This window comes from Stenella coeruleoalba (genome assembly GCF_951394435.1).
Source record: "Stenella coeruleoalba genome assembly, chromosome: 3".
Classification (NCBI taxonomy): Eukaryota; Metazoa; Chordata; class Mammalia; order Artiodactyla; family Delphinidae; genus Stenella; species Stenella coeruleoalba.
Window position 1 is genome coordinate 55,073,338 of NC_137148.1, and position 67,559 is coordinate 55,140,896.

Sequence of the window (67,559 nt, forward strand, 5' to 3'; positions counted from 1 at the left end):
GGCTAAAGGTGATATCCATTAAGACCATCCCCTTAGGGTTTCCCTGGTGGTGCAGTGGTTAAGAATCCGCCTGCCAATGCAGGAGACACGGGTTCGAGCCCTGGTCCAGGAAGATCCCACGTGCCGCAGAGCAACTAAGCCTGTGCGCCACAACTACTGAGCCTGCGTTCTAGAGCCCACAAGCCAAAACTACTGAGCCCATGTGCCACAACTACTGAAGCCCGCTTGCCTAGAACCCGTGCTCTGCAACAAGAGAAGCCACCACAATAAGAAGCCTGCGCACCGCAACGAAAAGTAGCCCCTGCTCGCCGCAACTAGAGAAAGCCCATGCGCAGCAACAAAGACCCAATGCAGCCAAAAATAAATTTATTTGTTTGCTTGTTTGTTTGTTTTAAAAAAGACCATCCCCTTAGCTTTTTCCCCTGCACTACTCCATCCCTCGTGCCCCTGGGAGCAATCCCCCCTAAAAGCCCAGGAATCCCTGTCTCAGTCTCTGCTTTCAGAAATCCTGACTCAAGGCACTCACTCACCATCCCTTACCTTGACTTTTCTATTTATCGATTTTTTGCTTTTTAAAAAATATATATTTATTTGTTTGTTTGTTTGTTTATTTGGCTGCGCACTCGAGATCTTCGTTGCAGTGTGTGGGATCTAGTTCCCTGACCAGGGATGAAACCCAGGCCCCCTGCATTGGGAGCATGAAGTCTTAACCACTGGACCACCAGGGAAGTCTCATATGGATTTTTTTTTCCATATCGATTTTTTGGAAAGACATTCCATATCAGTATACACGGATCTGTATACATGGATTCTTTTAACAGCCACATACTAATCAATTCAATGGATTTACCATAATTAATTTAGCATATTTCCAGCACAGTCATTTCCAATAGTTCCTCTCCGAGAACTTAAAAATCTAATTTTTAGGGCTTCTCTGGTGGCGCAGTGGTTGAGAGTCCACCTGCCGATGCAGGGGACACGGGTTCATGCCCCGGTCCGGGAAGATCCCAGATGCCGCGGAGCGGCTGGGCCCGTGAGCCATGGCCGCTGAGCCTGCGCGTCCGGAGCCTGTGCTCCGCAACGGGAGAGGCCACAACAGTGACAGGCCTGCGTACCGCAAAAAAAAAAAAAAAAAAAAAAAAAAAAAAAAAAAAATCTAATTTTTACACGTTTAAATGTAGTTACTGACTTACCACATTTTAAGCACAAACGGTCCACGACTTAGGATTTTTCAACTTTACGATGGTGAGCAAGAGATACACCATTCAGTAGAAACTGATTGGGAGTTTTGAATTTTGATCTTTTCCGGGGCTAGAAATATATGGCCCGATGCTCTCTAGTGATGCTGGGCAGCGGCAGCAACCTCAGTGCCCAGTCAGCCCCTGATCACAATCGATACACTTACAACCGTGCTGTACCCATAAACCCATTCTGTTTTTCACTTTCAGTGCAGTATTCAATAAATTACATGAGATATTTAACACTTTATTATAAGAGAGATTAGAAGATTTTGCCCGACTACAGGCTAATGTTAAGTGTTCTGAGCACCTCTGAGGTAGTCTAGGCTAAGCTGTGCTGTTGAAAATGCATTTTCAACAAACGATATTTTCAACATAACCCCATTGTAAGTTGAGGAAGATCCGTATCTAATTAGTTGTTGAGGAGTCTTTCTTCGACTTCATTAGCCACAAAACTTTAGAACCTTGCTATCTTTTTGGAAGAAAGCTTTATTCTCAAAGCAATTTATATTTCAATTTGACAAACTGTAGAGACTCCGTTATCTCCTAGCCCTTGCATCTCTCAACGCCCCCCCACAGCACCAGCCTCTAGCACCAGATCAAGGAACACTCTCCGTTCTAAACAGGAGAAAAAACAGGCCCCGCAAATGCGTCACTTGGACCCGCGAATCTTTGGACCTCAGGTGCTTACCTCCCCACCAGCAAGAGGAGTAGATGCTTCTCTGGAAACTGGTAAGAAACTGCTGGATCCCCGTGCTCTCACACACCACCCCACCAAGGAACCTGTTCCCAAGGACAGCACCGCCTAATCTCCCAGAGGGAAGAGAAGCGGTTCCTCTCTGCCCCTCCCATTGAAAGGTGGTTCTCCTCCCCCCTCCCAGGGTAGCACTTGGGGGCGTTTATTTGAGGCTGACCCCCACCTTTCAAACAGCCTTCCCATGTGTAGGAATTTCCCCCAGTGTAAATTCCCCTTCCCCAGGACAGAAACCAGGATTCACTCTTCCCGCCCAGCAGCTGCTCTTAGTGTGCAGGATGATAAACCCAGAATAGAGCAACGCAAGGAAGCAGGCACTGCTCAGAATGCTAGTTCTGAGCAGAATGGAAGAGAGCCCTGAAGATCCCCAGGTGGGCAGCGGCAGTAGGGTCTCTGCTGGCTTCGTTCCATGGGGTAAGTTCTGTTGCTCACGTCTAAGAATTAAGACTGCTAATTTAATTCACGTTTGTTTTTCTTTCCCTCAGAGGCTCCCCTCTCCTCCAACCATGAAAAGATGCTTGATTTCACTCAAAATCAGAGAAACGCAAAACAAATCAAGGGAAATACTGTTTTCTACCTACCAGGTTGACAAAGATGAAAAAGTTCAATGAACTATCGATACCTTGGTGTGAACATGGGAAAACGTGCTGCCAGTGGGAGAATAAACCAGTACAACCTTTACAAAGAGAACTGGGCTATGGGCTATCAAGTGTGAATGCAAAACCCTTGACCCAGCAATGTCACCAACAGGAATTTATCTAATAGAGGCAAGCAAACTTTTTCTTTAAAGGAACAGGTAGTAAGTAGTTTAGGCCTCCAGGCCAGGTATCACTGCTGCAATTACTCAGCTCTGCTGCTGTAGTCTGAAAGCAGCCAACAGACATTATGCAAACAAGTAGGCATGGCTGTGTTGCAATAAAACTTTATTTAAAAAAACAAATGGCACGTTGAATTTGGCCCGCAGGTTATAGATTGCCAAGCCCTGCTAGGTACCCTTGAACAAAAAACAAAAACATATATACTGTATTCTTCATAGCAATAGCCTAAGCGTGGAAACCACCTTGATGTCCATCAAGAGAGGACTAGATAAGTAAATTATAGCACAGCCATTCAACAGAATACTTGCAGCCACTAAAAAGAAGGAGGCAGCTCTATGTGTACTGATAAGGATTAATATCCAAAATTTATCAGATTTTTTAATAAATTAAAACAAAATTTTTTTTACAATTCTTTGCATTGGGTTTATTGGACAACACCATATTGAATAGCTTTAATCCCAGAATCTGCTTATTCTTTTTTTTAATGGAAATGTAGTTTCTGTACAATATTATACAAGTCACAGGTGTACAATATAGTGATTCACAATTTTTAAAGGTTATACTCCATTTATAGTTATTATAAAATATTGGCTATATTTCCCATGTTGTACAATATATCCTTGTTACTTATTTTATACCTGATAGTTTGTACCTCTTACTCCCCTACCCCCGTGTTGCCCTTCCCCTTCAAATTTTTTAAAATGCAAGGTGGAGAGCAGGGTAGAATATAATTCCATTTTTTGTAAAAATTATATATATATAATTAATATTTACACATATATATATTTGCTTATCCAGGCATAGCACATATCTGATGGACACAAATGAGATTGGGAAGGGAAACTAGATGGCTGGGGGACAGGAGCATGAGGGAGACCTTTTTGCACCATATGCCCTTTTGTGCCCTTTGAATTTTATACCATGTGCTTTACCAATAAAGAACAAATAAATGCAATTTAACTTTTTTAATGCATATACTTTTTTAGTAGTGTTCTGGATCACCAGGTATAAACAGGAAAATAAAGCAGGGCTCTGGACAGCAGACCTTGCTATTTCCAAAGTCCCCTCCCATGCCCAGGGGCTGCATTGTGTCCATCAAAGAGCATCACAGAGGGAATCAGGAGACTTGGCTTCAAGTCCAGCCTCTGTTACCAACCCTCTGTGCTGCCCTGGACCAGTCACCTCATCTCTCTGATCATCCCTTTCCTCTTTGGTAAAATGGAGGCAATGGTACTTTTGAGCTATGTGATATAAAATAATGTTATTGTTATTGGGGAAATCTATTAATGTCTCTGGGTCTCTTTCCTAATCTGCAAAATCAGAAAGTTGGATAAAATGAGACTTTAACTCTCAAATACATTATTCTGTTAATAAACAAAGTTGTCATTTACAAGAATTCAGGCAGGGTCATGAGCTTGGCAAACAAATGAGGATCTCTTTTTGCTTATCTCAAGAGAGTGACCTCCAAGTCCAAAAAGAAAATAAGATATATGTTTACACTTAGAGATCCAGGAGGTGGGAAAGGGCTGCCTCCTTCCAAGGATACCACCTCTTCTTTCCTTGGCCCAGCTAACCCAGCGGTTGTCAGCCAGGCAACTTCACTTTTTTTTTTTTTTTTTTTTTAAGCTGCCACTGGATACAGAACAAGCTCTGTTGGAAAAAAAAAAAAAAATTAGGAAATGTCACTCACAAAGAGGGATGGATACATTAACAATGTCAAATAATAGACTCGAGGGCTGACCAAGAAATGGAGGGGCCACGCAGGGAGGGCCCCCTACCCCATCCTGACCTCTGGCCTTCGCTAAGAGCTATCATTTGTATTGTTTCAGGAACTCCAGGGAAATGACAGGGTGGTGATAAGGAAGAGCAGCTTTGCAGTATCCTCCTATTTCTGAGAAGTTCTGGTTATTGTTAAACAAAAGTTTGGAGAAGTTAAACTGACAGGAAATAACACACGTGTTGAGTTATAAGGTGGCAAATGTTGTGAAATCCGTCTTCAGAAAAGTTCAGCTGGACGAGAGTGTGCTGATGTGATAAGGAGCAGAGCTCCCGACACCATCTCAGCCGGTGGAAGACTCTTTTCCTTTCCTTCCTCATTTCCGTGGGCTTGGGATAACCACCCAGCCACTCTGAAAAGAATGTTGCAAAGGCTCTTCATGTCCCTGGCTTCAAAGAACGTTTTACTCCTGAATAAACCATGTTTGTCCTCTCAATCTTAGAACGAAGGCAGCCAATCCAATCTCAGACATTTTAACAAATCACTGACTCTCCTTGGACATGCAGAGAGCATGGTGGGGATACACATCCAAAAATGATGGGCTGAGACATGAGAGAAGGGATGTGGGCCTCAAAGCTGCAGAGGAAAAAGAGGGTGGGATTTCAAATGTGAATTAAAGGATTACACTTTCTCTATGAGAGGTGGGAGGAAATGGTTATTACCTAAATGATGCAGGACATAAGGGTTTGCTAAAAAATTTTGGTGGACTATGGGACAAGCAGAAATAGGATGGAACAAATGAACCGATCTATGAAACAGAAACAGACTCACAGACATAGAGAATGGACTTGTGGTTGCCAAGGGGGAGGGTGTGGGGGAGGGATGGACTGGGAGTTTAGGTTAGTAGATGCAAAAACTCTTACATATAGAATGGATAAACAGCAAGTTCCTACTGTACAGCACAGGGAACTATATTCAATATCCTGGGATAAACCATAATGGAAAAGAATATATAAAAGAATGTATATGTGTGTATAACTGAGTCACTTTGGTGTACAGCAGATATTAACACAATATTGTAAATCAACTATACTTCTGAGAATTCCCTGATGGTCCAGTGGTTAGCACCCTCACTGCTGCAGCCCAGGTTAGATCCCTGGTCGGGATCCCACAAGCTACACTGCACGACCAAACCTAAAAAAAAAAAAAACTATACTTCAATAAAAAATAATTAAATAATTTTCTAAAAAATTTTTTAAAAAGAGATCAGCAAGCGAGGAGGAAGGGGGCTTCCCTGGTGGCGCAGTGGTTAAGAATCCTCCTGCCAGTGCAGGGACACAGGTTCGAGCCCTGGTCCAGGAAGATCCCACATGTTGCAGAGCAACTAAGCCCATGCACCACAACTACTGAGCCTGTGCTCTAGAGTCCACGAGCCACAACTACTGAGCCCGCGTGCTACAACTACTGAAGCCCACACGCCTAGAGCCCGTGCTCCGTAACAAGAGAAGCCACCGCAATGAAAAGCCCACGCTCCACAACGAAGAGTAGCCCCTGCTCGCTGCAACTAGAGAAAGCCCAAGTGCAGCAATGGAGACCCAATGGAGCCAAAAATAAATTAAATTAATTTAATTTAATTTAATTTAATTTAAAAGAGAGAAGGAAGGGTGGGAGGGAAGGATGTAAAGAAAGAAGATAGATATATATCTATGCTCAGAAAATGTACTAGGTAGAAATATATCAATGTATTGATAACAGGGAGTGAAACTATGGGAGATTTTTTCTACTTATGGATTATCTGTGTTTTTTACAATGACCATACATTAGTTTCTGTTCATTTGTAGGTAATGATATCATGCAAATGAGAACTATTTATTTCTGGTGAACCAATTATATTTACAAGTACTTTAAATAATTTTCATGGAGTTCAAAAAAATAGAAAGGAAGAAAGAAATAGGATGGAAAAGAGAAAAGAAATCAGAGTTTGGAGCAGAGAAAGTTTTGTTGCAAAGGCCAAGCAGGGAGAACAGGTGGCTGTGGATTTGTCATTTAGCTGATGTATTACAATGAGCGTATAATGAGGCTCAAGGTCTATGGGAAGTGGAATCTTCCACTCTCTTGGGCCTACTTGTGTCATTCTTTTAATGGTTATGCCCTGCCCTCTTCTTTTCTGTCTCATAGGGGAGCCATAAGAGACAGTAGCAGTAGAGCTGCCACAATCCCCAAAGGGATAATGGGAAGGAGAGCTTGCCTGAAGCTAGAAATGTTACCAAACTCAGGTTCAGCTGCTCAACACTTGAAAGCCAAGTGTTGGTTGGAAAGAAAAGGAAAGGTCACTTTATTGAGGAGGCCAGCAGCCTGCAGAGAAGGTGGATTCATGTCCAAAAACCAACTCAGAAGATTCTGCTTGACCAAGAAAGTTTTGTAAAGGGAAGTCAATCATTTGGGGAGGGGTCAGAGTCTTCCACTGTGTGCAGACTTTCTTCTGATTGGTTGGTGGTGAGGTAATAGGGCGGTGTTCCAGGAATCTTGTGCTCAGTGTGAAGTTGCAGTCCTCCACCTGAGTGGCAGCCTTAGTTCCTGCAGACCTCAAAGGTATTGTTTATGTATCTTCTTTGAGGAAGAACCAGAACACTGCCCCAAGGCTGCACTATTGATTTTTGATTGTTCTTTCTTTGTTTCTGCATTCCCTTCCCTGATAAGCAAGTTTGAATCTCCCTTTGGAACTCAAGGAAGGTCAAGAAAGGTGAATGAAGCCTATTTCCTACAAAGAAGAAACAGGAGGACATGGAAAGGATTTGTACCCAGGAGGGCCCCACAGGGTCCTGCTCCATTTCAGAAAGAGAGAGAGTTGTACAGAGCTGGCCACCTAGACGAGAGCATTGACATTCTGCTGAGGGACACAGTGGCCTCTGGCAACCTCATGGGAAGAAAATGAATGCCCTGACTCCATGTACCTCTCTCCCTCCCTCCCATCTCCTGAAGAAAGTCAGAAAACATAGCCGTCTTTGATGTAATCCATGCAGGACAACCTCACAGGGCAGGGACCAGTATGGAGAAAGGTGGAAACTAGATCTAAAGGGGCACAATGACGAAATTCAACCCCCCTTTGCCCAGCCAAACAACTTCAGATTCTATCCCATGTGTAGGAAAGGCAGGTAATTTAAGAAAAAGCTATAAGGAATTTTGAAACATGTTTCTTTCTTCCTGAATGTGAGTTGAAATCATGAGTTGCTAAGCCAAAATCTCCACTCTAAACCCTACAAAGCATAGATTACAATAATGCCAACCCAATAAAAAGCCATTCACTAAAGATCAGAAATGTTGAATAACTCAGTTCTTTGTAAACCCGAGTGCCCTACTATAAACTTTCAAATGTTACAGATGACCTTTTGAGATTATACAGGAGTTATAAGAACCAGGCAAGTAAAGGAATGATAATAGGGGCAGATACATAGTTCATGGAACATTTCTTCTATTTTCCATCTTCCATCTCTGACAAGGAGAAAGATTATTGGACAAAAAATAGTAGAACAAGCATTCAGATGAGAGACCTAAAAATCCAAACTGGTAGAGAGATTCTAAGACAGCACCTGGATTCCCTGCCGCAGTGTAAACCTTCTGGTCCTGACAAACTACATCCCAGCCTGCTACTGGAAGAACTTGGCGATCAAATGAGCTACTGTTTGTTATCTCAAAAGAATCTTAGAAACTGGGTCAGGGATGGATGACACAATTCTCAGACAGGTTATCAAACACAATACTGAACACAGAGAGAGGAACGGAGAGCACTTAAACATGCCTAGGAGTCAGGAAGGACAAGTCAAGATTTAATAAGTTCACAGCACTTCCTTTCTTTTTTTTTTTTTTTTGCGGTACGCGGGCCTCTCACTGTTGTGGCCTCTCCCATTGCGGAGCACAGGCTCCGGACACGCAGGCTCAGCGGCCATGGCTCACGGGCCCAGCCGCTCCGCGGCATGTAGGATCTTCCTGGACCGGGGCACGAACCCGTGTCCCCTGCATCGGCAGGCAGACTCTCAACCACTGCGCCACCAGGGAAGCCCAGCACTTCCTTTCTTATCCATACTCTGCCAGATTAGTAAATCAGAGAAAGCTATCGACACTCTGCTTCATCATTTGAGCTCAGCATTTGACAGAGATCCTCACCTTGTGAACAAGATGGAGGAATGTGGCCCAGAGATCACAAAGACAGATGCTGATTATGAATCAGTATCAGCCCAGAGTCTGCGGTGCCACGGAATTCTGTCTTCAGCCTTGAACTGCTGAGTAATAGCTGAGTGAACAGCTGACTTGCTTTTCTTCTTCGACAGCTGGAGAGGTAGCCACATACCTTGAATGGAAGAGTGTGGACCCAAAGCCTATAACAAACCAAATTTAACAATAAAAATCGTAATTGGAATAGGGCTTCCCTGGTGGCACAGTGGTTGAGAGTCCGCCTGCCGATGCAGGGGACACGGGTTCGTGCCCCGGTCTGGGAAGATCCCACATGCCACAGAGTGGCTGGGCCCGTGAGCCATGGCCACTGAGCCTGCGCTGTCTGCAGCCTGTGCTCCGCAACGAGAGAGGCCACAGCAGTGAGAGGCCCGCATACCGCAAAAAAAGAAAAAACAAAACAAAAAATCTTAATTGGAATAAATGCAAAACCCTACACTTACATTTTTTGATGCATAAGAACAGAATCAGAAAAACATGACTGGGCTTCCAATTAAACACGGTGGGTTTTACTTCTTGCTTTTATTTCTTCTCTCTTTCAGAAGCTACCAAAATGACAATAGATAATTTATAATAAAATTAAAAATCACAAAAACAAAGAGAATTAGAGGGGAGAAATAGAGAAGAGGAGATGTAAGCAATAATTTGAAAGATGGAAAGCCAATAGTAACTGATTTGGCAAAACCCACCACCAAAGTGCTTGCAAAGAGGGATGCCAATGAGAATGACGCCAGCTCATCTCTAAGAACCCTGGAAAGGCCTAGGACCAGGAGGCCCAGTACTGCAGAAGGGAGTGATGAAGCCCAGAGTGGGAAGTAGAAGTATGTGAACACGTGAATAGAATGACTGTTTCATGAGAGTGTGTTTCCATTCTCTGAAGAGGTTCGAGCAGAATTTAGACAACCGCTAATCAAATATATTGTAAGAGTGGGAACTCCCTGGCAGTCCAGTGGTTAGGACTCTGTGCTCTCACTGTCAAGGGCCTGGGTTCAATCCCTGGTTGGGGAACTAAGATCCCCCAAGCTGCACTGTGTGGCCAAAAAATATATATATTCTTTCTTTTTTTCTTTTCTTTTTTTTTTTTTTTTCATTCAAGCTTTGGGTAGAACTTGCCTTGAATGACCTTTAAGTCCCATCACCTCTGAAATCCTGTGATTCTAATCCTGTGTAGACAGGATTCTGACAGATTTTGGTAACTTCTGCATGTAGTTCCTGTAAGAATCCTAGAGGTGGCACTGTGGCATAAAATGAGACTCAGCAATGGCTACTACCCGATTCTCCTGGGCTTATACTATTGTCTATGGTAACAAGTAATAACTAGAATGTTTCTGAATTTTAAAAAATCAGAAACCTGAACTCATAGGTTCAGAACACCTAGGTACAATAGTTCTAGTGACGCATGAACCTTTGTGTGCGTTAGTTTGTCACCCTTCTCAGCTCCGGCCTTCTGCCTTATTCATATCTCAGCTGTGACACTTCTCTTCACCATATTTGTCATTCTAGGACAGCAAAACAAGTCATACACCAAAGCAACAGCTACTTTTCATCCCAAGTGTCCTGCCTCATTATGTGGACCCTTTACCTCAGGGTTCCTGGGAGTGTGGGGCTCTACAAGCTTTATCACCCTTGATTTAAAAAATAAGAAAAGCAAAACAAAAACCTTATTTTCTCAGTACAAGTTTAGGCCAGTATCTCAGATATGATTGTCTCTCATCCTCTTCCAATTTCCACAGCTAAAGATTTATGCTCTGCTTCTTAAAAGCTAATTACTTAATATCTAACTCTTCCTGACAAATTTTGTCACTCGTCAAAACTATAAAGTTTGGTTTATTTCTTTTATCTGCTTCAGATTTATAAAGTCCGTGGGGAATTTCTGCTCCTCACCAAGGAATATCTCCCTCAACTCCATAGATTCAGAAAACTCTGCTCCTACATTCACATCTCAATTCCAGGAAAACTTAACATTTGGAATCTATAAAACTGTCAAATCCACTAACTTTTGGCATAACTGGCCTCTTCCAGCCCACTGATGGGGGAGGGGGAAGGTTAAATGCCGTTAGTCCAACCAAAAACCCAGACTGCCTTTTTTAATGTTGGGTCTAGTCTAGCTGATAAAAATTGTGAGTTGAGTGGAAAAAAAAAAAAAAATCCATACTTAGTTTTTGTTATCTTCACTAGTTTGTTGTATTTTTTAGATTCCACATATAAGGGTTAGGGTAGGAGATTAAGAGGTGCAAACTATTATGTAAAAAATAAGCTACAACATGAGAAATATACCCAATATTTTATAATAACTATAAATGTAGTATAACCTTTAAAAATAATCACTATATTGTATACCTGTAAATTATATAATATTGTACACCAAATATATTTCAATTAATAAAAAAGATATGTGATCACCAAATGCAAAAAAAAAAAAAACCACTCATTCTTTTAGTGACTAAATTTTCAATGGTAATGGCATCCTTGCCCCTTATTCCAAGTATGTGTCCTAACTGCCTTGGTCCTTTATAGGGTCAGGCCCTCAATATCTGATTGACTTCGGTTGTTTTGTTTGTTTTCTCAAGTGTCCTTTCTACTAATTTGATCTGAACCAAAGAATATGATGTAGCTCACAACATTTTCCAAGTGTCCTAATTCTTATACCAACTTTCTAGACTTGATCTTTCTCTCCTTCTCTAGAGAGAACAGAAATAATTTATTTCCTATTTAGAGCAATTAGTAAGCACTTACAGAAACATCGTTGAATTGTTTGTCTCACAAAAGGAAGGGAGCACCTGGCTAGTTAATCCTCCAACTAAATCATTTCTATGGTTTCAAAAATATTCTTAGCGTTGCCAACATTTGTGCAAGTGAGTACCCATTCCACCTCCATATCACAAAATGGAAAACTTTCAAAGGAGTACTGTGCATTGGGGCATACACGTTTGTTTTGAATTTCTTACCATGTTCATAGTACATACTTAAACCCTTAAGTGGCTTACAAAAGAGGAGTGCTCTAGTGATCCTTGTAATCTACTGCTATGAGGCAAATTACAGAGTGTGTTGAAAAGCGAAGAATTTAAACTTTGTAGATTCGGATTCAAATTCAGCCTTCGAGCCCCCATTTGAGCCCAGTTCATTAATGCTGTGTTAAAACTGTGTGCTGGGAGACCCTAAGGATGAAACAAACCAGTGTCTCCGTGTGTAATTCATGCATTTTAAATATAGCTGTGGTGCTGAGCCAATGAGAGTCTGTCACAACTCAGCCAAGGCAAAGCCACTATACTTCAAACTCCCGGTTTGGGCTTTTTGTTTATAACAGCCCCTCCCAACTTTCCCTCTCCTCTATAAGAGAGTTCCCTCTCCTTTACTTTAGGGGACTTGCACGTGGTTCACCATAGCTGTGTGTCCTGAATTGCAATTCTTTTCTGCTTCTGAATAAATCCATTTTGTTGGTTAAATAAATAAATAAATAAATATAGCTGTGGCTTGCGTCACACCAGGATGAGGGAGAAGCTTCTAAAGCTGATGAAAGAAAGAGCTGCTCAAGGAAACATAAAACGTCTCAGTTTCAAAGGCAAAAAAAAAAAAAATCAACAACTTGAGCCTATACTTGCTTCAAGAAAATCTGCAGTGAAAATTAAGACAAACAAAAACAGCTTAACAGATGCTCCAGGATAAGTTTTCCATTAGGGCACATGGAGGGTTGTTAGGTCTCTCTAAACGTCTACTCAAAAAGGCCTACAAAGATTTCCCCAACTCGTGACTGTTCTGGTGTTTGTCTCCTGAGGTTTATAGTAAAAATAAGGCTAGAAGTATGAAGATAAGAACTTTGACTAGGGCTCTATGAGATTATATCGTGTGAAGTGTAATTTTATATAGTATTTTATTGTGTTGGCCTGCTTGGTCAATTTATAAACAATTTGGAAAGCTTAATACTATACAAATACATTTCTTTGGGTCACTTCTCTAAAAAGAAATCAAGCCCCAAGGTTAGAATATCACCTCCCTATTTTACTTTTGTTTCTATGAGAAGCCAAGATTCAACTTGCTTCACTTCCATTTACAGAAACATTTCCATGTTCACACCCATCACAGGAAGGATTTGACTGGGCTTCCCTGGTGGCCCAGTGGTTGAGAATCTGCCTACCAATGCAGGGGACAAGGGTTCGATCCCTGGTCTGGGAAGATCCCACATGCCGCGGAGCAGCTAAGCCTGTATGCCACAACTACTGAGCCCACGTGCCGCAACTAGAGAAGCCACTGCAGTGAGAAGCCTGCACCGCAAAGAAGAGTAGCCCCCGCTCGCTGCAACGAGAGGAAGCCCATGCGCAGCAACAAAGACCCAACACAGCCAAAAATAAATAAATAGATTTATTTTTTTTAAAAAAAGAAGGATTTGACTTATGAATTGTGCATAAAGTTAAAACATACAAAGAGTGCCAGAAGGCCTGTGTGTGTTAGGTTTTTTGGTGTCAAGGCAACTTGGAGTGCTAGGGGATTTACTGCATGTTACACACGGGATTAAGAAAAACAGCAATCTGGGCTACAATGGCCAGGCATCGTGGAGCCCCGTCGAGCAGGACAGCAGGTGCTACAGCACATGGGAGGCAGTTCTCAGAACTAAAAGGCACCAATGCAGCAGCAGTGACGAGGGCCCCAGGTTGCCAGGCTGACTCCTGGGCAGCTGTGTTCACTGATTCTCCAACCTTACGGTGACTCAGCAACTCTCTTTCTCCGTTTGTCCAGCTTAACTGCTATCATCCAACCACCTCACTCTAAATATCTTTTCTCTACCTCGTGGCTTACATTACTCATGGCTTCTGCTAGTTCATGGTTCTACGTCCTCTTGGCATCTACGTACTGCCCTCCATGGTTGGGGGGAACCCAGATCTGCTTCTGTTACCAATTGCTTGTCTCTTTCCCTTTATTGCCAGCACAAATTCTTGAGAGAGAAAACTTGCTTGATTTAGCTAGCAGCTATAGGCCACCTTATAGGCCTCTAGCCCAGTGGTTCTCAAATGTGGGTATGAAATTACCAAGAAGGTTTATTAAAACACAGATTGCTCAACACCACCCCCACAGTTTTCTGATTCGGTAGATCTCTAAGGGATCCAATAATTTGCATTTCTAACAGATCCGCAGGTGATTCTGATGCTTCTGATCTAGAGATAATACTTCGAAAGTCCCTGCTGTAGCTATAGGTTGATGGTCCTGGAAGAAGATGCCCTTCAGCTGTACGTAGGGGGATAAGTGATATGATTTAGAACACGGCCACCTATAAATAAGGACCTTACCACTGCCAGTTTCCTCAGCAATAGACTTTGGACAGAAGACTTTTAATATGGCCTGTGGATAGGCAAGCATACTCTGATATTTTCCCTGTCCACTGCTTTTTCTTTTTTTCTTTTTTTCTGACAAAGCAAGAGACTTTATTGGGAAAGGGCGCACGGGCGGAGGGTCCACTCTTTTTCTAAGTGAGGTTCTACCGCATTCATTGAATGCCTCCTATGTGCCACACCTTCAATGTATTACCCTGAAGATACAAAACCAGGTCATTTTAACTTATAATAACCAAGGACTCAGCTAAATCATTTTAATAACGTAAAAATCAAGATAAATGTTTGGGTTCCCTTTTGAATATAAAGACACATCAAAAGAAAACTACAATAGCACAAAGAACTCTACCGGGTACTCTGTAATGGCCTATATGGGAAAAGAATCTAAAAAAGAGTGGAGATGTGTAAGTGTATAACTGATTCACTTTGCTGTACACCTGAAACTAACACAACATTGTAAATCGACTATACTCCAATAAAAATTAATAATAAAAAAGAAAACTACAGAAATTCTAGCGTTTCCATTCCAATCATACTATGATAGAAACAAAGAGTAAAAGGTGCAAAAGCAAGAAAAGCACATTCAAAAAAATAATTAAGTTGAAAGAATTAGTTACAAATGACTCACAGTAAAACCAAAGTATATTATGATAAAAACAAACTAGGCTCTGTGCTCTCAAAACCCAGCTGCACGCGGAGTCAGGTGAGCGCATCTGAAGAGGAGGAGGCGTCCAGCAGATCTGCTAGAGGTAGGAAAAAGCCAGATATATACAAGTTTTAGAAAAGGTCACATTTAACCAACCTGTAAAGCGGGTACTGTGAAGAATAGTTTGTACTGTTTTTCCTTGACAGGAGAACCCCAGAAGATCAGGCCACAAACCTACCTCTTTCCCTAGTCATTCCAGGTTGCAGGGACCTCCCTTCCCTTTTCTAGCTATTTTTGCAGCACTCACTGCCTGAATTCACCGTGGATTGTGTTGTGTTATATCGTCCTCTAGCGGTTTCAAAAATTTCTCATCTCCCTTTTTTAAGGGTAGTATTTATCACAGGGCCACACAAACACACGGTGCTTAACAAATGTCTATTAAATGGACTAAAATGAGTGACAGAGAGCCTACAAAACAATTGCAACCAGATAAGATGACCTATCTCAGCTTCCCTGGGAGAATGAGTACTCTCCCAGGCAGAAGTATTTCAGGCTCAGGTTACTTACGCCATCACTGACTTTCCTTTAAAATAGAGGATACAGGACTTTTCTGGTGGTGCAGTGGTTAAGGCACGGCTCTCCCAATGCAGGGGGCCGGGGTTTAATCCCTGGTCAGGGAACTAGATCTCACACGCATGCCGCAACTAAGAGTTCACATGCCACAGCTAAGGAGCCTGCCTGCTGCAACTAAGACCCAGCACAACCAAAATAAATAAAAATATGTTTTTAAAAAATAAATAATAAAGTAGATAATGCAGTACAGTTTGCCACTGCCTCTTGTACAGTTTCAAGAAAATCCAATGTAACTTTGGGAAGTACGATAGCCTGAGAGCGCAAAAATTCCAAAAATGATAACTACAAGTTTTCTATTGATAAGAACAAATACAGTGTCTTCCCTGGTGGCGCAGTGGTTAAGAATCCGCCTGCCAATGCAGGGGACACGGGTTTGAGCCCTGGTCCGGGAAGATCCCACATGCCGTGGAGCAACTAGGCCCGTGCGCCACAACTACTGAGCCCGTGTGCCACAGCTACTGAAGCCTGTGCGCCTAGAGCCCATGCTCTGCAACAAGAGAAGCCACCGCAATGAGAAGCCCGCGCACCTCAAAGAAGAATAGCCCCCGCTCGCCACAACTGGAGAAAGCCCGCGCACAGCAGAGAAGACCCAACATAACCATAAATAAAAAATAAAGTTTAAAAAAAAAGAACAACTACAGCAAGTGTTTGAAGCTGGTCTCTATTGCAGAATATTGTGACCAAAAGGCACTTCGGAGTGAGCCTTCACCTCCCAGTCGTGTTCGAATAACACCTCACTGAATAAGGAAACTATGTAAGTTTATAGCTTATTAATCTTTTTTTTTTACCCAGCAAAATGAATTTGTTTGGAAATAGCAGAGGAATTGCAATTTGTGACATGCAAACCATAGGCAAGTCCCTCCTTAATCTTTCTTTTGTGTCAGCTTGATATATTTTGTGTTTGGGTTTTGATTTTTCTATTTATTTATGGCTGTGTTGGGTCTTTGTTGCTGAGCGGGGGCTACTCTTCACTGTAGTGCTCGGGCTACTCGTTGCCGTGGCTTCTCTTGCTGTGGAGCACTGGCTCTAGGTGTGCGGGCTCAGTAGTTGTGGCATGCTGCTCTAGAGCACAGGCTCAGTAGTTGTGGCTCGTGGGCTTAGTTGCTCTGCGGCATGTGGGATCTTCCCAGACCAGGGCTCAAACGCATGTCCCCTGAATTGGCAGGTGAATTCTTAACCACTGCATCACCAGGGAAGTCTGATTTTGATTTTTCTTTTTTCTTTATGTATCTATTTACCATTCAGTAGGTGTTTATTGTTCTGCTATGTGCAAGGCACCCTGAGGTCAGTTTGGGGAGGAGCTGGAGATGCAAATGAGATACACCCTTGCTTTCAAACTGCTTACCCTGTAGAGAGAAAGCAAAATACACATAGAGAGTGAGAGAAAGGGAGTTCAAGGAGTTCAAGAAAGGACAAGTCTCCTCTGAAATAATTCTTTTTAAATGTATGGCACCTGTCTTTCACTCCTGATTGAAGACCACTCAACAGCAAACCAACCACAGCAAATCGATAATGACCAAGAGCTGATATCATCGTCTATACTGAAACTGTGACTAAGGACAAAAGATCCCATTCCTGTTCTTCAGATAACAAAAACACCACTGGATTTCAACCCACGAAAAAATATTCACTCAGAAATTTCTGGCTTTAAATTACCTTACCAGGTACCAATGGAAAAAAATTTTTAAAAATAGCTAAGATATTGACTCTGCCCTGAGAGAATTTATCACATAGTGGGAAAACCTGCTTAGGATTAGCAATCACGCGAGGTATCAGAGCTGAGATCCTCTGAATGACTCTCCACTTAAAGCTCAGCTATTTTTTTGTTTTTCTATCAAAATAATTTATAAACATCCAGGTGTTAGTATTGGGATTGGGTTTTTTCTTTTTTTAGGTCTTATCTTTTTTGCTGGAAGAAAATACTGCAAAACATTTGTTGTCAAAGGAATGGTATGTACAGAATAAAACAAATCCTACAACTCAGTTTAAAAATACAAATCGCCCAATCAAAAATTGGGTGAGGGCTTCCCTGGTGGCGCAGTGGTTTAGAGTCTGCCTGCCGATGCAGGGGACACGGGTTTGTGCCCTGGTCCGGGAGGATCCCACATGCCGCGGAGCGGCTAGGCCCGTGAGCCATGGCCGCTGAGCCTGCGCGTCCGGAGCCTGTGCTCCGCAACGGGAGAGGCCGCAACAGTGAGAGACCCTCGTACCGCCAAAAAAAAAAATAAAAAAAATTTAAAAATTGGGTGAAACACTCAAATAGACACTTCTCAAAAGAAGACAGAGAAATGGCCAATAAGCATATGAAAAAGTGCTCAACTTCTTATTAGTCTTCAGGGAAATGTAAATTAAATGAGATATCACTATACACCTATCAGAAAGGCTTAAAATTGAATGATTAATACCACCAAACACGGTGAGGATGTGGAGCAACCAGAACTCATACATTGCTGGTAGGCCTGTAAAATGATACAGCTACTTTGGAATAAAGTGTGGAATGTTCTTAATAAACCGGAACATACACCTACTCTGTGACTTAGCAATTCTTCTCCCGAGAAAAAAGACACCTGTCTACACAAAGACTTGTACAAGAATGTTCCAAGCAGTTTTATTCATAATGTCCCAATACTGGAACAACCCAGATATCCATCAATAAGAGAATGAATAAACTTTGTTAATTAACACACTGAAAAGTACCAAAACACACAAGAAGAAAAAATAATAAGCTACTGATATATGCGGCAACCATGACGAATCTTAAAAACATGCTGAGTGAAGACGCCTTACTCAAAAGAGAACACGTTGCAGGATTCCATTTATGTGAAGTTCTAGAATAGAACTACTAATCTACTCTATGGTAGAAGAAAAAAGAAAGTAGTTGTTTCCTCTGTCAGGTGGTGGTGCAGACTGTTTGAGAAGGGACATGAAGGAACTTTGTGGGGTGATGGTAATAGGCCGTATCTTGATAGCGGTTTGGGTTACAAATACATACGTATTTGTCAAAACTCAGCAAATGTACAGTTAACATGTGTGCATTTCATTGTTCATAAATTTTATATCAAAAGACAAATTTGGTAAGCAAATACTGAACTTTAGTTAATAATATACATGCTGAAGTATTTAGGAGAAGTGTGTTGATGTCTGCAATTGACCTTGAAATGCAGCTAAAAATATAATAGAGCAAATGGGTAGGTGAACAAACACGTGACAAAACAAGCATAGTGTAAGTTAATAGCAGAACCTAGGTCTCAGGCATGTGGGTATTCGTAAAATTCTTTCAACTTTGCTGTCTGTATGTAAATTTTTATAATAAAAAGTTGGAAAGGACAAAAATAATTTTAAATACTTTTTAGAAGTAGAACATTATGGTATAAACATTGATTATAATAAACACATGAAATAAGTATATCTATGTAAATATTTTTTAAATAAATTTATTTATTTTTGGCTGCATTGGATCTTTGTTGTTGGGTCTTAGTTGCTGCACGCGGGCTTTCTCTAGTTGCAGCAAGCAGGGGCTACTCTTCATTGCAGTGCGCAGGCTTCTCATTGCGGTGGCTTCTCTTGTCACAGAGCTTGGGCTCTAGGTGCGCGGGTTTCAGACGTTGTGGCACGTGGGCTCAGTAGTTGTGGCTCACGGGCTCTAGAGCGCAGGCTCAATAGTTGTGGCGCACAGGCTTAGTGGCTCCGCGGCATGTGGGATCTTCCCGGACCAGGGCTCAAACCTGTGTCCCCTGCATTGGCAAGCAGATTCTCAACCACTGTGTCACCAGGGAAGTCCCTATGTAAATATTTTTAAAAGATAATTGTAGTCAGGATTGGTATCATCATAGTCTACCTTTAAAAAACCTGTCATTATTTCATACTGGTCCATATTTCTTCACTGTCTGCATATTTATCTTTTTAAATGACTGTGTAATAATGCACCAAAATTACTACACCAAAATCAACTTAACTGTTCTCTTATGATAGGCATTAACAATAGAAGAGGCCATAGGAAAAGACCCTAGAATGAAGGCCAGTCATCCCAATCCTTCTCTTCCCATCTCTGCTAGTTACTTTTTTGTGTGTGTGTATACAATTTTTTTTTAAATTCATTTATTTATTTATTTATGGCTGTGTTGGGTCTTCGTTTCTGTGCAAGGGCTTTCTCTAGTTGTGGCAAGCGGGGTCCACTTTTCATCGTGGTGTGCGGGCCTCTCACTATTGTGGCCTCCCTTGCTGCGGAGCACAGGCTCCAGACGCGCAGGCTCAGTAATTGTGGCTCACGGGCCCAGTTGCTCCGTGGCACGTAGGATCTTCCCAGACCAGGGCTCGAACCCGTGTCCCTTGCATTGGCAGGCAGATTCTCAACCACTGCGCCACCAGGGAAGCCCTAGAATTTTATTTTTTTATTGAAGTATAGTTGATTTACAATGTTGTGTTAGTTTCAGGTGTACAGCAAAGTGATTCAGTTATATATATATATACATACATATACATACATACACATACATACATATATATATACTCTTTTTCAGATTCTTTTCCCTTATAGTTTATTACAAAATATTGAGTATAGTTCCCTGTGCTATACAGTAGGTCCTGTTGGTTATCTATTTTATATATAGTAGTGTATATATATATGTTAACCCCAAACTCCTAATTTATCCCTCCCCCACTCTCCCCTTTGGTAACCATAAGTTTGTTTTCTGTGTCTGTGGGTCTATTTCTGTTTTGTATATAAGTTCATTGATATCTTTTTTTTAATTCCACATATAAGCGATATCATATGATTTTTGTCTTTGTCTGGCTTACTTCACTTAGTATGATAATCTCTAGGTCCATCCATGTTGCTGCAAATAGCGTTATTTTTATTCTGCCGGTTACTCTTTATATGACCCTGTCTGGGCAGGTTACCTATCTCACGTGTTCTCAATCTTCTCATATGTTAACTGAGGTACTGAGACTAAAAGAACTCAACAGCCCCTGCCTGCTATGCCCTTTGTGCTTTGATAAGAGTGGTATCTAGTTTTTCATTTACTATGAATTAATACCATTATGAATATAATTTTAGAGTACTACTTTTCAAGTTATAAAAGTAATTAATACTGAATAAATGAAATGCAATTCATTATGAAAAATTAAGAAAATGTTTAAAAGTTCAAACAAAAAAATTAAAATCAAATTCCTTCTGCCCAAACATTATTGTCAACATTCCAGTGTGTCTCCTTCTAAATCAGATTTGCCCATTTTTTTAATGTTTAATGATTTGAACATTTTAAAAAGGATCTGATGCAGGTTGGGTTCTCCAGGCGCAGACACTGATTTGGAATTTGCATGCAAGATACTGATGAGGAATCAACACCTACGGGAGTGGGAGGGAAGCAGGACTAGGCAGAGAGAAAAGTGGAACTTCAATCCAGGCTCCAGGGAGCCTCAACCCCAGGATGTGCTCTGGGTTATATATGATCTATCAGAGTTGCAGAGCATTGAGACAAAATAGCCAGGCCCTGTAACCCCGCCTCGATCAGCCATCCGTTGCAGGCCACCCTAGGAAGCTGAGGCACGTCCAGAAGGAGTTGAGAGCTGAGGATTGTGAGCTGACAGCTGGACAAGTCCCACCTTGAAGTGGGATCTGGGACACACACGTCTGTGCCCACCACAGCATATTTTCTGTTTTAATTTGCATTTCTTTCACTATTAGTGAAGTTCTAAAAATGTATTAAAGTACAAATCTAACCATGCTTTAACACATTTCCAATCTAATGTGCAACCCTGACTCCAAATAAGGAGCCACTGAAGGATTTGGCATCTTGAAGTGCCTTTAAGCCCGGATGCAGTGGTACAGAACAGACAGTGATGAGGCTGGATAGGAAAGGAAGGATAGAACCAAATTAAGGAGAGAGGAGAGAGGTTGAAACTTTACATAGTCTGGGAACACGGGAGTCACTGAAGGTCCCTGAATAGGGGGATGATGTGACAAGATGGCGATCTATCACAGTGATTCTACCAGAATATGTCAGCACAACAATCCAGCCCTACCTGACAACAGATGACCCTTCTCCAGCCAATCTTGCGGGAGTTTGACCTTTCTGAATTCTTCCCTGTCTAGTTTTCACTGGCCAACCACCCAGCCATCATGAATAAGTTAAGGTGAAAGACTGATGTGGGCGGCAACAACTGGTGGTTCAGAGAATACAGAGAACAGTGTAGAAACTATACCTGAACATGATCCAGGCAAGGAACGCAAAGCTGGAATTAGAGTCAAAGGAATTTCCTTAATATCCTGTTTATAAATTTATTTTTTAATATCAGCAAAAGACAATTCCCTTAAGAGAAAACTTAGAAAGATCAAAAAACAATTTCCACACACTTGAAAATGAGGCAGAAAAGCCAAGAAATATGTCAACAGATGTTCAAACTCAATGGTGAAAAAATTTTTTTGTTTTAATTAAAATAGCAATGAGGGACTTCCCTGGTGGTACAGTGGATAAGACTCCATGCTCCCCATGCAGGGGGCCTGGGTTCCATCCCTGGTCAGGGAACTAGATCCCACATGCATGCCACAACTAAGAGCTCACATGCCACAACTAAGGAGCCCATGTGCTGCAACTAAGGAGCCTGCCTACCGCAACTAAGACCCGGTGCAACTAAACAAATAAATAAATAAATATTTTTTAAAATAAATTAATTAATTAAATAGCAATGATATACAATTTTTAACTCATAAAGTTGTCTGAAATCTCTGTCCTTTTATTTTATTTTTCTTTGGGGGTATGCAAAAATGTAGGCAGCATGAACCTCAAGTTTGCACCACTTTGCCTTGCCTCTTCCACCCTCAAATCCCATGGGGGTGAGGCATGGCAGCCTAGGTGGATGCTAAGCATGCAACTGAGGGTTTAGGAAACCCCAATCTTTTAAAGAAGCTGCTAGCAAACCTGCCCAACCTTTGTCCTAGAGGGAGGCATTATCTTTATTATCCTGCTCAGCAAAGAAATCTTCCCTCGGTTCCAGAGGGAGGTATTATCTCTATCTTCCAAGGCTGTTTGCTATACAAACATCTTTGAAAACACAGTCTAGAGCAAAAGCCATCAATGCTTCTGCTCAGAAGGCATGCAGAAACACAAGAGACCCATAAAGAATTGTCTTCCAACAAGTTTCTTTTTTTAAGTTTGTTTTCCACAGTGTGTTGCTACCAGTTAAATTTCTAATCAGTTTGAGAAGAAGGGTAACAATGTGTTTTCCTCCACTCTGGGATATAATTGGTAGTGGCACATAGTAGGCTTTCAGTGAATATTTCCTTTTTGATTACTGGGTATATGAATGGATGAATGGCAAGATAAATTCTTGAAAAACTTGGGGCGCAATTATAATGAAACTTCAAGATCCACTGCAAAATTCTGATCTGCCAGTTGAAAATGTCTATCAATTATTTCCCTCCACCTTCTCATTTGCATCCTCCTGACCGTCCTGTAGATAATTAGTGTTTTTCATTTTTAACTGCCCACATTTAATGTCTGCTAAAGAAATTACACACATTAGAGTCTCTAATGCTAAGAGCTCAAACCTTTAAAACTATTCAGCTCCCTTTATAGCTTTGCAGTTGTATCGTGAAGCCCAGTATCTCCCTGAGAATTCCAGGGTATACACACCTCCATTTTGCTTCCTACCTGGTCAGGATGGATAAGGAATTATTGAACATTGTCTCGTTTTCTTTTTCTACTTTCAAATAGAGGATAAGAATATGTTTGGCATCAAGTGAAGTCATCTGATGAGTTTGGGGTAGCTTTCTCCACTACGGTGCAACATTTTAAGAGTTGATTTTCATGAGCATCATACTGCCCCTAGGTCTGAAAAAATATGCAATTACAAAATCTTTTAGCTGCTTATTGCTACTGAAGGTTTGCTGCCATATCACCTGTACCATTCAGTGATTTAATTACAAACAGCAACCTCCACTCTGACTAGTTCAGGCAGGAATTTATTAAGGGGCATTGGGTACATCAAAGAATCTCTTAGAGGACCACAGAGCCAGGCTCTGGAGCTAGGCAGCCAAAAACAAGGTCCAACCATGCCATGAAGGCCACTCTTCCTAAAACACCACTGCCAGTGCCACTGATCACCAATGACCCCCAGAAAAGGACCACAGAAGCTCTGCCACTGCTATTTCCAAAATACTGGATCCTTTTCCAGAGTAGAAAAATCAATGCCCCAACTTCCTGCTCCTCAACTGAAGTCATGTCACACCTGGATATGTCTGACTAGTGAAACCCAGGTCACATGCCTCAGACTGCATGCCCAGCTGCAAGGAAGTCTGGGAATGTGAGTTTTTTGGTTTTAACCTTGGGAAGGTAGAACATATAATGTAGGAAATGATCAAAATATATGTAGTCTTGTAGTGGACATTATCATCAATAAGTCCTCTGCCCATATCCCCTTGACCCTTTTCGCATTTTTACACATGGCAGGAGCACTCCTAATAGTCAGCCAGCACTTTTATCTCTTTGTTGAAGAACTGCTCCCAAAATAGCCTTATACTATGGTCTGAATATTTGTGACTCCCTCAAAATTCACATGTTGAAATCCTAAACCCCGATGTGTTGGTATTAAGAGGCGGGCCTTAGGGAGATTATTAGGTCATGATGTTTTTGGATTAATACCCTTAAGAAAAAAGACCTCAGAGAGCTATTCACCCCTTCCACCATGTGAGGACACAGCGAAAACGCACTGTCTAAAAACTAGGAAGTAGGCTCTCACCAGACACCAAATCTGCCAGCACTTGACCTTGGACTTCCCAGCCTCCAGAACTGTGAGAAATAAATATCTGTTGTTTATAAGCCACTGAGTTTACAGTATTTTTGTTGTAGCAGCCCAGATGAACTAAGACACCTTACCCCAGATCAGGACCCTCTGAGGTGGGACTTTCACAGAATCCAAGCTCCCCAGTGGGAGTGAACCTGATATCACATCCCTGCTCACCTATCTTTCCTGTCCCACTTTCCCACACTCCTACCAGTTTGTTCTGGGAACACTTACTTTCACACAAATCCTCATCTCAGAGTTTGCTTCTGGGAAGCCCAGCAATTACCTAGAATTGGACCTAGCTCATGGTAAGCACTCAACAAGTATTCATTAGAAGGAAGGAGGAAGGCACTAAGTTGCTACTCATGCCAATTTCCACCATATTCTCTGATCCAGGTTCCTGGAGATGGCTTACAAAACAGGGCTTCCCATCAGGTTCTCTTACATCATTGGAACAGGCATCACCCACACAATCAGGAAGAGAGGAGCAGAACAGCTGACACTGAGGTGCAATTTGCCCAGTTAGTGGGGAGTCTTGCCTTACAGATTATATAATTTTGGACAATTTACCTAACCATTTTTGGGAGCCAGATGTTTCACCCCAGGGAAGAGAGATACAAACATAGAAAGGGCAAAGTCTAGGATAAAACATCTAAGATTGGATTGTACTTGAAGGTATAAGTATGAACTTTTGGTTTTGGGTAGATGATAAATAGAAAGATATACCTATGTACACACACACACACACACACACACACACACACACCCCTAGCTGAGCATATATAATTCCTAACTCTGTCCACTGAGAAGCCAAAGAAGCAATGAGCACACCAGCAGCAATGTGATACTCAACACCTAGATCTTGGTTTTTGTTTTTGTTTTATTGAGGTATAGTTGATTTACAAGGTTGTGTTAATTACTGCTGTACAGCAAAGTGAGTTCGTTATACATGTATATATATATATGCATTCTTTTTCATATTCTTTTCCATTATGGTTTATCACCGTAACAGTTTCCTGTGCTGTACAGTAGGACCTTGTTGTTTATCCATTCTATATATACCAGTTTGCATCTGCTAATCCTAAACTCCCAAACCATCCCTCTCCCTCCCCCCTGCCCCTTGGCAACTACCAGTCTATTCTCTATGTCTGTGATTCTGTTTCTATTTCATAGAGAAGTTCATTTGTATCATATTTTAGATTCCACATATAAGTGATATCATATGACATTTGTCTTTCTCTTTCTGAGTTACTTCACTTACTATGGTAATCTCTAGTTGCATCTATAGACCTTGGTTTCTAAATACCATTCTCCTCAAAAGGAACCAGAGCTCCTTGGAGAAATGGCTAATTCCAGAGCTAAGGCAGGGAAAGTATATAATAAACCTGAAACACCTTATACCAGAAAGTATGGAAATTCTGAAAGAATGATAGGAATATGTCAAAATGGCACAGGAACCAGCCAAATGGTTCCCATTGCTAAATTTGGGACAATTTTAGCATCAAAAGCGTGACAGCAGTTGATTATAATCCGTTTAATAAAATAGGAACCCATGAGCTCATACTAAGATAGATAGATAGATAGATAGATAGATAGATAGATAGATAGATAAATGGTAGAGCAGGGGGGGACAGGAAAGTTTTACCTGACAGTAGAGGGTCAACTAATAAATGTAGAAGAGATGATGGAAGGGATGATTAGCATTTGGAAAACTTTATAGTAATAATTGTTTTGGTCAAGGAGCAAAAATGGATACTAATAAAAGTGAGTGAAAGTGTGATCAGAAACAGAATCTTGACATGGTCTCAAAGTATCTCCAGACAAAATACTTATTCATTAACATTACATTGAAAAATCTGGCAGATGTCTTCTTATCGAATGATAGAAGTTCACTTTACCAGTTAATGAGACCAGTCAGCTTCATGTGCCTTCTGATGTGATGCACTGAGAGGAATATAGAATCACTTCTGTGTTATTCTTGTCAAAAATGCATACCTAAAATCCAATCATGAGAAAACATCAGACAAACACAAACTGACAGACATTCTGCAAAGTAATTGTCCCATTCACTTCAAAAACGTCATGTCATGAAAAAAGGAGAGACCAGGAACTGTTCCAGATAAAAGAAAACTAATGAGACATGACAATTAAATGCAGCACATGATCTTGGATGAATCCTGGACCTATAAAAGACTGTATTAGGGGGGAAAAATGTAAAATATTTCTCAAGGACCATTTTAGCTCCCAAAGTCTCCATGAGGTTTACTGTATCTTTTGTTGGACTGCACCATTTCTCAACTTCTCCTTCTGCCCAATTATGTCTCCTTTCCCTCCCTTTTATAGTTGTTAGTCCCAAAAGCACTCCTTGATAAATATCTTGCACATTAAACTCCATCTCAGAGTCTGCTTCCTAGAGAACTCAACCTGAAACAAAAAGAGTGAGTAGGATCTTAACAAGCAAAGGTTGAGGTGGTATGCATTCTACACATGAAAACTAGCCTGAGAAAAGTCTTGTATTGGAAGAGAAACAGCGTAATTGAAGGGGGGAAAGGATGACTGGAATCCAGAGAGCAGAAGGCAGCTTGATATGAGATGAAGCTGAAAAGATAGGTTAGAGCAAGCCCATACAGGATGCCGTTGGCCATGTTAATGATTTGAGTTTGTTGTAAGAGTAATGGAAAGCTGCTGGAAGGCTGGAGAGTAGAGTGGGGGTGGGGCAGACAGTGCATGATAAGATGGGCAATTGGAATAGATTACTGTTACTGTGGCAGAATGTGGAAAACAGATTTTAGAAAAGGGAAAGAGTGAACTTGGAAAGACTAGTAAGGAGTTTACTGTAGTTGTCTAAACAAAACATGATGGTCATCTAAACTAGATGGTGGAGATGAGGATGGAAAATTTTGGATTGATTCAAGAAATATTGAGAAGGTAAAAAATGACACAACTTGGTGATGGACTGGATATAGACCATAAGGAAGGGGAGGTGTTAAGGATGACACCTGCGTTTTGGTTTGCTAAACTGAATAAATGGTGTCATCCAATGAAGTAAGAAACATTAAAAGAGGATCAGGTTTAGCAGAAAGATCGTGAGTTTTGGACATAAAGAACTAGAGCTTCCTCTGACAACCAAATGTGGGGTTCTGGAAACCAAGCAAAGAGAATGTTTCAAGAAGGAGGGAGAGATCAACTATGTTGAAAGCCATACAGAGATAAGGTAATATGTAGCTCAAAAATATCCATGAGAGAGCTGCTTCAGAAGAATGATGAAAGTAGAAGCCAGGTTGGACTGGGTTGAGAAGTGAGTAGGAAGAAAGAAAACAGAGACACTTTTCCTTCCACTCCAAAAAATAGGAAACATATTAGCCTAAAAGAAAAATGTCCTAATTCTAACCAAATCAAATATCAACTGAATTCAAGCTCCACTGGGGATAAAAATTAATCTCAATGTATATGTGTCATTTTACCTAGTTCTCTGAACTCCAAAGGAATGGAATTAGCTCTAGAAAAATACAATAGTTAGTTGTTACCAATGCTATTTGGGTTAGAAAATAGCAATTCTGCAAAGAAATTGCTACAAAAAAAATGCTACAAAAAAGTCACTTCAAGAAAGTGAAGCAAGAATGTCACTCTTTGTTAGGCTTTACCTGATCTACTCCACTCTAAGTCAATGATTATCACCTAATGCAGGCAAAAGATATGAACATTTCTGTACAAATTCAATAAGCAAACATCCTGAATTTAAAAGCCCAACATACTGATGGCGTATTGTATCTTTGCTCTCTTCTTTGCCTCAAACAGGATAATATGTATCTTTAGCTTTTAAATTTCATGCCTTCCTCTGTGCTCTACACATAGGATACACCTTCCCACAATGCTTTTCTCCCATATCCAAAACCTTATCCAAGTTCCAGGTCAGCTTCTATCAGTGAGTCTTTTCTGGTTATACCCATATCACACCTTATTTGGGAAACCTTAGCATTTGTGCCTTTGCCAACTAGGTCTTGCTCTCAAATTGCTAAATATTTTCCACAATAGATTATGAAGTCCCAGCAGGCAGAGACTATGACTCCTCATTCTCTTATATGTTACCAAGAGTCTTTATGTACATTCGAATTAAGTGGAGTATTGTAAACTAATCATAATTTACACTGTTCAAAACCCCATTTTCATCTCCATATCCCAATCCTCAAATTTACCTATAAATAATAATAATAGCTAACATTTATTACTATGTATCATTCACTGTTATAGACACTTTTCACATATTAACACATACAATTCTCCCAACAACCCTATGATATAGATATTACTATTTTTACTTTGCAGATAAGGAAACTGAGGTACAGAAAGGCCAAGTGACACAATTAGTAAGTGGCAGATTTGGGATTCAAACAAACACAGATACAGGAACCCACCTTCTTAACTTTTTAGCAACAGAAAAATAACTCTAATAAAGCCTGGTCCTACCTGCCTAGGTTTACTGATGTGCAAGGATTAAGTAACACAGTTTAGGAGCCAGAATTTAAAAGAAATTCTATTCTATTTAATCGCAAGTTGTGCATTTTCTATGTCCCCTACCTGCGCTCCAGAAGAACCCGCTGTGTTCCTGACAGCCCATAGGTGGCGCTGCAGGGACAGGTATGTGCTCAGGCCTCGTCAATGGGAGGAGCTGATACGGGGCGAGGATTCCGTCCGTAGCCCAGCGGTAGGTAGAGCCTTAGGAAGGGGAGGGGACGGCGAGTGTTGTACTGTGCGCAGGCGCAGGGCCGGGCACTCCCCCAAGAGTGAGGGCTGCTGGGCCCGATGACGTGGCCTGGCCCCGTCCGATCCGGTGAGCCTCCGGGAAACCTGGCGGCGCCGGAACTGTCCGCGGCCTAGTCCCGACGCGCGTGTGCTTGTGAGCCGGAGCCGGGGACAGCGGCAGCGGCCCGGCCTACGGGGACCCGACGGGGCCGCTGGCATGGGGGAGTGACGCGCCTGCGCCCGGTGTTCCGCGGCAGCGGCGAGACATGAGGAGACTCCGCAGCGGGGGCAGCGGCGGCGGCTCCTGATACCCGGGATGGAGGAGAAATACGGCGGGGACGTGCTAGCCGGCCCCGGCGGCGGCAGCGGCGGCCTCGGGCCGGTGGACGTGCCCAGCGCTCGGTAAGGGACCGATCGGGCTCCCGCCTCCGGAGCCGCTCTCTCCCCACGCCTGCCCGACAGCTCCGGACACACGTTGCCCGGACCCTCCCGGGTGCGCGCGGGGCCCGGCGTCCCTCCCGTGCGGCTGACAGCCCGGAACGCCCTCCTCGGTTCCGTACTCCCTCCCGCGACAGCTTTCATTGGCTCCGCCATTCCCCGCTGCAGAATGAATGCTCTAAGATCCGGGAAGGTTCTGCTTGAGTTTCTGGTTTTCAGGGCAGACCGTTAACCTTAGAACTGCCAGCCAGTTCAAGTGAGAGGTTTTTCTGACCTATGAGAAGCATGTCTGTTAGCTCTTTCTCCCTGAAATAGTAGTTTGGTGATACTTAACCTTTCTGATGTCTGCCTGTGTAAGTTAAAGGAAGGGTCACCATCATCTCTTCAGGCGAAGAAACCAAAAGTACAAACAGATGGACTTTGATGTTCAGGTTAACCTCGCAAAACAAGAATCCACCCCGCCATCTAGTTTTTCTTTTCCTTTCTTCGCTTATTTTGTTTTATTATTAAATAAGACATGTGTGCTCATGGTCAAAAAATTCAAACAGTACAGAAATTCGTAGAATAAAAAGGAAACAGTCCCATTACCCCCATCCCCGCAATGTTCCCACGAACCCCCAAGAGGTAAGTAATTACAGTGATCACTTTCCATTGTGTCCTTCTTGACCTGTCCTAATTTCTGAGGTAGTGTCGCAAGATGTATAAAATATGGCCCAACAGTTTGGTTGGAACTGGTTTTCATTGCCTGTATATTTAATAAGGTTAATGAGATTAGTTCAGTGTTTTTTGTTCTTGGATACCTCCTTTTGAGACATGGTTGTTTCGGTAAATTCTTTGGAACTGTAGAAATAGCATTTCTAACATAACTATTTTTGTGTGAAATGCTGGAACAGAAGTTAAATCAGCTGCGTTTTTTGTAGTTACAAGTTTAATTTTCTAGTCTATTTTGAGCAACTCATTTTGTAAAAAACAATGCCTATCAGATATTATTTACTGAGACATGACAACTAAATGCAATAGGTGATTCTGGTGTAGATTTAATAGTGAGGAAAATGCTGTAAAGGATAGTACTAGGTCAATTGACAAAACTGATATGTGGACCATAGATTAGATAAAAGTATATCCATGTTAAATTTCCTGTAGTTCATAACTCTTCTGATTTCATAAAAGGATGTTCATGGGCTTAGGAATACAAGTAGTTAGGGGTAAAGGAGCATGATGTATGTAACTTACTCTTTAATAGTTCAGGGGAAAAAAAGTTTGTATTTAGAGAGAGATAATAAGGCAAATAAGGTAGTATGTAACAATTAGAGAATCTAGGTAAAGAGTGTACTATTCTTGCACCTTTTCTATCACTTGAAATTATTTTTAAATAAGTAATACAAAATTTTTATTTACTCAAGAGCTCATTATCTTAGATGTGGTCAACAGTCCTTTGCCATCTTATTTTCATTATTTGCTTAGCAGAGCTGCCCTCCTATTGTAGTTCATTGCAGAATCAAATTCAAATCAGGACTGGTTGAACTTTGAATAGATTTCAGGTTGCAAGAGTCTTCCTTTATGTAGACTAAAAATCAAAGTATGGTTATAACCTGCAGCAAAAGCTAATTAACAGATCCTTTAATTGTGGATATTTTTATTCCTGAATTCACAAATATGAATTGTTTTAAATGTTTCTATGTTGGGCGTCCCTGGTGGCACAGTGGTTGAGAGTCCGCCTGCAGATGCAGGGGACACGGGTTCGTGCCCCGGTCCGGGAGGATCCCACATGCCACGGAGCGGCTGGGCCCGTGAGCCATGGCCACTGAGCCTGCGCGTCCGGAGCCTGTGCTCCACAACGGGAGAGGCCACAGCAGTGAGAGGCCCGCACACTGCAAAAAAAAAAATGTTTCTATGTTGACTTCAATAAGTCCTCTTTGCAGGAAAGGGCAGAGGGTGACAGCCAGCATTTATTAAGTACTTCCTATGTTCCAGGTACTTTGCGTGCAGCATCTCACTCAATCCTTACAACAGCACAGACTCATTAGTTGCATCCTTGTCTCAGATCAGGTAACTGGGACATAGAAAAGTAATTTTCCCAAGGTCACACACCTAGTAACTAATCTGGGAGTCAGTTACCTCAAACTTCATTTATAGCGCCTTCTACGCAGTGGACACTTAAATATTTATTGAATGTATCAAGCTTGAGTTACATACACTGAATTTGTTTTTTTAACTGGAGAACTGTGAGCTGCTACAGTGGGCAAATCCCAAGAAACAGGTTTGAACCCAAACTCAAATTTCAGTAATTTCAGATTTAAAGAACCAGAGATTTTTCTAACCCTTCACAGAAAATACCAGTGATACTTTTGATGAGACTAGTTAATGGCAGATAATGATATATAAGCCATCTCAGGTACTAAGGGGAAGTGGATTGGATCCCGCTAAGTTGCCCAAAGGGTCAGTGAATGGCTCAGGGGCCACTGCCCCCATTTAAGAACCTCCCTTCCTCACACCCCAGCTTTCCCCCTTAGTATGTTTTCCTCCACAACATGAACTAGGATTGTGTACTTATTAGTATATGGTTATTTGGCCTTAGCTAGTGTTTTGTCTTTAGCCCAACAGGAAGACTTCATTAATTGACACTTTAAAAATCAAAGTATTCACCTTTTAGCTAAATGTTAAAATAATTTTCCTAGTTAATAATGATAAAAGATCTTCACTATATATTACATGAAAAGTCACATAACAATTTCAAAATATATGTACAATGGTGAATACGTGAGTGTATCTAAAATAAGTGCTTGTCCATACGTGGAGATGCAAAGGCAAAGGTGTGGAAGGATGTCCCCAGTTGGTCACCTATGAGGAGGAAATTGGGAATGGTTTTCTTTAAAACTTTGATAACAACCAACTACTCAGGAATTACTTTCATAATCTGTTTTTTAAAAATTAAAAGGGGAATAAAGTATCAGAAATTTCATAATAGTAATATTGTCAAGAAGTATTATACTTAATGTTCCATATGACTGAATCTTGCCATTAAAGTGCCAAATTTTTAAGTTTTGTTAATACTTTTTTTTTTTTTTTTTTGCGGTACGCAGGCCTCTCACTGTTGTGGCCTCTCCCGTTGCGGAGCACAGGCTCCGGACGCGCAGGGGCACGAACCCGTGTCCCCCTGCATCGGCAGGCGAACTCTCAACCACTGCGCCACCAGGGAAGCCCAAGTTTTGTTAATACTTTAAACAAAAATTATTTAGAAATAATTTTATATATTGCCCCATCTTTTTAAAACAAGTATATTAAATATAGCTTACCTTTTTCTTGATGACTTCTGATCATTATGAGCATAATCTGGTGAACCGAGCTTTTCTTCAAAGGTCCGTCCCAGTACTAGCGTTCTTCATATGCTGCTCTCCGTACTTTGAAATTCCCCCTCCCTTTCCTTGCTTTGTAATTCTATTTAGTCTTTTTCTTTTTTTTAACTTGAAGTATAGTTGGTTTACAGTGTTGTGTTAGTTTCAGGTGTACAGCAAAGTGATTCAGTTATATGTATATATATTCTTTTCAGATTCTTTTCCATTATAGATTATTATAAGATATTGAATACAGTTCCCTGTGCTATACAGTAGGTCCCTGTTGATTATCTATTTTGTATATAGTAGCATGTATCTATTAATCCCAAACTCCTAATTTATCCCTCCCACCCCCCCTCTTTCCCCTTTGGTAACCATAAGTTTGTTTTATATGTCTGTGAGTCTGTTTCTGCTTTGTAAATAAGTTCATTTGTATCTTTTTTTAGATTCCATGTATAAGTGATATCATATGGTATTTGTCTTTGTCTGACTTACTTCACTTAGTACGATAATCTCTAGGTCCATCCATGTTGCTGCAAATGGCATTACTTCATTCTTTTTTATGGCTGAGTAATATTCCATTGTGTGTGTGTGTGTGTGTGTGTGTGTGTGTGTGTGCGCGCGCGCGCGCGCCACATCTTCTTTATCCATTCATCTGTCAATGGACACAGCTTGCTTCCTTGTCTTGGCTATTGTAAATAGTGCTGCTGTGGACATTGGGGTGCACATATCTTTTCAATTAGAGTTTCCATCTTTTCTGGATATATACCCAAGAGAGGGATTGCTGGATCATATGGCAACTTTGTTTGTTTTTTACATTTTAATTTATTTATTTACTTGGCCACACCGTGTGGCCTGCAGGATCTTAGTTCCCTGACTAGGGAGCGAACCTGGTCCCCCAGCAGTGAAAGCCTGGAATCTTAACCAATGGACCACCAGGGAATTCCCCAGCAACTCTAGTTTTTTAAGGAACCTCCCTACTGTTCTCCGTAGTGGCTGCACCAATTTACATCCCCACCATACCCTCTCCAGCATTTATTATTTGTAGACTTTTTTTTTTTTTTTTTTTTTTTTGCGGTACGCGGGCCTCTCACTGTTGTGGCCTCTCCCGTTGCGGAGCACAGGCTCTGGACGCGCAGGCTCAGCGGCCATGGCTCACGGGCCTAGCCGCTCTGCGGCATGTGGGATCTTCCCGGACCAGGGCACAAACCCTTGTCCCCTGCATTAGCAGGAGGACTCTCAACCACTGCACCACCAGGGAAGCCCTATTTGTAGACTTTTTGATGATGGCCATTCTGACTGGTGTGAGGTGATACCTCATGTAGTTTTGATTTGCATTTCTCTGATAATTAGCAATAACACGTGCCTCTTGGCCATCTGTATGTCTTCTTTGGAGAAATGTCTATTTAGGTCTTCTGCCCGTTTTTTGATTGGATTGTTTGTTTTTTCTACTTAGTCTTTAATACACACTTAGACATCTCAGACTCTGAAGATGACTTTTACTTCCCTAGTTACAGTTAGTTACTTCCACATCTATTCCTTTAGATCTCTGCTACTAACTTGGGTCACATAAATACTTGTTTCTTTCCTGTCTTCCTTAGACCTCAAACTCCTTGAGGGCAGGGCCTCTGTTACACATTTAGTTTCTTGGATAACACCTAGAAATGCATTTAGTTGTGAGCAACCAAACTAAGAGAGCTTTAATCACATACGGATATATTCTTCTCACATAAAAGAAACCAGAGGTTGCTGGTATTTGTTCAGCCCCTCAGCAGTACCATCTGGGACCAGATTCTTGGTCTTTGCTCTCTGCCATCCCAAGTGTGGCTCTCATATTCAGGCTTATTATAAAATGGGTGACATTTTCTAGAGAATGTTAACATGTTGATAATATTTTTAAGATAAATTTTAGATAAAAGTCCTCCTTTGAAGTCAGAAAGAATGCAGAACTAGTTCCACCTGCATCAGGCCTTTTTATCAGGAAGAGGGAAGGCTGTAGTACCTGAAACCACCCTGACAGACAGGTCTCATTAGCCACAGATGACATCTGGCACATAGTAAGTGAGCAGGGAATATTTGAAGAATGGCTTAGTAGCCCCATGAGGGTGTACAAGGCTCTTTGCTGACCTCAAGAATCCCCAGATTGCTGTGAATTTTAATGTACCTTTGTCAGTTTTTCCTGGTCTTTGTTTTCTCCCTCCCTGTCTTGTTGACAGTGTTGTTCTTTGTGTCCTTGCTTCTATCCTGCTGCTTTATTTTTACACCTAGTTAAGAACTTAAGGAGTGAAGCACTTGAGGTTTTGAACTTTCCTCTCTCTACTTGATGTGTGTCTTTCATTCTGAATTCATAACTGGGTTGATGACAGTTTAAATTGCCAGAAGCTTGACTGCCAGCTATGTACTGTACTACTGCACTATCTACATTATTGTGCTAGATATTACTGTATCACACAAGTGTAATTGTAGAATTCGCATTCTTTCATTTAGTAAACATTTGCCGAGCACATATTATATGCAAGTCCCTGAGTTAAGAACTGAATAAACAAAAGATTTCTAGCTCAAGAGTAGTATTTTTATTTGCTAATTATAAATTGCTACCATGACTGGAGTATTTAATTAACATTAATATAGTTAATTTACTTAAGTTTATCTGACTTTTTTCTCTAGCTTAAATGGGCCAAAATCGACATTAATCTTAGGCTTTAATATACATTTTGTTTTTCATATTTAAAGATTATTTTACCCTATATGTGGGCCACTGTAAATGTATAATTGGGAACAGTTTAGAAGATGGGAATCCTCAAAGCCTTTTGGATGAACTTTGGTTTTCTGTGTGACATATTAAAAGAGCATACTTAAGAGACATGGACTTGACCCTAGCTAACTCTGTGGACTTCAACTTCCCAGTCTGTGACATGAGAGGAATTGGACTAGAGAATCTCTAAGGTGTTTTTCAGCTTTTAAATATTAGTGTTCTGTTTCTTCTAGCATATATACATTTACTTTCTAGTAAATACCTAGACAATTACTAGAAATTTGGTAGATTTTTCATGTTGTACTGTGTGTTTTCAGCCAGTCTGCAAACAATCCAGAAACAAAATACACAAAATACACTCGATTTTTTTTATCATAGCCATAATTTTAATTTTATTTATTTTTTCCAATACTCCTTTTTTCATTGAGATAAAATTACCTACCATAAAATGCATAGATTTTAAAGGTACCAGTTTTCATTTTTCACAAATGCATACCCATGTAACTTTCAGCATAATCAAGCTATAGGACGTTTTTGTCACCCCAGAAAATCTGCTTGATCTTTTAAACAGAAATTTCAGTGTCTATACTATTCTACAGGTAAATTAAGTAGGAACTTCTGTGCTTTAGGATTTGACTTACTTTATTCCACAATAACATTTTTATTAACTTCTTGGTGATTAATTTTCACATTGTTAAAACTCCCAGATTGCACTATTAAAAAGCCCCCCAGACTATGTTCATGAAAAGAAAAACCACTTTGTTCCAAATCTGATTTTCTTTAATATACTATGATATTATTTGGACTAAAACAGAAAATGAGCCATCGGACAGTGAAGATGTTGGAATTGCTGAGATTCATTCTTTCAAGGACTGAAATTTATTTTCGTAGTTGCATCAAAATCTTGCAAAAATATATAAATTTTCATGCCTTCTTAAGCAGATTGCTGTTTGTTGACTCAGTGCCATGGGACTTAATGAGTCACACTAATTGATTTTTATACCATCCTACATACATTGATATCATTGCATATCAAATTGTTTTAACTGCTATTTGAATGACTTAGGTTTCCCTTAAACTTCTGTGTTTGCTTTTTTGTATTTTTCTCCCATTGGAAGAGACTTCTCATTCCTGCTGGTGTGCTGGCTTTGGACATCCCTTTTATCTCCTTTTTAATGTATTAACACCTGTTAGATATAAACTTAGAAAGTAGTCTCCTGAATGACTTGCAAAGATGATCTGATGGGGGGGGGATGTTAGAAGTTCTCACCTTTTTATCTCATTCTTTTTCATTTCTAATTTGTGTATGTTTTATAACATAATATCAGGAGAGTAGTACATGTTTGTAATGTACAAATAATCGGTTTCAGGTGCAAAATTTTTTTTTACTACTAGAGGTATATGACCAAAGAAGACTACTAAGCTAGAAAACTGAGATAATTTCTTCACTGTTTTCTGATTGCTCTTTCAGGAGCTTCTTTTTCGTTTCTTTTTATGGCAGCCTAATTTTTCCATGGATGAACTTTTCTTTCTTATCCAAGAATATTATTTCTAGTTCTTCGTTGTTTTCTGCTATTCCCTGTGATCTCTGTATCTTTTAAATTTCTTTGCTGTTTTAGTTTGTTTGGTCTCTCATTATAGGCTTATCATAAAGGATTGATTATCCATATTTGGCCATTCTTATTTGAGTGAGGCCCAAAAAGCTAGTTAGAAGACCTGTATGGGGCTTGTCCCCTGGTGGGCTTCTCCAGAGAAGGGTTCTCCTGCTGGGAGATTGAAGCCTGGCAGTTAGGATGTTAGAGTTAAATGAGGGAAGGCAGGTGGGGTGGCGTTAAGAAGGGAAACTTCCTTTTAATCTCCATGATTTTAGTCCAACACTTCATCCCTCTTTTCCGCTTTGCCTTATGTCTAGTGTTCTCCAAAGGCGAAGCTCTTGTCCTGTCATGATTTAGGAGGGATGGTTGCCTGGCTGTGCTGGGTGGGATTCTGGGGACCTAACTACCTGGCAGACTTCCTAATGATCCTCCTCTTTGCAGCTCTCCACACCCTTTCTGAGGTGCTTCAGATTCCTGAGCCTTCTCAGGGCTCTGTAGGTCAGGTCACTTCAACTGTGACTCACTGCAGTCACTGAGCGAAGCAGAGGAGAGGTAAACCTAAGGCATTCACCACTCCCCCCTCCCTTCCTATATTATAGTCTCGTTTCATGACAGATGGTTTGGTTTCTGTGTTTATTCTCTTTATTTGTTTGGAGTAATTGTTTAAAAAGCACATTAGAAAATAGTTGAGGCAACTCAATCAAGAACATTTTTATTTTTAGTTTGGCCTTTTTTTCTTTAATAGACGGTATCTATACATACATAATACGTCCATGTATATTGCAAAAAATCTGAAAGTATATATACCAAAGTGTTAATAGTAGTTATCACGTGGAGGGGTGAGTTGAGTTTTTGTTTGTTTCATTTTTTGTTTATATTTATGGTTTTCATAAAGACCCCTATTACTTGTATAATAAGAAAAAAAAGGATTACAGAGTTCTTTGTGATTTCAATGATACTGAAACTTGTTTCTGTTTTTATTTTTCAGGTTAACGAAATATATTGTATTACTGTGTGTCACTAAAGTTTTGAAGGCTGTGGGGCTTTTTGAATCATATGACCTCCTGAAAGTAGTTCACATTGTTCAGTTTATTTTTATATTAAAACTTGGGTGAGTGTGTATGGTTCTTTTTTTCCTTAATGTTTTTAAATTTCTTTGAAAATCCTGTTTTAACTGAGTATCTTTAGGATATTTTACATAGAATATTTTGTGCATTTTATTCCTCCTGACAAGTACTTGATAATTTTTTTTTTAAAGACAGAATACCTAAGGTTAGAGGTACCAAGAGACTGGATTTAAAAAAAAAAAAAAAAAGGATTGTCATATTCTATTAGCTTGCCAAAACATCAGCTTTTGCTTTAGTTTGTGTTAATGAGGTTTTTGCAAATTTAATGTCTGGCTTAATAGAATACAGCTGGATCCCCATATCTGAGTCATTATTCAGTCTGTTGCAGTATCTCACATGAACTAGCCTCTGAAAAGCTCTAATATACACCCCTGAGAGAATAAGAGTGAAAAGGGCAAATAATATCCTAATACTTCTGTAAAAATAGTTTGACCACAGGACTTCCTTGGTGGTACAGTGGTTAAGACTCTGAGCTCCCAATGCAGGGCGCCCGGGTTCGATCCCTGGTCAGGGAACTAGATCCCACATGCATGCCACAACTAAGAGTATGCATGCCACAACTAAGGAGCCCATGAGCCACAACTAAGATACAGCGCAACCAAATAAAAAATAAATATTTTTAAAATAATTTTTTTAAATGTTTAAGAAAAAAATAGTTTGATCTCACAGCTCCCTAAAAGGGCCTCAGGGACCCTAGGGATTCCCAGACCATCCTACTGGCATAGTCCAACCTTCCAGCAGGCATAGAATTTCACCTGAGACTTGTCTTGGCACAGATGTTCCTTATTTTCCAAGTTAAACCATAATGGGCTGTGTTCACTACATGTCCCTTCATGGTATAGGGTCCCCTTACAGTATAAATTTTACACTATTCTGCATCTAGTAAGAAATTCTCTCTAAGTAAAGATTCTCTGGACCTTGAGATTGATAGTGACCAACCTCTGTATTAATAAGTATCTGTTAGGGATTTCCCTGGTGGCGCAGTGGTTAAGAATCCGCCTGCCAATGCAGGGGACACGGGTTCAATCCCTGGTCCATGGAAGATCCCACATGCTACGAGCAACTAAGCCCGTGCACCACAACTACTGAGCCTGCACTCTAGAGCCTGCATGCCACAACTGCTGAAGCGCACTTGCTGCAACAAGAGAAGCCACTGCAATGAGAACCCGCGCACCGCAATGAAGAGTAGCCCCTGCTCGCTGCAGCTGGAGAAAGCCCGTGTGCAGCAACAAAGACCCAACTCAGACAAAAAAAAAAAAGGAAAGAAAAGAATCTGTTAGACTCCTGGCAATTTTAGTAATTATGGAAAGTGATTCTTGACTAGAAAATTTTTAGCACCACTTGAATATATTTTTATTTAACTATTTTGGGAATATGAAAAGTAGGGATATATGATTAGTACTTTCTTCATTTCTATTTCAAGATTTGTTATTACTGTTTTAGAGAAGATAGGAATTATTTTCTTTAGTAAAGTATAAAAAAATATTGAGACTTCTTTTATGGCTTGTAAACTGGTTCTGAAGGCAGATACAAAAGAAAGAAGAGTTCCCAAAATATTGTAGTGGAAGCCTTATTAAAATAAATATTGTTCTCTAGTATATTTTCTTTAGAGGTTAACATACCCTTCAAATTCTAGTATATTTGTTTAAGTGTCTTTACTTAAAACCACACCTTGTATATAAGATTAATTAATATTAATATATTAATGTTTCAATATTCACAGGACTGCATTTTTTATGGTTTTGTTTCAAAAGCCTTTTTCTTCTGGGAAAAGTATTACCAAACGCCAGGTAAGTCTTTTGCAGAATCCTTTTGTCCTAGCAGTGGACCAGGAGGCAGTGTTCTTTCCTTGATCAGGGTTACTTACTGAATGATTTTAAGTGCTCAGCAGAACATTTCCAGAGTTAACTTGCCCTTGACTTAGCATTTCAGAACTGAGGCTTTAAGAGTAAATGCTAAAGTGCTAAGATAATGAAGTGTTTAAAAATGTAGACGAGGGTAGAAAATGTTTCCAGCATGCATATAATTATTTTTTTAATACAGGATCCATATGCTGAAAAGATTTACAAATCAGACATGTAGACATGCCCACAAGCCTAGGATAAATGTCACTGGGAAGCAGATAAAGCATAAGGGTTACGAGCAAGGCCTCTGGAGTCAGACAAATTCATGGCTGTTCTAATGACAAACCTTACTTTAAGCAAGTTACTTAATTTCTCTACCTTCATTTTCTGACCTGTAAAATGGAGATAATAATGCCTTCCTAATGGAGCTATAAGGAATAAATGAATTAATACATGTAAAGTTCTTAAAGTAGTGTGTGGCATACAGTGCGTATGCAGTACATTATCAGCTGCCACCCTCTTCATCGTTATTATTCCCTTTAAGCATCTGAGGTTCAGGATGCATACCAGAAATGTCCTTCATTCTGCATCATCTCATATTATCACCTCTTTGGACAGCAGTTACACCCTACTACATATTTGCTTTATGCCACAACTTAGAAACCTGTGCCATGATTTTTTATTAGATGAATTTAAGTACCTCTGTTTTAGAGACCAAGAACATTTTTTAAAACAGGATTAATATTTTAAAACCCATCTTAACTTTTTTCCCTCTCTTTTCAAATAATTGAAGGACTGAATATCCCTGCTGGAGAAGAATTTAAAAACTAAAACATTAAGTGTTCCTAGCAAACCAGTGAGAACTACTGTAAAAAACAGAGAAAATTGTACGCTATAGAAAAAGATTTCAGGATCTAGCGACAGACAAGAATATGGAAAATGAAAAACAGAATACTGTCTTGCAAATCTAGATTTAGTCAAGGGATCTTAATAATTTCTGTTTAATTTTAAAATATGTAACTATTTGGCCATTAAAATATTTGTGTTACCATTATCTTTCCCTATGTATTTTATTTAAGATTTTGAGATATTTGGCAAAACATATGACTGAAATTTTTAATTTTTTTTTCCATTTTTAGTGGATCAAAATATTTAAACATGCAGTTGCTGGGTGTATCATTTCACTTTTGTGGTTTTTTGGCCTCACTCTTTGTGGACCACTAAGGTAAATAGAAATGCATATTTTGAATGTTTATGTTTCTTCATTTTGAATATTAGTTTTATGCCATTATGTTTTATGTCAAATGTTTGTCAGTTATGTACAAATGCTTCTTTCACTTCTATAGCATTGGGTACAACTCATTGAGTATATATATATATTGAGGACCTGTTTAGCTTGTGGCCTAGTTCTTTGGTGAATACCATTAATGTATTGTTCATGATCTGTCATAGATATTTTACTAGTTAGAGTCCAAACAGTTTCAGAAAAATTTAGAATACGTGACTTTTTATTCATTGGTGATCCCTTTTAGCAGCTGATTTTAGAAATGAAAAGTCTGAAATGGTAAATAAAATCAACCAGTAAGGAGGAAAGGAAAATCTTTAAAAAATGCTTCCCCCTCCCCCCAACTCTGAAAGTCCTCTACTGCCCGCAGAAGATGCTTGAAAGATACGGTTATAAACAGATGTCTTGGGAATAGTGAGCCAATCGTCAAAGATAAGTTTAACTCTCATTTCATATTCCCTTAAGTCTCTATAGATCTTTTAATGTAAATTGGTCGGTTCAGGGAGGGGGGGAATGCTTTAGGGCCACTTAATTTAATAGGAATCATAACAGGTGCAACTGTGCATAAGTCTTATTTTAATATTTCTCTATCTCAAAATTATAAGCAAAAGTGCCTTGCCATTGATGGGGGGGGCGGAATATGGGACAAGAGGTAAGGAATAAGATGAAGGGTGTTCTGAAGAGTCTCACTGAGGATGATGGAGTGGACAGTAGAAAGTGATCAGTGGGAAATGCTTTGTGAAAAGTCTTTTCTCCTCTCCCAGACAATAGAATAGCTCTGGGTTTGGCTCCCTTTGGCTTGTTTACTCTGTGCTTTGTCAAAGGAAGGGTGTATATAATTCCAATGTCATATCCCTGTCCGTGACAGCAGCAGCTTCCTGGCGTGGTGGGAAAGCTGGCTGGGATTTCTCAGCTTGGAGAAAACCTTTTCAGTTTATGCTTGAATATGATTGAGCGGTAATTTCTTATTCATGAAGTGATCTTTTGGTCTGTTTGTTACTAAATCACTGTCCCTGTGTGTTAGGCTAGGGAAGGAAGGGGGAAAGTTGTTAAATTCTTCCTTGGCTCCTTATTTAGTCATCTACTTCTGCCCTTACAACCACTCACTACCACCAGCTCCTCTGCCAACACTGCCCCTCTCATTCTTTTACTAAAATTGTCATTCAGTTTCTTGATTAGAAAGACTCCTTTGGTGTTTCATAGCCTGTCTTATTTTAAGTTAGTATCATTCTGCTGATATATTTTTTTTATTGTAATCTCCCAAATATTAACTAAAATAATCACTACTGTGTTCTCATTACAGATTTTTGAATAAGGAGGAAAAATGAAAATTTTTCTAATGAGCAGCTGAAAATCTGTTCCAATGTAGATCCTATAAGCTCCCTTTAGCTGGCAATAATTTTTTTTTAATATTCATACATATAAAAGAATAAATATAAATAAATATGAACATTCATGTATCCCCCCAAATAAAACCTTACCAGTTCCTTTGTTGCCCTGTGTATCCCCCTCTCCCCCTACCATTGGATATAACCAGCATCTTAAATTTTGATCTTTATTCTCTTGGTTTTCTTTATAGTTTTACCATATATGTACACATTTCTTTTTTGCAAGTTTTCTACTTTATATGAATAGAATTACATTGCATGTATTTTTGTGCAGCATACTTTTTGCATTCAGTGTTGTGTTTGAGATTTGCCCATTTTGATGCATGTAGAGTATGTGTGTGTGTATGTATGTATGTATGTGTGTGTGTAAGTGTGTGTGTGTATATATATATACACATATATATATAGTTCATTCACTTTTGTGTTAGTTTTTTGAAATGTAATTCACATACCATAAAATTCACTCTTTTTGTCTTAGTCCATTGGGACTGCTATAATAAGAATACCATGGGCTGGGTGACTTTTAAAAAATACAGATTTGTTTCTCATGGTTCTGGAGGCTAGGAAGGCCAAGATTAAGGCAAAGCAGATTCAGTGTGTGGTGAGAGACTGCTTCCTGGTTCATAGACAGCCGTCTTGTCTCTTCACTGTAACCTCACATAGCAGAAGGGCGAGGGAGCTCTCTGTGGTCTCTTTTATAAAGGCAATAATCCCATTCATGAGGGTTTCACCCTCATAACCTAAACACCTCTCAAAGGTGTTCATTACCTCCTAATACCGTCACGTTGGTGATTGAGTTTAACGTATGAATGGGGGAGAGAAGGAGACACATACATTCAGTTTGTAGCATTTTTAAAGTAGACAGTTCTGTATTTCTTAATATATTCATAGAATTTCATTCATTTTTACCACTGTATAATAGTCCTTTGAATGAATATACTCTAAATTATATTATCCATTCTCTCATCAGTGGGTATTTAGGTTGTTTCTAGTTTGGGGCTATTGCAGACAATGCTGGTATCTTATAAGTGTTTCCTGGTACATATATACAAGAAACCTGTATGATATAATCCTACAAGTGGTATTATTAGATATTTGTAGCTTCAACCTTCCTAAGACAGATAATGCCAGAATATTTTCCAAAACAGCTGTACATGTTTATTTTTCCCATAATGTTTTATGAAAATCAAGGGGAAAGATTTATTTTCTTCTCCCTTACTCTCGTTGAATTCATGCTTCCTGATAAAGATCAGATATATTTCATGAATGATAATGTTTTATTTTTGTAGGACTTTGCTGCTATTCGAGCACAGTGATATTGTTGTCATCTCACTGCTCAGTGTTTTGTTCACTAGTTCTGGAGGAGGACCAGCAAAGGTAGAATTTTACATTATTCATTACTTGAAAATTGAAAGTGTACATGTAAAATACTATCTAGGGCAGTAAAATAGGATCCTTTACCATTTAAAAGAATGCAGAGGCTTTTTCTGCTAATTATAAATTTTTCTCACAACCATTTTGATATTTACTTTTTATTTTGAAATCATTATATATTCCTAGGAAGCTGCAAATATAGTACAGAGAGGTCCTTGTGCCCTTCACTCAGTTTCAATAGTAACTTCTTACCCAGCTCTTATACTAGCAAGACCAGGAAATTGACATTGGTACAATCCATGGACCTTATTCAGATTTCACCAGTTTTACATACACTCGTGTGTATATGTGTGTGTGTGTAGATTTGTGTAACCATCACCACAGTCAAGGTGCAGGACTGATTGATCACCACAGACATCTCCTTCATGCTATACCTGATCCCTCTCCTCTCTCATTCTTAACTTCTATACATCATTTTTGGAAAATACGTCCCTAAGACCTTGTTATATTTAAAGTCTGATGAATGTTTTGCCAACTAGGTGACCCTATTCATCTTCCATAATTTAAGTATTAATCTCTTTTCAGTAAATGCATCACCAATGTGCAATTATAACTTACACCTACAATACTTTTATTTACCAAATTAAATGCTTCCTATGCATGACGCATTGTGCTCGTTACAGAGGAAAGGAGAAATAAAGGCAAATAAGGTTTAATAGTTTCTGTTCTGAAAGGGGCTTTCAGGCTAAATAATGGAGGCAGATGAATAAAATAAAGTGAACAAAGTAACATGCCAAGTAGAGCAGAGTCTACCAAGCCTGTAGATTTCAAATTGGATCCTTGGGTATTAAAGCATATGCCACTATTTAATCTTTTCCCCTCACTCACAGAGTACTCCAAAATAAATGTCAAGTGGATTGAAGATTTTTGTGGTTAAAAAAAAAAGATATTTGTAAAAGCATAGAATAAAATATAGATGGATAATTAATCTGTGGACAGAGAAGAACTTTCTGAGCATAAAACCAGTAGAAAAAAATCACGAAGGGGAAACCACGTACATTTGACTGCATAATGATTACAAGCATCTGTGTAACAGAAATCATTGTGCAAACAACAAACTAACAACAATAACAAATTGCCACAGATAAAAGTTTTTTTTTTTTTTTTTTTGCGGTACATGGACTTCTCATTGTTGTGGCCTCTCCCGTTTTGGAGCACAGGCTCTGGACATGCAGGCTCAGCGGCCATGGCTCACGGGCCCAGCCACTCCGTGGCATGTGAGATCTTCCCGGACTGGGGCACGAACCCGTGTCCCCTGCATCGCAGGCGGACTCTCAACCACTGCGCCACCAGGGAAGCCCCTACCTTTTTTTTTTTTAAATATAATCACTCAAATAGTTTAAAAAAATGCTGAAGATCCTCAATAGAAATGAGCAAAGGGCAGGAAAAGACAACTCACAAAAGAAATACAAATGACTTTAAAACATTAAACAAACATTTTACTGCACTAATCAGAAATGAGAGTATGGATCTTAATATCCTGTCATTAGTGTCAATAATGAATCTGGGCATCTCGCCAGGACTGTGACTTTTTTTTTCCTTAGTCTGACTCTGAAGCATCACAAAATTCTCAGTTGCCCTCTTTGCTAAGAAAAGATTAAGTTATATTCTCCATATTTGGGTATTGTTAATGTTACCTTGTCCTGATTCAATGAAAATTATGAAATTTTCAATTATGTGGTTTATGTATACTAACTTTTGTCAAAATACCTACCACACTAATAGAGAATTTATCAAATGTAGTGGTAGTCATATAATGAATAAAATAGGATCCTCATTTTTCACTTAAAATTTTTATTTTATCGAAATATCTGGTATTACACCTATAAATTTGTAAATAAAGAGTGTATAATAATACTATTTAGATTGCTCCTGTACCAAAAATTCTGAAGTATTTGCATAAACGTGGATAGTATGCCCTTTCTATAATTTTCTCTTGTCAAAATCCTTTCCCTGGAATGAGAACATAAGAAGTGTATTCAGCTTTTAATACCTTTACTAGCTATTAGAGATGACTTTGCTAATTTTCTTAACATGCCCTCTTAGTTCTTTTTCCCTAGAAGAGTGGTAACTAGGTTACTGACATTATTGTAAATCAGCTGTCTTCTCTATTACTTGCATGTTGTAGAATAAATTAGGTCACTACTAATTATTCCTTAGTTACTTGGGCTTTTCAAACAGAAGCAAAGTAACATTTAGGAAGATTAGTTCTGTGAACATTTAATGGTTTGTACATGGTAACATGCTGATCAGTACTAGCAAGGAGACAACTGAAGTTGTCAAATTGTCCAGTGCCCTAAAAATACCCTACAGGATTTGTTGGAGCTCTTTACTTTTGTATCTTACTGTTAATACTGTAAATTTATGTTGTACAGTATAAGGACTTTAACGTCAGATGTTATTTTTTTCTTTAAATATTTATCTGAAAAAAATTTTCTTTAGCATTTGTATAGTCATGGTCTTAAAAATCAACACTTGAAAAAGCTATTCTTGCTGTTATTCTCTTCATTTTCAGACAAGAGGGGCTGCTTTTTTCATTATTGCTGTGATCTGCCTATTGCTTTTCGACAATGATGATCTCATGGCTAAAATGGCTGAACACCGTATCCTTTTGCAAAAGATCGGAGTTGTTTAGTCTGGCACAATGGGAAATGAAGGAGTGACTGAATTATACTGATCAATCATGAATGAAACTTTCATAGGTTGATGTAGGTATTCTAAATCAGTATTCAAATAATGAATAAATTCATTCTAAATTAAATATTTTATAGCATCTCAATATCTTTTACAGCACCCTAAGTTTTCAGAAATTTAGGGACAATGAAAGAATATTTTAGAATGTCCTGATGCTATTAAAAAAAAAATAGGTGATTTACCACTCAACAAAATCAATCTATTTGCTCTCTTGTAATTTAACAATTTAAATGCTCCTTTTAGAAGTCAGTGGCAATTATTAAATAGAAACTTTTTTGAGATTAAATGAAAAACCTTTGGCATCTTGCCTGAAAGAAGAAGTTCAAATTCCTTAACCTGGTATTCTCCCTCTTGCTCTAAATTATTATTTCCAACTCATCCCCCACTTGTCTCTTATATAAACCCAACTTTCCAATCAAATATATCTACTCATTTTCCTCTGCAGTCATGCACTATTCTTTCCTATCTACATACCCTTGCCCACTCCATTTAGCAGGACTCAGAACACCAGTTTTGATCCTTCTGGTTACTGATACTGCTGTAAAACCTATTAGTTAACTAATGTCAGTTTACTTTGTTACAGTGAAAGAGGACAGCATGACTTTGCAGAACTCCAGGTTGATTGTTAGACAATTGTTGCCCACTGTACCCTTTTGCTTGTTGCTTGCTTTGCTGAGGCTTATGTGGTCAATGACTTAGAAACAGATTTAGCACTGATTTTTACATGGCATATCCAATTCCATTGGATAGGAGTGATCTAAGGAGGTTCCTTGCCCTTGTCCCTTTGTCCTCTTTAGAGTATGCATGCATATGTCTTTTGGAGGTTAAGCACTAAAATTTAACAACTGTGCCTTAAGCACTATTATAATTGTTTTGGAGACAACAAAAGAAATATATATAGGCCATTCTAATTTATAAATCATGTCCCAAAATTAAATTTTTAATTATTTCCTTTTGTTTTTAAGGGAAACATATTGTTGAGGATAGTCAAGTTTGCCCTCAGATTAGTGTATACTCAACCCAAAATAATGTAGCTAAAATTCCAGGAGGACTTCAGGATTCAAAGAGTTAATATTTGGAATTTTTTTCCTTCACTCCAACTCACTTAGCTGAAGGACATCATGACAGTGCTCTAACTCACATGCTTTACACAGCCATTGCCTTCTTAGGTGTGGCAGATCACAAGGTATGTTCTTTTCTTTGTTCCTAAGGTGATCAAGAGATTCTGAAAAGTTACAGCAACTGTAGCTATAAAAGTACATTTAAAATAGGTTATCAGTAATTTACAGTACTGCCAACCATTTAAGTAGTTCAGTAATTTGGGTTATGGAAAAAACATGCTAGCTCCATTTCTTTAAATATTATGTATTTAAGGCTTGAGTGTTGAACTGTGTGTTTCTAATGAGACTTATCTACTTTTACTCATAGGGTGGAGTATTATTGCTAGTACTGGCTTTGTGTTGTAAAGTTGGTTTTCATACAGCTTCCAGAAAACTCTCTATAGATGTTGGTGGAACCAAACGTCTTCAAGCTTTATCCCATTTTGTTTCTGTGCTTCTCTTATGCCCATGGGTCATTGTTCTTTCTGTGACAACTGAGGTAAGAGCAGGAATTTATTGGTAATAAGTAAAATAAATTGCTGTTATTTATAGATTTTAGTTCAGTACATTGTATTTTATTTCAATTTGATGTTGCAAGTGGCTTTAAATTATCGAGTCCTATTACATTTATATATCCCTCCCATTCCTGTGGCCCATAGAAATCAGTTAAATACTAATAATAATATTAATAATAATTTAATACCTACCCACAAACCCAAGGATTATATATCACCAAGTATTTATAAAATTATTAAACAATAATGCTTCTTTTTTTAATACTTTGGGGAATACTAGGAAAATGTGCCAATATCTTATAACTCTTATATTTTGGCATTTTACAAATCATATTGAATCATGGGAATATTTGTTTATACATAAAGGGATTAACTAAAATATAAGATGTGAACTTTATACCCGTATGGAATTAACAATTTTTTTTTTTAATTTCTAGAGTAAAGTCGAGTCTTGGTTTTCTCTCATTATGCCTTTCACAACGGTTGTTTTTTTTGTCATGATCCTGGATTTCTATGTCGATTCCATTTGTTCAGTCAAAATGGAAGTTTCCAAATGTGCCCGATATGGATCCTTTCCCATTTTTATTAGTGCTCTACTTTTTGGAAATTTTTCGACGCATCCAATAACAGACCAGCTTCGGGCCATAAACAAAGCAGCACACCAGGAGAGCACAGAACACGTCCTTTCTGGAGGGGTGGTAGTGAGCGCTATATTCTTCATTTTGTGTAAGCATTTTTCCCCTTAGCAAATTTCATCTTTTGGATTCTGATGTTCAGTCATTTACTAAATTTGGGAATTTGTTCAATGCTTCATACATTTAGTGCTGATAGATACTGTGTTGGGTTTTGGTGGCTTAAATTTTTTAAACTTTTGTAATATCCCTTTTTTTTTTTTTTCTTCCGTTTCTAGCTGCCAACATCTTATCATCTCCTTCTAAGAGAGGACAGAAAGGTACCCTAATTGGATATTCTCCTGAAGGAACACCTCTTTATAACTTCATGGGTGATGCTTTTCAGCATAGCTCCCAGTCAGTCCCTAGGTTTATTAAGGAATCACTAAAACAAATTCTTGAGGAGAATGACTCTAGACAGATCTTTTACTTCTTGTGCTTGAATCTGGTAAGAGTTTTAAATATTAGTGGCATATCTTAAAAGCTTAATCTTTTAATTTTGACAGTTCTGGTATAATTTTAGTAATTCCCGAATAATTTTAGTAATTAGAAATGGGCTAAAATTATATTTTCTCTAAGTATTAGAAAGATTACAGGATCATATTCATACTACTTAAACAATTTTTTGAAGTATTTTAAAAACGTTGGTTTAGTGTGCTATTTCAAATTAGTAGATATAGTAGTTTATAAAGATTTTTATCAGGAATTCCCTGGTGGTCCAGTGGTTAGGACTCCTTGCTCTCACTGCCAGGGGCCCAGGTTCAATCCCTGGTCGGGGAACTAAGATCCCACAAGCCACACGGCACAGCCAAAAAGAAAAAAAGATTTTTATCTACTCCTTATAAGATCTCACTACCAACCAGTTTGCTGACATTTTATAGTCTAGTTTATTTAGTTGTACAGACATATAAATAAAACTATCCCCTTTTAAATAGTTTATAAGATAGACATATCTGATTTAGCTTGATTTCTTATAGTTTATATGAAATGAGGTTTCTTGTGTGAGAACCGGTTAAATAACGAAAGAGACAGTTATATAATATCTTCAAGTAAGGTTTGGGTAACTAAAGGTTAAAATCCTTATGATTAAATTCTGATAAATCTCTCTTGAAACAGTATTTCCCAACATACTCCTCTCCTATTTTTTTTTCAACGTGTTTTAGCTTTTTACCTTTGTGGAATTATTCTATGGCGTGTTGACCAATAGTCTGGGTCTGATCTCAGATGGATTTCACATGCTCTTTGACTGCTCTGCTTTGGTCATGGGACTTTTTGCAGCCCTGATGAGTAGATGGAAAGCAACTCGGATTTTCTCCTATGGGTAGGTACCCTGACTGTCAAGGCTTGTAGCAAATTCCATCTTATAGAATAAAATTTTACTACTTTTAATACAAATTTAATTTTTCAGAGCTTCATTTTTCTTTAATTTAAAGTAGATAAGAGAAACTAAACCAAGCATTTGATAAATACCGAATGGCAGTAAGCTTAAGACTATATACTCCCTGACAAATCCCTCTCATAGGTAGATAGCAAAAAATCAGTTAAATAGTGAGCTATTTGGCCAACAGTGTTCTTTGAGGTAATGGAATGTTCATGGTCATTCACATCTTTGCAGTTAGAAAGAGAATTCAAAATTTAAAGTGGCTATGCATGCAGTAGCCTTTCACTAAGTCATCATTAGTGAAATGATGCAGTAGCCTTTCACTAAGTCATCATTCAGTTCAGCGAATATTAGAATCCCTGATTTGTGCAAGATATTTTGATAAGAACTATTGTAAATAGGTTAATAAATTCAGCTCTTACTTTCAGCTGTTTATATTTTGAAAGATGGATGACTCCAAATTACAAAAAATTTGGATACAAAGCCCAATCTATGTGCTGTGACGGAGATACAGAGAACACCAAAGGATTAAAGGAGAGAGAAATAACTTCTTGCTAAGAAATTAGGACAGGCTTTGTGTAAGAAGGGACGTTGACAAAGGACTTTGATAAATATATAAGATTTCAACAAACATATATGTATGGAAAGAACCTTCCAGCATTAGTATGATATTTATAATCTTGGTAATTTTTTAGTCTTACTATTTGTGTAATTGAAAATCTGTCATTGAAAATCATTTCCTCATTTGTAACATAATAATGTTTATACTTTAAAAATATTTGTCATTTTCCTTTTCTAAAAATATATTCTGCATTTTTAGGTATGGCCGAATAGAAATTCTCTCTGGATTTATTAATGGGCTTTTTCTAGTGGTAATAGCTTTTTTCGTGTTTATGGAATCAGTGGCTAGATTAATTGATCCTCCGGAATTAGACACACACATGTTAACAGTAAGTCTTTTCATTTTCCTATTTGAATTTCTGCTCAAACTCATACAGCTTTTTCCCTGCTAAAGTTTAACTACTTGTAGTTACTGACCTAGGAAGGTTTTATTTACTTATTTTTTAATTTAAATTAACATAACTTCCTATCTTGCTATTTACATTTACACTGCTGACTCTTCGAAATTAATTAATACACTTTTCTCTAATACACTAGTAGTCAAATATTAGATAATATCCTAAAACAGTTTCTTTTCTGCCTTATTAAACGTTTTTGTTTGAAGATGTGTTTTTGAATACCTGAGGAAATATTCAAAGGCTTTACTCTAGATTAAATTACTGCTATGGGAACTTCTAATGTTTTCCCTGTACCTCCAAATCTTTACATGCGCTGTTCCTTATAGTTCTCACGCCCTTCCCTCACTTCTGCCCTTTTAGGCTTTGCTTCTAAAGTTACCTTTGGTGGGATACTTTCCCTTAGTCCCTCTCTTCCCACCTTAAAGTGTGTTAGATTTCCCTTTCTGAATATTCCCATTGTATCTTGTGCAATCTTCTTTTAGCAACATTGACTTATAACTGTTGTTTAGTTTTTCATTCTTCCACAATTAAGATATGTGTCGCTCAATATCAAAAAAACAAACAACCCAATCCAAAAATGGGCAGAAGACCTAAATAGACATTTCTCCAAAGAAGACATACAGATTGCCAACAAACACATGAAAGGATGCTCAACATCACTAATCATTAGAGAAATGCAAATCAGAACTACAATGAGGTATCACCTCACACCGGTCAGAATGGCCATCATCAAAAAATCTACAAACAATAAATGCTGGAGAGGGTGTGGAGAAAAGGGAGCCCTCTTGCACTGTTGGTGGGAATGTAAATTAATATAGCCATTATGGAGAACAGTATGGAGGTTCCTTAAAGAACTAAAAATAGAATTACCATATGATCCAGCAATCCCACTACTGGGCATATACCCTGAGAAAACCATAATTCAAAAAGACACATGCACCACAATGTTCATTGCAGCTCTATTTACAACAGCCAGGACATAGAAGCAACCTAAGTGTCCATCAACAGATGAATGAATAAAGATGTGGCACATATATACAATGGAATATTACTCAGCCATAAAAAGAAACGAAATTGAGTTATTTGTAGTGAGGTGGATGGACCTAGAGTCTGTCATACAGAGTGAAGTAAGTCAGAAAGAGAAAAACAAATACCATATGGTAACACATGTGTATGGAATCTTAAAAACAAACAAACAAAATGGTTCTGATGAACCTAGGGGCAGGACAGGAATAAAGACGCAGATGTAGAGAATGGACTTGAGGACATGAGGAGGGGGAAGGGTAAGCTGGGACGAAGTGAGGGAGTGGCATGGTCATATATATACTACCAAATGTAAAATAGATAGCTAGTGGGAAGCAGCCACAGAGCACAGGGAGATCAGCTTGGTGCTTTGTGACCACCTAGAGAGGTGGGTTAGGGAGGGTGGGAGGGAGACGCAAGAGGGAGGGGATATGGGTATATATGTATATGTATAGCTGATTCACTTTGTTATACAGCAGAAACTAACACACCATTGTAAAGCAATTATACTCCAGTAAAGATGTTAAAATTTTTTTTTAATTTAAAAAATTAAAAATAAAACAAATGGATTTCTCTAAAGGAGAAATTGTAGCTGTATGTAAATTAAATAGTGCCCTGAGCTAGAGCTACTATTCAAAATCATTTTGTAAGAGGGGATGATCAAGGGTAAGTATCCTTTGGGGTGTTATTGTGGCACCATTAAATCAAGATAATCTCATTTACTTTGTTTTTTAAAAAATGCTTTTCCATTGTATTTTTTTTACTTTGGGAAATTTTACTATAGTTAAGAAACAGTAAGACTGTGTTTATTTGTAATCCACTCATTAGTAAATTACAATCATTGCCTTTTAAAGTATTGATATTTACCTAGTAATATAAATGAGATTTCAGGTACAGTGTATACTTGCTCTAGTAAGCAGTACTTTCAAACTCTTTATTTAAATAAACAAAACAAAACAAAATTTTAGCATCATTTATTTATTCATAAACCCTGAATCAAGTACGTTTTTATTCTTAATCATTTAGTTAAAGCAAATCTAAATCCTTTTACTTGTGAGCACTTTGGTATTTGAAAGTTAAATGCTTCTTCTAAAATTCACACTTCTAAAATTTTCTTATTGAATTTAATGAGGTTTTACTATGAATATTTTCAAAACTATAAACCAAAAAACATATATAGCAACATAATAACTTTTAAATAACAAGTTTATTTTTTTAATTACAAATTTAAAGGTTTTCTTTTTTCTTTTTTGCTAGCCAGTCTCAGTTGGAGGGCTGATAGTAAACCTTATTGGTATCTGTGCCTTTAGCCATGCCCATAACCATACCCATGGAGCTTCTCAAGGAAGCTGTCACTCCTCTGATCACAGCCATTCACACCATGTGCATGGACACAGTGACCATGGGCACGGTCACAGCCACGGATCTGCAGGCAGAGGCATGAATGCTAACATGAGGGGTGAGTCCTTGCCAGATACTGTCCTACCTTTCAACTGTGTTCTGAATTGACATTGTTTATTTGTATTAAATATTGGGCTCTTGGTACAATTTTATTTTAAAAAACCAACCTGTAACTAAAAAGAGATCTAAAGTCATCTGTTACAGAAAATGCTCACAACTGTTCATAAATGTCAATTTTTAAAAATAAATTATTGTAATTATAGAGTCCTTTTCATAGTGACATTTGAGTAAATATTAGTTGCAAGGGAAACTGTGCATTACGCACTTTCACTATAAAAGAACTAAGAAATTTTTATTGTACTGAAAAAAATATGGGGAAGTATCATTTATGTTGAGATATTTATTCTGATGTTTTATTTATTTATTTATTTATTTGACCACACCGCATGGCTTGTGGGATCTTAGTTCCCCAACAAGGGATTGAACCCTCACCCTCAGCAGTGAAAGTGCAGAGTCCTAACCTCTGGACCGCCAGAGAATTCCCTATTCTGATATTTTAGTAGAAATAATTTAGGTAATGTCAAAACTTGGCTCATGTATGATTTCTAGGAAGCTTTCCCACACACCATCATAAAACTCACCACACTGGTAATAGTTGCCCACATCTTTACTTTCACCACTATGCCATGAATTCCTTGATGGAAGTGACCATGTTTAGTCATTTTGAAGTACCAGCCCCTAGCAGAGTGCCTGGTGAATAATAGGTACCTCGTAATATTTGTAGAATGAATAAAAGAACTAAATTAAATGTGCTTTAATTTTTAATATTTTATGTATCTTACTTGTAGGTGTATTTCTACATGTTTTGGCAGACACACTTGGCAGTATTGGTGTGATCGTATCCACCATTCTTATAGAGCAGTTTGGATGGTTCATTGCTGATCCCCTCTGTTCTCTTTTTATCGCTATATTAATATTTCTCAGTGTTGTCCCACTGATTAAAGATGCCTGTCAGGTTCTCCTTCTGAGACTGCCACCAGAATATGAAAAAGAACTACATATTGCCTTAGAAAAGGTACTGTGTATAATTTGTTTACTAGTCTTCTTCCTTTTAAAATAGTATTTGAAATTAAATAAGTTGACCTAATGAGAAATGAAAATGACAGTCTTGTAGGAAAATGGACTGATAATATAAACAGGCAATTCATAGAAAAACCAAACACAAAATAGAATGTATTTCAGCTTGTGGTTTGCCATATCTTATTATTTATTTGTTTGTTTATTTATTTGTTTATTTGTTTATTGGCTGCATTGGGTCTTCGTTGCTGTGCGCGGGCTTTCTCTAGTTGCGGTGAGTGGGGGCTACTCTTCGTTGCGGTGCGCGGGCTTCTCATTACGGTGGCTTCTCTGGTTGCGGAGCACGGGCTCTAGGCACACGGGCTTCAGTAGTTGTGGCACGTGGGCTCAGTAGTTGTGGCACATGGGCTTAGTTGCTCCACAGCATGTAGGATCTTCCCGGACCAGGGCTCGAATCTGTGTCCCCTGCATTGGCAGGTGGATTCTTAACCACTGCGCCACCAGGGAAGTCCCTGACATATCATATTAAAGTAATTAGGATCTGCTGATGAACAGTTGGCATCTTGAATACTTAAGGTATAGCATCTTAACCCACTGGTTTCATAAATAAAATTAGTAAAGTTTTCTCACTTTCTCATAATTGGCAACTAATACATCCTACTAAAAAAGGAAGTTTTTTATTTCAAAAATAATACATATCCATTACAGAAAGCTTCAAAGTAGAAAAAAGAAAAAAATAATAATCACATATAATTTCACCACCTGGAAAGAAACACTTTTTTTTAAATTTATCTATTTATTTATTTATTGGTTTTTTTGTTTGTTTTTTGGGCTGCATTGGGTCTTTGTTGCTGTGCATGGGCTTTCTCTAGTTGTGGTGAGCAGGGACTACTCATTGCGGTGTGTGGGCTTCTCATTGCGGTGGCTTCTCTTGTTGCAGAGCACGGGCTCTAGGCACGTGGGCCTCAGTAGTTGTGGCATGTGGGCTCAGTAGTTGTGGTTCACAGGCTCTAGAGCGCAGGCTCAGTAGTTGTGGCGCACGGGCCCAGTTGCTCCGTGGCATGTGGGATCTTCCCGGACCAGGGCTTGAACCCATGTCCCCTGCATTGGCAGGCGGATTCCTAACCACTGCCCCACCAGGGAAGCCCAGAAACACTTTTGAGTCGTTTTTCTGTATAAAAATATTTTTAAAATAAAAATGGCCAAAAAAATGTTTTGTACTGCTTTGTAAATTTTTCCCCACTTAATTATGTCATGTTGATAAATATTCTAATACATTTTTAATGACAGCGTAGTGTTACATTGTGTGGATAGTCTATAATTTATTTAACTAGCCCTCCGTTGTTGAACATGAAGGATATCTTTTGCATGTGTTATCTCAAATATAACAAATAATACTGGAATGTTTGTATCAATATAAAGGAAACAACATGGTTTATTGAACGTATCCAATGTTTAGACTAGGCAAAGTACATCTTACATCGGTGAAAATGGGTTTAAAGTCACCTGTGTAACCCTGTTCACTTCCTATTCCAAACTTCCTTCCCTGGCATCACTGCCAGGTCAAAATATTTTAGACACCTTTACTTGAAGTTAGTTGTCCCTCCCATTCCTTTCTCATTTCTGGGCTCTCCTTATTACTTTTTTTTTTTTAAGCAGCTTAATAATGGTTTCTGGACTAGAAAGACTGCTTTGTGTTCAGTAAATTAGCCTTCAAATCCATTTATATCACCTCTCCTTTTATTTGACAGCTACAGAAAATTGAAGGATTAATATCATACCGAGATCCACATTTTTGGCGTCATTCTGCCAATATTGTGGCAGGAACAATTCATATACAGGTGACATCTGATGTGCTGGAACAAAGAATAGTACAGCAGGTAATAATCTTAAGTTTTTAAAATAATTTCAGTTGAGGTAATTGCACACATTGTAAGTTATACAGCTCAGTAGTCATTTAATTGTTTAAAAATATCATTCTTACAGCTGTCCAAGGGTAAGTTGTTTTTTTACATCTAGATTTGTTTTATATCCAAAAATGGTAAAAAATAAAGTCAAGTTTTAGTATGTGGAGGACAAGCTTAAGTTAATGTAAAAAAAAGTTCATTTGTAATCCACCTTGGTTCCCAATAGATGGTCAAGAAATAAGTTATTATAAATATAGTCCTAAGTTAATAATAATAATAAAGTTGGCAGGTATGTGTCATGGTTGGAGATAAGGATCAAAACAGTTCCTGTATCCCTATTCTAGACCTACCGAATTGGAAACAGTAGCTGTTTTCCTTTTCTACTTTGAATGTCAGGTCAGTGATTTACTGGCCTTCTAAAAGATCCTATGTAATATTTGACCAGCTAAATAATAAACATTATTTTAAGGACTTATCATTGACTATCTGTGGCTGTTTTAAAGAATGTGATATCTATTATTTAATCCAAGTGTACTAAATGCATTAATCTAAATGCTTTTAAATGTATGGATTTTTATAACAGGTTACAGGAATACTTAAAGATGCTGGAGTAAACAATTTAACAATTCAAGTGGAAAAAGAAGCATACTTTCAACATATGTCTGGCCTAAGTACTGGATTTCATGATGTTCTGGCTATGACAAAACAAATGGAGTCCATGAAATACTACAAAGATGGTACTTACATCATGTGAGATAACTTGGGAATTACCCCTGGGGTATGAACAATGAAGATGAAATGACCGGGTATTTATAATATCGCCAGAAGGAAGAAAATTGCACATAATTGTACAGAAACATTTTGTGGTATTTGAAAAAAATTTTAAAGCTCCCTACAGTTGGATCAAGGAATCTTTCTTAAAGGAAATTTAAATACAGAATGAAGCGTTAATTGTACAAGTAAAATAATTGTTTAAATTACGTGTAAAACAGGAAACTTAAAATTTAAGTGAACATGATGTATCATATCATCTTCAAAAGTGAACATATAATGATGGATTCTAGTGAAGACCAAAATAACTTCTGTGTGTTTACTTTCTGTAAGAAAGCATCTCCATTGTAAATAATGTATTTACATGTTTATTACAAAGACCCAAATGAAAAATTTTTAGTCAATTTTTTGCATAGCCCTAGGATAAAATAGGAATAAAAGTTCTATATTTATGGATTTTCTGTATATAAAACTGGTTTCTAATTATAACTTAAATCCATTAAGTAAAACCTGTATTGCCACTTTAAATGTAAACTAAATTATTTGGGAGAAACTTCAACCACTGATATGAGGCAGCAGTGAGAATAGTGAAGGATAACATGACAGTTTTTGATGTATTACAAAAGCCAACCACTCTGTAAAATAAATTTTTTTACTTTTGGTAATATTTGCAAATGAATAATTACTTTATTAGGGTAAAGAACTTAGACTAAGCTGTGTTCATGTTATTCACTCTTGTCTTCTTCCTCTAAAGTAGAAAATTCCATTTCTTGTTATGCATCTGGCATTCCAAGTTGCTTATTAAGCTGGTATCCAAGCAATGCTAGGCTTTTCATCTTTTCATATGTTGTGGAACAGCCAGTGGAGAGAGTCATAAATAATTGTCAACTCAGAGTTAATTTTCTGCCTATAGATGTAACTTTTTTTTTAATTTCTGGAACATGTAGATGTAGAAGAAATATCAAAGAATTAGGTGGTTATTTTAAAGTTTAATAAGTAAATCCTGTTCATAAACCCTTGGGCACTATGAAATCAAAATACTTACTCTATAACTAGTTTCTATAGTAATATCTATATTTTTTTATTTACAATTTAAACTGAATGTATAGTCTGAAAAGACTGTATGATAAATAGATACATAATAATATATGCAGTTTTATGAACACCAAAGAATGTTGACCAAGAGAAACTTTTGAATACCTATTTATAAGCAGCTGAGTATTTTCACTCTTATACTAGGAATTTTGATAAGTAGGATGAATTAATTTTAGTATGGATGCTATTTTCTTATCTATACCATAATGGCAAACATGTATTTAAATCATATTTTTGTCTTACAAATTTAAAATGTGAGAGGTTTTAGAAATTTGTTATAAGTTATTTTGATATTTCTTGTCTTCTCTTTACACATTTTCTGGTCCAAAATCTTCAATACATATTAAAATTTTTGAGTGGTGGGAAAATAATTGCATATTGATGTTTTAATGTAATTTTTATACATTAAAAAATTTTAAGTAGATAGGTACAATAAATATTACATCATTTTTTTAATTGTCATTTCCCTTGGAAGGCATAAAAATAGCAAGAAAATTAAACTAATGTGATGGACAACTATCAAGATGAGAGAGAATGCAACACTGAAGGGTGAGGGAGTACAGATGGAAAGTAGGTAAACTCCAGTATGGAGAGCACCAGGGTCCTGGTTCTGGCTCATACAAACCATATGACTTTAGGCAAATCAGCCTCTCTGGGTATCTTTTTTTTCCTCATACATAAAATGAGAATACAATCTGCTCAAATTCACGGATACGGAGCAACTGGAACCCACAAACTGCCAGTAGGAATTTGAAATTTCAGCCACTTTGGAGAACCGTTTGGCCATTTCTTCTAACGTTAAGCATACAGCTCTCCTGTGACCCAGCAGTTCTACTCCTGGGTATTTACCCAAGAGAAATGGAAACATGTCTATAAAAAGAGTGGTACAAGAATGTACATCTTCTTGAGACCCCAAAACCGGAAAGAATCCAAATGTCCATCATCGAGAGAATGGATAAGTAAGTTATGGTGTATTTACAATGGACTACTTACTCAGCAGTTTTTTAAAAATTACTGTTACAAACAATATAAGTGAATCTCAAAAACATTATAAGTGAGGGGCTTCCCTGACAGTCCAGTGGTTAAGACTCTTCGTTCCCAATGCAGGGGGCACAGATTAGATCCCTGGTCGGGGAACTAAGATCCTACATGCCGCAGGGTGCGACAAAAAAATATATATATATATGGGTGTGTGTGTGTGTGTGTGTGTCTATATATGTATTTATATATATATATATTTATATATACATATAATTGAAAGAAGCCAGCCACAAAAGAGGTCTACTATATGGTTCCATGTATATAAAGTACAAAAACAGAGAAGACTACTCTATAGTGATAGAGCATAGAAATTTTCAATAGAGCATTAATTTTCAATTGCTGTCATAACAAATTACCACAAACTTAGGGCTTAACACAAACTTATTATCTTACAATTCTGTAGGTCAGAAGTCCAGTATGGGACTCACTGGGCTAAAATCAAGTTGCCACCGGGCTGCATTTCTTTCTGGAGGCTCTCAGAATCCATTTCCTTGCTCATTCAAGTTGTTAGCTGAATTCAGTCCTAATGATTGTGACTGAGGTCCCTGTTCCTTTGCTGGTATTCCCAGCTTCTAGAGACCACCTGCATTTTTTGGCTTGTGGCCCCTTTCCTCCATCCTCACTTGTGGCCCCTCTCCTCCATCCTCAAAGCCAGCAAGAGTAGGTCATGTGCTTCTTACACTTCAAATCTCTCCTGCCTCTCCTTCCACTGTAGCACCTTTCTCTGACTCACTCTTCTGTCTTCCTCTTCTACTTTTAAGGACTCTTGTGATTACTTTGGGCCCACCCAGGTACCAGATAATCCCCTATCTCAAAGTCCCTTTTGCCGTGTAATATAGTCACAGGTGTGTTCATATTCACAGGTTCTGGGCATTAGGACAAGGACATCTTTCTGGGGGTCATTATTTTGCCTGCCACGTGTTTGCCTTGCAAAGACTGGGAGTTTGTTAGAAAAAAAAAGGGCAGGGAGATCTTTTTGGAGTGATGGAAGTGTTCTATATCTAGAGCACAGTGGTGGTTACACAGGTGTATACAATTGTCAAAATCTTAAGTATAACTTCTGCATTTTCTTTTTCAAGTGCTTTTATAATTTGCTGGTAATTATTCGAAGCTACTGTGTGGTAAGCACACAATTATCCATTTTTTCTCCTAGTACTCTGGTATTATCACATAATAAGTTAGCTATAACTGATCTAGTTCAATAACACAGTATAGTGGACTAGATTTTTTTCAGATACATTGTTCCTCTTTGTGGCTATTTTCCACTTGAATTTAAAGGCCAAGGAGGTTTCCTCTGCAACAAAGTACAATACATAGATCTGTCAATATTAATATTCACACAGTTATGGAAAGCCTATTTAAGAAAATAATACAATTCAGTAGTTTTTTTTTTTAAACATTGAATAAATCCGTTCATACTCAACAAAATGCATTGAAGTTCTTTATAGCAAGACACTGCTCTAGGAGCTAGGGATAAAATCACCAATAAAACAGTCCTGCCCTAAAGGAGCTTACTTTCAAGTGTAGGACACAGACTAATATGTAAAAATGTCAGATTGTGATGAGCACTATGAGGAAAAGCAATAACTTATTGAACGCTTGCTGTGTACCAGGCAGGCAGTGTTCTAAGCAATCAATATGTGTAATTATTATCCCCATTTTACTGATGAGGAAACTGAGGAAGAAAAAGGTTAACTTGCCCCCAGATCATACACCCAGTAAGTGGTAAAGCCAACTGTCCAAACCAGGCACTCTGGTTTCACCCTTAACAGGGGTGCTAGAGAATGGCCAAAAAGGATCTCTATGGGGGAAGACAACCTGATTTGAGTAAGGAAGCAAATCGTACCTAGTATCTTAGACCGTATTCTATTTTTTTTTAATAAATTTATTATTCATTTATTTAGTTATTTATTTTTGGCTCATTGGGCCTTTGTTGCTGCATGCGGGCTTTCTCTAGTTGTGGCGAGTCGGGGCTACTCTTCATTGCGGTGCACGGGCTTCTCATGCGGTGGCTTCTCGTTGTGGAGCATGGGCTCTAGGCACATGGGTTCAGTAGTTGTGGCACATGGGCTCAGTAGTTGTGGCTCGCGGGCTCTAGAGTTCAAGCTCAGTAGTTGTGGTGCACGAGCTTAGTTGCTCTGCGGCAAGTGGGATCTTCCCAGACCAGGGCTCGAACTCGTGTCTCCTGCGTCGTCAGGAGGATTCTTAACCACTGCGCCACCGGGGAAGTCCTGTATTCTATTAATAGCCACTATTCTATCCTGAAAGAATATCAAATGTAAGGCATTTGAGGCAGGAGGTGGTTAGCATGATAGAAGAAAAGCAAGAAGGCCAGTGTGATAGCAGCAAAATCAGTCAAGTGGTGTAGTGAGGACATGGAAAGTCTGTGAAGGGCTTTGAGTAAGGAACTGACTCGAGCTGATGTGTTTCAAAAGGATCATGATAGAAGAGCCTAGTAGAATCCAAGGAAGAGTTAGAAGGCTTTTGCCCAAGCCTAAATGAGAGAGGATGGGGACTTGGGTAGACTAAGCAGCATGTTCATTGCCTCTTACCCAAAAGCTCGCTGTTTAAGGTAAAAAATCAGACACAAACTCTGCCTTCACTATGCTTATTACGGTAGGGAAGATAAGATGTATGTAACTATAATTCAAGATTCAGAGAGATTTGGTGCCGTAAGGGAGTGGCAAAGTTCAGAAAATGGAGAAGTTACTTTTAGCTGAAGGGAAGAAGGTGAGGCTTCACAAAGGAGGTGGCATTTGATAGATCAAAGAGACCAGTGGGGTTGGAAATAGAAGGCAAGGGGATTAATTTCCTCTGGAGTAAAGTGCGTATACCCATCAGTAGTTCAGTTTTGCACAATCATGGCTTTCGGGTGTGGGTGTGGAGTTAGTAGGCCTATGATTACGAAGGTTAGGAGCAGGGCATTGAAGATATTTGAATACCAGGTTACAGGTTAACCACAAGGGGCTTCCCTGGTGGCGCAGTGCTTAAGACTCCGCGCTCCCAATGCAGGGGGCCCAGGTTCCATCCCTGGTCCGGGAACTAGATCCCACATGCATGCCTCAACTAAGAGTTTGCATGCCACAACAAAGGAGCCCTGGAGCCTCAACTAAGGAGCCTGCCTGTCATACTAAGACCCGGCACAACCAAAATAAAGAGAGGGAGGGAAGGAGGAAGGAAGGAAGGAAGGGAGGGGGGAAGGAAGGAAAAGTTAACCACAGACCTGTTAGGTAATCATATGGGGTTTCATTTTCTAGCTCTTTAAAAATCATCAGGTAAGTTACAGTGACTTATACTCTTCAAATGCCTTATTTCAAGTAGGGTTTCCTATTGTCGGTTGCCTTGATTTTCCATAGGAGCAGGATAGGAATGCCTAACATGAAAGACTAAAATTGATATAGTGGGCTGGACACTGGCTGGCCTAGGAGTCAGACTCTCCCCCATAGCTGTGGTCTAAGGGCCAGTTGCTTATTCTCTGACTTAAAATGATAGGGTTTAGATCCAGTGAATATAAGGTGATCAAGCCCTTGCAATCCTATGCAATCAAGGCTATAGTCCTTTTTTTTTTGGCCACAACGCGCAGCATGTGGGATCTTAGTTCTGCGCCCCCTGCAGTGAAAGCGCAGAGTCCTAATCACAGTCCCAAGGCAACAGTCCTAAATTAATCTGTGGGAACCATTTTTGTTAAAGGCAACAGATGCATTAAATGCCTAAAGTGTACAAAGCCGGGTGGATGATACAAAGAGGTCTGATATGGTCTCTGCCCTCACAAGAAGGCAGCAGTTACTGAGCATATAAAAATATGTAAAAGCAGGGCTTCCCTGGTGGCGCAGTGGTTGAGAGTCCGCCTGCCGATGCAGGGGACACAGGTTCGTGCCCCGGTCCTGGAAGATCCCACATACCGCGGAGCGGCTGGGCCCGTGAGCCATGGCCGCTGAGTCTGCGTGTCCGGAGCCTGTGCTCCGCAACGGGAGAGGCCACAACGGTGAGAGGCAATCTATGTACTCTTATATGGGAAGTCCCTGGTGGTCCAGTGGTTAGGACTCTGTGCTTCCACTTCAGGGGGCACGGGTTTGGTCCCTGATCAGGGAACTAATATACCACATGCCACGTGGCATGGCCAAAAAAAAAAAGTATGTACTCTTATATGTGCATAGAATATTTTTGAAAGAAACCCAAGAACCTTTTAATATATTTTCCTTTGTGGAGGTGGACTAACTCTTTATTGTATAACCTCCTTGACTATTAAATATAGCATCTAAAACCTAAAAAAAAAATTAAATTTTTTAAAAAAGGCAAATCTCCCCCAGTGCTATCAACAATTTAAGGGACAGTAATAAGGGATTAAAATATACATCAGCTCTACAAATGTATACAGTCAATGTACACAACTGAGGAAGTTATTTTATGGTGTTTTTATGTATACTGTCATCTTTTTCAACTCCTGTTTCTATCAACATTTTAGTGTGAATGTGCCTGATTTTCAGTCAATACAATCAACCACTCTCAGTCTTTTAAACTTAATTTTTTTTTTCAGTTACACACGTGTATTGTTTTAAAAAGTCAAATAGGACTTCCCTGGTGGCGCAGTGGTTGAGAGTCCGCCTGCCAATGCAGGGGAACGTGGGTTCGTGCGCCGGTCCGGGAGGATTCTGCATGCCGCAGAGCGGCTGGGCCCATGAGCCATGGCTGCTGGGCCTGCGCGTCCGGAGCCTGTGCTCCGCAACGGGAGAGGCCACAGCAGTGAGAGGCCCACGTACCGCAAAAAAAAAAAAAAAAAAGTCAAATAGTTCTTTTAAACTTCTAACAAAATCAACACACCCCTGTCTCCCATTCCTGCTCTCTAAAAAGAATCATTTTCTATTCTTTTAACTGTGTGATTTGCTGTTTACAGTCATAATGCTCAATAAATTTCTTCTATTGCTGTTTTTTTGGTAGCTGTTATACAGTTTTAAACATTACCCACTAACTTCTAACAATGGAAGATGAGGGTTTTTAGCTCTTTTATACCATCAGCACATATGCACATTCAAACACAACCCCCCCTCTCGCCCCACCGTTCCAATATAATTGAACCCTAATTTGGGGTTAAATCAGTATTCAGTGTTTTAATTATTTTATGACCATATGATTTACCAAAGTGCCCTAAATACCGTATTATGATTAGATTTCCAATTTTTCTTTTAACAGCTAGTTTGTTCCAGATTTAATAGTGCCTTGCTTATTTTGATTTGCCTAGTTTTTCTGTACCTATCGCTCATTAATCTCCAACTCCACCAGAAGTGTAAATCTCTTCTCAGTACATTCAAATACCTCAAGTAAGTTATCAATTTCATTTTTTTGCTTGGAGATGTCCCACTTAGAACCCACCTTCCTTATCATTCTATTCCAACGTGTACTGACTGCTCCTCAGGCCAACTAAAAAGTGTCAGCCTAGGATCACCTAAAGTCTTGGGAATTTCTTTTGCCTTTCTCCTGTGTTGGAATTACTGTTTTTTTAAATTTCCGTCTTTGTTAGGAGAATACACACTCCAATAACTTCCTAAGAAAGAGTACATGGGAGATAATTTTAGAATTTGCAAATCTAAAAATGCCTTTATTCTACCTCATGACTGTTTCATGGTTTGGCTGGGTACAGAACTATGGATTGAAAATCATTTTCCCACAGAATCTTGTAGCTTTCGACATTGCTTTTGAAAGTCTCATTCCATTCTGATTCTAGATCCTTTGTATGCTATCTGATTTTGTTTCCTTTTAGGGTCTTCCCTTTATTCTAAATGTTATACGCCAGCACAGTGCCATGAGATGAGTCTTTGGTTCACTTATAGTGCAAGGCACTCAGACATGGATTTATAAAACTCATGTCCTTTAGTCCTGGGAAGTTTTCTTGTATTATTTCTTTAATAATTTACTCTTTGCATTTTCTCTTGTCTTTTTCTCTAGAACTCTGCTATTTGTTGTATGTCAGACCTTGTGGAATAATCCTCTAAATTTCTTATCTTTTCTATAGTTCATCTCTTTGTCTTCTTGCCCTTTTTTCTGGGAAATTTTCTTGATTTTCTTTTACAAACCTGCTATTGAATATTTAATGTTTGTTATCATATTTTTAATTTCCAAGAGCTCTTTCTAAAACTTGCTTGTGGATGCATTATTACCTTTTCTTTCTCTGATGATATAAATAACTTCTATGTTTATTTCTTAGCTTTCTTCTCCTTGAATTGTCTGTTCTTTGTTGCTGCGTGAGGGCTTTCTCTACCTGCAGCGAGCAGGGGCTAATCTTCGTTGTGGTACACAGGCTTCTCATTGCGGTGTCTTCCCTTGTTGAGGAGCATGGGCTTAGTTGCTCCAAACCATGTGGGATCTTCCCGGACCAGGGCTCAAAACTGTGTCCCCTGCATTGGCAGGCAGACTCTTAACCACTGTGCCACCAAGGAAGTCCCCTGGAGTTTCTTTTTATATTTGTTTGTTAGGTCTCTTTCTTTTAAGTTGGAGGATTTCCTCAAATGTCTATGCTCCTTGGCTGGCTGTTAACACTTAAGAGTAAGAAATTAAAAACATTGATAAGAAGCTCTTTGTCAGTGTACAAGTATGTCAAATGGTGAGTGTCACTTTATTTTTTTTATCAGTTACCTGTCTTATACATATTAGTGTATATATGTCAATCCCAATCTCCAATTCATCCCACCCCCCCTTTCCCCCCTTGGTGTCCATACATTTGTTCTCTACATCTGTGTCTCTATTTCTGCCTTGCAAATCAGTTCATCTGTACCAAATCAGTTCAAATGTCCATACGTTTGTTCTCTACATCTGTGTCTCTATTTCTGCCTTGCAAATCAGTTCATCTGTACCATTTTTCTAGATTCCACATATATGTGCTTGTATACGATATTTGTTTTTCTCTTTCTGACTTACTTCAGTCTGTATGACAGTATCTAGGTCCACATCTCTACAAATGACCCAATTTCGTCCCTTTTTTATGGCTGACTAATATTCCATTACTCAGATATGTACATCTTCCTCTTTTTTTTAATTTTATTTATTTTTTATTTATTTTATTGAAGTAGAGTTAATTTACAATGTTATGTTAATTTCTGCTGTACAGCAAAGTGATTCAGGTATATATATATATATATATTTATGCTCACATGTATTCATATCTATCTATCTATATATATACATTCTTTTTCATATTCTTTTCCATTATGTTTTTTTTTAACATCTTTATTGGGGTATAATTGCTTCACAATGGTGTGTTAGTTTCTGCTTTATAACAAAGCGAATCAGTTATACATACACATATGCTCCCATATCTCTTCCCCCTTGCACCTCCCTCCCTCCCACCCTCCCCATCCCACCCCTCCAGGCGGTCACAAAGCACGGAGCCGATATCCCTGTGCCATGCGGCTGCTTCCCACTAGCTATCTACCTTACGTTTGTTAGTGTGTATATGTCCATGACTCTCTCTCGCCCTGTCACAGCTCACCCTTCCCCCTCCCCATATCCTCAAGTCCTTCTCCAGTAGGTCTGTGTCTTTATTCCTGTCTTACCCCTAGGTTCTTCATGACATTTTTTTTTTCTTAAATTCCATATATATTTGTTAGCATATGGTATTTGTCTTTTTCTTTCTGACTTACTTCACTCTGTATGACAGATTCTAGGTCTATCCACCTCATTACAAATAGCTCACTTTCGTTTCTTTTTATGGCTGAGTAATATTCCATTGTATATATGTACCACTTCTTCTTTATCCATTCATCTATTAATGGGCATCTAGGT

The 67,559-nt window shown here is 38.8% G+C and overlaps 1 protein-coding gene across 2 annotated transcripts; it reads left to right on the top strand.

Annotated features, from left to right (window-relative positions):
- Nucleotides 1-28,933: 28,933 nt before the first annotated feature.
- SLC30A5 (solute carrier family 30 member 5) lies at nt 28,934-58,900 on the top strand. Of its 2 annotated transcripts, XM_079918563.1 has the most exons (16): nt 28,934-29,289; nt 37,999-38,121; nt 39,861-39,927; nt 41,121-41,206; nt 43,944-44,031; nt 46,604-46,691; nt 47,892-47,968; nt 48,211-48,381; nt 48,835-49,123; nt 49,308-49,516; nt 50,232-50,389; nt 51,270-51,399; nt 53,749-53,950; nt 54,741-54,967; nt 56,721-56,849; nt 57,460-58,900. In XM_079918563.1, exons 1-16 carry the CDS (start codon nt 29,204-29,206, stop codon nt 57,628-57,630), a joined length of 2,301 nt encoding a protein of 766 aa, XP_079774689.1. In that variant the 5' UTR covers nt 28,934-29,203; the 3' UTR covers nt 57,631-58,900. The 2 variants fall into 2 exon arrangements, with proteins under 2 accessions (XP_079774689.1, XP_079774690.1); XM_079918564.1 differs by lacking the exons at nt 53,749-53,950; nt 54,741-54,967.
- Nucleotides 58,901-67,559: the final 8,659 nt, after the last annotated feature.

Coding starts and splice junctions, on each gene's coding strand:
- SLC30A5 (XM_079918563.1), top strand. CDS start 29,204: ATGGAGGAGAAATACGGCGGGGACGTGCTAGCCGGCCCCGGCGGCGGC. Junction 29,290..37,998: donor GTGGACGTGCCCAGCGCTCG/GTAAGGGACCGA, acceptor TTTATTTTTCAG/GTTAACGAAATATATTGTAT. Junction 51,400..53,748: donor TAGACACACACATGTTAACA/GTAAGTCTTTTC, acceptor CTTTTTTGCTAG/CCAGTCTCAGTTGGAGGGCT.